Source organism: Eucyclogobius newberryi, unplaced genomic scaffold (genome assembly GCF_026437365.1).
Source record: "Eucyclogobius newberryi isolate DKJ021-1_F unplaced genomic scaffold, fEucNew1.0.hap1 SCAF_6, whole genome shotgun sequence".
Lineage (NCBI taxonomy): Eukaryota > Metazoa > Chordata > Actinopteri > Gobiiformes > Gobiidae > Eucyclogobius > Eucyclogobius newberryi.
Genome location: NW_027316278.1, coordinates 4306918 through 4378765, shown reverse-complemented (window position 1 = coordinate 4378765; position 71848 = coordinate 4306918). Strand labels below are relative to the sequence as shown.

General features: G+C 48.8%; 1 protein-coding gene across 1 annotated transcript; it reads left to right on the top strand.

Annotated features, from left to right (window-relative positions):
- The first annotated feature begins 19228 nt into the window (after nucleotides 1-19228).
- Nucleotides 19229-45991, top strand: LOC140346789 (uncharacterized). The gene is made up of 8 exons (XM_072432983.1): nucleotides 19229-19316; nucleotides 19759-19867; nucleotides 22099-22144; nucleotides 26742-26783; nucleotides 31716-31719; nucleotides 35557-38100; nucleotides 44585-44604; nucleotides 45665-45991. The coding sequence occupies exons 1-8, from the start codon at nucleotides 19229-19231 to the stop codon at nucleotides 45989-45991; spliced, it is 3180 nt and encodes a 1059-aa protein (XP_072289084.1).
- Nucleotides 45992-71848: the final 25857 nt, after the last annotated feature.

The window sequence follows — 71848 nt, the reverse complement described above, 5'->3', positions numbered from 1 at the left end:
GGGGAGAGGGAGGAGAGAGGGAGAGGGGGAGAGGGAGGAGAGGGGGAGGAGAGAGGGGGAGAGGGGGAGAGGGAGGAGAGGGGGGAGAGTTGGAGAGGGGGAGAGAGGGAGAGGGGGAGAGGGGGAGAGGGGGGAGAGGGGGAGGAGAGAGGGAGGAGAGAGGGGGAGAGGGGGAGAGGGAGGGGGGAGAGAGGGAGAGGGAGGAGAGGGGGGGGAGAGTTGGAGAGGGGGAGAGAGGGAGAGGGGGAGAGGGGGAGAGGGGGAGGAGAGGGGGAGGAGAGAGGGGGAGAGGGAGGAGAGGGGGGGAGAGTTGGAGAGGGGGAGAGAGAGGAGAGAGGGAGGAGAGGGGGGGAGAGGTGGAGAGGGAGGGGGGAGAGAGGGAGAGGGAGGGGAGAGGGAGGAGAGGGGGGGAGAGTTGGAGAGGGGGAGAGAGGGAGAGGGAGGAGAGAGGGAGGAGAGGGAGGAGAGGGAGGAGAGGGGGAGAGGGAGGAGAGAGGGAGGAGAGAGGGGGAGGGGGAGAGGGAGGAGAGAGGGGGAGAGAGGGAGAGGGAGGAGAGAGGGGGAGAGGGAGGAGAGAGGGAGAGGGAGGAGAGAGGGAGAGGGGGAGAGGGAGGAGAGAGGGAGAGGGAGGAGAGATGGGAGAGGGAGGAGAGAGGGAGAGGGGGAGAGGGAGGAGAGAGGGGGAGAGGGAGGAGAGAGGGGGAGAGTGAGAGGGAGGAGAGAGGGAGGAGAGGGAGGAGAGGGAGGAGAGAGGGGGAGAGGGAGGAGAGAAGGAGAGGGGGTGAGGGAGGAGAGAGGGAAAGGGGGAGAGGGGGAGGAGAGAGGGGGAGGAGAGGGAGGGAGGGAGAGGGGGAGGAGAGAGGGAGAGGGGGAGAGGAGAGGGGGAGGACAGAGGGAGAGGGAGAGAGGGAGGGAGAGGAGAGGGGGAGGAGAGAGGGAGAGGGGGAGAGGAGAGGGGGAGGAGAGGAGAGGGGGAGAGAGGGAGAGAGGGAGGAGAGGAGAGGGGGAGAGAGGGAGAGGGAGGAGAGGAGAGGGGGAGAGAGGGAGAGAGGGAGGAGAGGAGAGGGGGAGAGGGAGGAGAGGGGGAGAGGAGAGGGGGAGGAGAGAGGGAGGGAGGAAAGGGAGGAGAGAGGGAGAGAAGTGTTTTCTGGGTAATTTCCTAGTGTGATGTAATCAATCACAAACAGGAAGTGAAATGAGCCATTCTGGAAGAACAGTTTTATCATTTTTTTTTGCAAATTCCAAATTTTGAATGGACGATTTTTTGGGCCCAAATCTGAGTCATATTTCCTCGTGGCGTGGACTGTCCATTTGTCCTACCACGTGTCAATCATAAAACGCACCTACCGCTCACCTGCAGCCGCGTGTGGCTCGTCCCACATTTCCGCGTGTCTAAGCGCATTGATCTATCATAATATAGTTCCCTCAGTGTACGGGGCAAAATGAAGACGGAGAAAGACAGTTCGAGCTCAGAAGAGACGGAAATCTAAAGGAGACGAGAGATGATGTGATCAGAGCTAATAAACAAACGCACGTGTGTGTTGTATCAGTCCACACGGGGGAGTGGCAAGTGCACGGGGGAGTGGCATGCGCACGGGGGAGTGGCAAGTGCACGGGGGAGTGGCATGCGCACGGGGGAGTGGCATGAGCACGGGGGAGTGTCATGCGCACGGGGGAGTGGCATGCGCACGGGGGAGTGGCATGCGCACGGGGGAGTGGCATGCGCACGGGGGAGTGGCATGAGCACGGGGGAGTGGCATGCGCACGGGGGAGTGGCATGCGCACGGGGAGTGGCATGAGCACGGGGGAGTGGCATGCGCACGGGGGAGTGGCATGCGCACGGGGGAGTGGCATGCGCACGGGGGAGTGGCATGAGCACGGGGGAGTGGCATGAGCACGGGGGAGTGGCATGAGCACGGGGGAGTGGCATGAGCACGGGGGAGTGGCATGAGCACTTCCACTTGAGTTCTCAAATCGCCGAAAAATGTTATAAAGGAATTTAAAAATGTACTTTTTCAACAGATTTTGGACAGAACGAGACGTGAACGTGGGAGTTTTTCCTTCGTCTCGTGCCATCGTTTCCTGTTCAGTTTCACTCAACAGTTTTATGTTTTGTTGTAACATTTTAAAACGGGAAAATTAACTAAATAAATAAATACATTAAAAAAGTGGTTAAAAAGCCGTTCATGGAAGATTTCTCACCATCAGGACAGAAGCTGAAACGTCTCACATTATTCACCAGCTCCACAAACAGAACACTATCTAAATCACACAAGAAAACATCAAAGAAACATCAAAGAAACATCAAAGAAACATCAAACAAACACAATTTCAATCTGAAAAAATAAGTCCTATTTGGTCCAAAGTCGGTCCAATTTGTCCAGGTCAAAATTAAGTCTGAATGTCATTTTCCCTCCATTTGCCTGATGTCTGTCCCTCTCTCAGTCCAGTCCTTGATCGTCGGTGATGTTTGTCTCGTCCATTTCTTTGTGACGGCCTTTTTTTTTACCGCGTCCATGTCAGGAGTTCTGAGGTCAGAGGTCACAGTCTAAAGTTCAGATGGAAATGACCCAGAAGACGAGACGAGACGATGGTTTGTCTCCTGGAGCCACCGTTTCTCCAGCGTTTCCCCGTGAATGACGAGCACGTTGACACTTTGACACTTTGACTCGTGTTCCCATCCTTCATCCGTCAAAACAACCTCCTCTTCCCCATTTGTCTTTCATATTTGGTTTTCTAGTGTATGAATATAATAAGCACTGATATGATTAAGATATTATTCACATTTATAAGCCTTGATCGATACAGTTTTCCTCCCCCCGCCTCCCTCACCTCCGCCTTCTCCCTTGCCTCCCCTCGCCTCCCTCGCCTCACCTCCCCGTGCCTCCACCAGCCCCACCGCCTCCCCTCGCCTCCCTCGCCTTCGTCACCTCCCTCGCCTCCCCTATTCTCCCTTGCCTCCCCTCGCCTCCCTCCGCCTCCCTCACCTCCACCGCCTCCCTTTGCCTCCCTCGCCTTCCATGCCTCCCCCCGTCTCCCTCACCTCCCTCGCTTTCCTCGCCTCCCCCCGTCTCCCGCCACTCCCTCGTCACCCCCTGCCTCCCTTGCCTCCCCCGCCCCTCCCTCGCCACCCCCTGCCTCCCTCGCCTCCCCCGCCCCTCCCTCGCCTCCCACCGCCTCCACCCTCCCGCTCCCTCACCGCTCCACTGCGCCTCCCAGTCTGACGGACGTCTTCACTTCGTCGGCGGCGGCAGCATTAGCGAACAGGAATTGAACCATCGCCCGGCCGTCAGAGCGAGCCGTGAGTGGAGGAGGAGGAGGAGGGGGAGGGGAGGAGGAAGAGGAGGGGGAGCCGTCATCGCGAGGTGCTATTTAAAGACACCATCAACCTAATTAACCTTGGGACAGCTCTGGAGGAGGGGCCCGCAACGCTGGAGTCGCATAAATCTCGATAATAAGAAGCGGTTCGTTCGAAATGGGAGGGGCTTGTGCGGCGTTCGGCGGCCTCGACCGACTCCACGTTACGAAACGCAGGATCTAACGCACAACTTCCACACCGAGAGGCAGCAGGCAGAAAAAAAAAAACTCCCAGAATCCCTTTCCCAGGCACCTCGCATATTTGAATTGTTCGTCTTAAAGCTCGTTTATGTGCAATATAAAACTGCGGGAGTCGTCGTTAACCTGAGTCAGGACAACGTAAAGTGCCGTAAAGTCAGGTTTAAGACGCTGTGTGACTTTCAAGGCTTCACCTCTGACATAAAAAAGGGAAGCCGTGTATTTCGAGCGAAAGGTTCCAAAGATGTGATCGTCGTCAGTTGTGGTGACTTCAACGTTCATGTGGATGTTCATGGAGCTGATCCAAACGGACAACGATGTGGGGTTTTCTTTTCCACCATTGTCAGAAACACGTGCGAGAGAGGAAAGGCTGGACATTCACTCACACTGTGCATATCAGAGACGAGCTGTGGCCTGACTGACGTTTAGAGCGCCCCCCACAGCACGACCCGCTGAGAGCGCCCCCTACAGCACGACCCGCTGAGAGCGCTCCCTACAGCACGACCCGTTTAGAGCGCCCCCTACAGCACGACCCGCTGAGAGTGCCCCCTACAGCACGACCCGCTGAGAGCGCTCCCTACAGCACGACCCGTTTAGAGCGCCCCCTACAGCACGACCCGCTGAGAGCGCCCCCTACAGCACGACCCGCTGAGAGCGCTCCCTACAGCACGACCCGTTTAGAGCGCCCCCTACAGCACGACCCGTTTAGAGCGCCCCCTACAGTACGACCCGCTGAGAGCGCCCCCTACAGCACGACCCGTTGAGAGCGCTCCCTACAGCACGACCCGTTTAGAGCGCCCCCTACAGCATGACCCGCTGAGAGAGCTCCCTACAGCACGACCCGCTGAGAGCGCCCCCTACAGCACGACCCGCTGAGAGCGCTCCCTACAGCACGACCCGTTTAGAGCGCCCCCTACAGTACAACCCGCTGAGAGCGCCCCCTACAGCACGACCCGCTGAGAGCGCCCCCTACAGCACGACCCGCTGAGAGCGCTCCCTACAGCACGACCCGTTTAGAGCGCCCCCTACAGTACAACCCGCTGAGAGCGCTCCCTACAGCACGACCCGTTGAGAGCGCTCCCTACAGCACGACCCGTTTAGAGCGCCCCCTACAGCACGACCCGCTGAGAGCGCCCCCTACAGCACGACCCGCTGAGAGCGCCCCCTACAGCACGACCCGCTGAGAGCGCCCCCTACAGCACGACCCGCTGAGAGCGCCCCCTACAGCACGACCCGCTGAGAGCGCCCCCTACAGCACGACCCGTTGAGAGCGCCCCCTACAGCACGACCCGCTGAGAGCGGAATAGCACATTTTTTAAGATAAGACTTCTTCCTAACTTCCTGAGACTAACTTCCTGATTGTAATTGATGATATCACACTATGAAATTACCCAGCAAACACTGGGCCAAAACTCATCTAATGTCACAATTTTTCATTTTATTTGACAAATGAAAATAAATAATTAGATCGACTTTATTTTGTTGAATTACTGTTTAGAGTCAAAAAGTTGTTTCTTTGTTTAAATTCTGCATAAACTTTGACTGGAACGAGTGTCCCTGGTGTGATGTAACTTCCTGTCCCTGGTGTGATGTCACTTCCTGTCCCTGGTGTGATGTCACTTCCTGTCCCTGATTTGATGTCACTTCCTGTCCCTGGTGTGATGTAACTTCCTGTCCCTGGTGTGATGTAACTTCCTGTCCCTGGTGTGATGTCACTTCCTGTCCCTGGTGTGATGTGACTTCCTGTCCCTGATGTGATGTCACTTCCTGTCCCTGGTGTGATGTAACTTCCTGTCCCTGGTGTGATGTCACTTCCTGTCCCTGATTTGATGTCACTTCCTGTCCCTGGTGTGATGTAACTTCCTGTCCCTGGTGTGATGTCACTTCCTGTCCCTGATGTGATGTCACTTCCTGTCCCTGGTGTGATGTCACTTCCTGTCCCTGGTGTGATGTGACTTCCTGTCCCTGATTTGATGACACTTCCTGTCCCTGGTGTGATGTCACTTCCTGTCCCTGGTGTGATGTCAACTATGATTTATATGTACGACAGGTATAAATACACAGAATAAAGTCAGAATTAGATAATGGTAAAAACCTGTCATTGGCCCTTTAACCTCCGGCGCCTCCTGCTGACGACTCTGACCCACTGCAGTTTGTAAATGTGCTGTAGAAATAACGCACCTGATCGTCGAGATCGACTGACGTTTCGATTGCAATCTCTCGATCTTCTGACTTGTCCTTCACGTCCGCCGCTTCCTCCTTCTCCTCCCTCCTTCTCCTATCTCCTTCTCCTCCCTCCTTCTCCTTCCTCCTTTTTCTCCCTCCTTCTCCTCCGCCGCCTCCTCCTTCTCCTCCGCCACTTCCTCCTACTCCTCCCTCCTTCTCCTCCGCTCCCTCCTTCTCCTCCGCCACTTCCTCCTTCTCCTCCGTTGCTCCCTCCTTCTCCTCCCTCCTTCTCCTATCTCCTTCTCCTCCTTCCTCCTCTGTCGCTCCCTTCCTCCCATAACATCACCATTTCCCCCGTTTTTATTTCATCTCATTCCCCCCTCTGCACCTCCCCTCCGCACCTCCCCCCCGCCGTTGTCCTTCGCCTTTGCCCCGGGATGGCCTCTCGTGGATGGGATGTTTTCGCGGGACGGTGGCTGTCGCGACCTCCGGCTGCGGCTTAACTAAAGTGTCACATTCGATCAGGCCGCTAAGCGCTCAGCTAAATGTTTATTAGGCGAAGAGGAAGGAGCGGTTCTGGCTGGAAATTGGAGACGACCTCTGGGCCGGCCGCTCGCTCTCGGCGGCGGGCTAAATCACCCGTTTCACCTCATTGTGTCGGGGGTGGGGGGGCGCGCGGCGAGGAAGACATCAGAAGATCCGGTCGGCCGTGTTGCGGACGAGCGCGGCGTAAATGAACCTGGACAGGGGAAACGTCCGGATGGTGGACGCGGCGGGAGGCGACGGGTTAAAGCGCTAATGGGATGGAAACGGAACGGCAGAAATGATGGAACAATAAAATCACGTGGTGGAGCGATTCTGGTTCAATTGAAGTAGAAATTATATGTATTTTGTCGGGATTTTTCTTGGATGAGACTTCTTGGATTTGGGATTATTAAAGCATGAATCTGGGACATGAAAACAAACGATGGAAACAACTGATGGATACTTTTGTCCAGAAGGAAAAGAAACGACCGAAGTGCAGACGCTTTCATGTTCTTCTAATTGGGACTTAGTTTGGGGGTTAATTCAATATCTATGAGTCAAGTGACAGTTTGTGAAGAGGAAATGTAAAGTACAAGTTGAAAAGTACAGGAAGTGCTGAGTTCTAAGGCTTCGAATCCCTCTATGATGTCATCAATAAGCGACGTTCCATCAAAAACGCAATTCACACCAACTGACACACTTTTGTGACACTTTAAACCATGGTTGGACTAAACAAAGGTGTTTTATGGTCTTATTGTTTGTTAGATCAGAACTGTTGTTGTTGATGTGGAGTGTGGCTCTTGTTTACAGTCTGGTTGCTATGGTAACAGCTGTGGAATCATCTCTTTGCACTTGGAGGACTCGACTCGATGATGGACATGATTTACAAATTCAACAAACACGAGTTCAAATGCGACAGTTTCCTCTGCGTCTTGTTCTTGTTCTTTTGTCTTTATTATAAAATAGAAAATGTGAATTAAAAGACAAAAACTGCCGAACAATTTCAAATGAAAAAATCTAAAAACATGGATCAATTAACAATTCAAACCAATATATTTTATCTTTTGAAAGTGAAAAAGTCCTGAAAAAACAATTCAAGTCCAGGTCATCAAAATAGTGACTATAGTCTTACCCGAGTCACACAGCTAAATTTACCGTATTTTCTGGACTATAAGTCACACTTTTTTTCATAGTTGTGGCCGTGGGGGGTGTGACTTATACTCCAGAGCGACTTATGTGTGACATTATTAGTCATTTTCACACTGACAACCACCAGAGGGCGCTCTAGGCTGTAAGCAACGCAGAAGAAGAATCTGCACTTCCTCTTCCTCTGGAGTTTGTGGAGTTGTTTAGAAGTGACAGAGAGGAAGAAGAATTCAATGGATTTAGTGATTTGGGGTAAAACTGATGCTTTGCTAAACTTGTTAGCATGTTCTTTATGCTATAGTTATCTGAAAAACTGTTCATATGTTACGTTAACATACCAGACACTTACCACAGTTCTGTCTGTGCCTCATGTAGCTGAAGGTGTTAGCGTTAGCATACGTCATGTAGCTGAAGGTGTTAGCGTTAGCATACGTCATGTAGCTGAAGCTGTTAGCGTTAGCATACGTCATGTAGCTGAAGCTGTTAGCGTTAGCATACGTCATGTAGCTGAAGCTGTTAGCGTTAGCATACGTCATGAAGATGAAGGTGTTAGCGTTAGCATACGTCATGTAGCTGAAGGTGTTAGCGTTAGCATACGTCATGTAGCTGAAGGTGTTAGCGTTAGCATACGTCATGTAGCTGAAGGTGTTAGCGTTAGCATACGTCATGTAGCTGAAGGTGTTAGCGTTAGCATACGTCATGTAGCTGAAGGTGTTAGCGTTAGCATACGTCATGTAGCTGAAGGTGTTAGCGTTAGCATACGTCATGTAGCTGAAGGTGTTAGCGTTAGCATACGTCATGTAGCTGAAGGTGTTAGCGTTAGCATACGTCATGTAGCTGAAGGTGTTAGCGTTAGCATACGTCATGTAGCTGAAGGTGTTAGCGTTAGCATACGTCATGTAGTAGAAGGTGTTAGCGTTAGCATACGTCATGTAGTAGAAGGTGTTAGCGTTAGCATACGTACACCTATTCACCATGTTCTCTCTGTTATTATTTTAAACTGCATTTACAGAGGAAATGTCTGTTCTTGGTCTTGGATTTTATCAAATGAATGTCCCCAAAAAATGCGACTTATATATGTTTTTTTCTTCTCTATTATGTTTTTTTTGGCTGGTGTGACTTATAGTCCGGGAAATACGGTACATCTGTAAAAACCTTTTCTCAAACGTTTCATAAAAATGTGGATAAAACATGTGGTTCGCGTCATTTGCCGAGCGCTTCTCGCCGTAAACACTGAACAGAGAAAGTCTGAACCTGGACAAGTTTCCAAAGTCAAACTCAATGACTCCTTTTCATTATGAATGCAGCGAGCGACGGAGAGGTCAGCGCGGTGAGCTGACCGCAGCGTCCACGCTCAAAGCTGTTCGTCCCGTCAAACCTGGGGCGGGGCACGGACCCCGAGGCCGGGTCTGGACCTGCTCCAGACTCGAGGCCGGGTCCAGACCGGGTTCAGGCCGGGTCCAGAGCGAGCAGATGTGTGGAGAGGGGTCAGCACCTCCTCTGCTCCTGTCAGCCGCTATCCGGAGCTAAATGCTACGCAAACAAACAGACTTCCTGCTAATAATTGTAGATTTTATTCCGAGTCTGAACGGCAATGCACGGCTCCTGTCTGAACCGAGCCTTTTGCCCTGTGACTGATCCTCGCCTGATTAAATACTTATGAAATACAGTCTACACGGGACGTTTCAGTATCTACATGAAGCTAGAGGCGTTTGGAGCTCGTTTAGGTGTTTGGGCAGGTTTAAACGAGACTCAAACACGTTCTTTTCAGTTCCGGTTTGAATCACATACTTTCAGAGACAAAGTCCAGGTGCCGCTCCGTGCCAGTTGGCATCGGGTGGCATCAGCCTGCAGCAGCAAGATCACTAACAGGAACTAAAAGAAGAGAGCACATTACGCCGGTGCTGGAGTCTCTTCACTGGCTCCTGTCGAGTTTAGAATCACATTTAAAATCCTCCTCCTGATTTACAAAGCCATAAATGACATGGCCCCATCCTACCTCAAAGATGCTATAGAACCATATCATCCAAACAGAGCTCTTCGCTCTCAGAATGCTGGCCTTCTGGTGGTGCCAAGAGTCTCTAAAAGTACTGTAGGAGGTAGAGCGTTTAGCTACCAAGCTCCTGTGTTATGGAATCAGCTCCCGACCCATGTTAAATATGCTGACACAGTCTCTTCATTTAAGTTCAGGCTTAAAACGTTCCTCTTGAAATGACTTATCGTCAGATCAGTTTGGAACAGAAACATAAACCCACAGCTTTAGCTACGCTGCCCTAGGAGTAACTCTGGGGGAAGTATGAGCTCTGTCCTCGGATAAACACTTATTCTATCAAACTATATTTAATATTTTTTTCCACTTGCAAACTGTTTATTGCCTTTTCCTTTTCTCACTCTGAGGACCTGTGGACCCAGATGATCCTCTCCTGGTGAAGCGTCTCCACCTCGTGTGGACGTCCTTCATCTGCCTGAAGATCTGGTTCTAAGGACAGAAGGAGGAGCTAAGGACAGAAGGAGGAGCTAAGGACAGAGGACTCTGGGACATTGTCCCTCGTCCTTATGAACATTGTTTAATCCGTTCATCATCATCATCATCATCATCATCATCTTCATTGTGATGTTTGAGCTTCTGATTCTGCAACAGCTCAGAATTTACACAATTCAACATAAAAACAACATTTATTCATTGACTCGTTTCAGCCCCTCCTCCTCTCTCCCCCTGGTCTTCCTCTCTCCCCCTGGTCTCCCCTCTCTCCCCCTCTCTCCCCCCCTCCCCCTGGTCTCCCCCTGGTCTCCCCCTCTCTCCCCCTGGTCTCCCCCTTGTCTCCCCCTCTCCCCCCTGGTCTTCCTCTCTCCCCCTGGTCTCCCCCTCTCTCCCCCTGGTCTCCCCCTCTCTCCCCCTCTCCCCCCTGGTCTTCCTCTCTCCCCCTGGTCTCCCCCTGGTCTCCCCCTCTCCCCCCTGGTCTTCCTCTCTCCCCCTGGTCTCCCCCTGGTCTCCCCCTCTCCCCCCTGGTCTTCCTCTCTCCCCCTGGTCTCCCCCTCTCTCCTGGTCTTTGGTGCAGGGTGCAGAGCAGTTGTCCGGTGAGCTCCAGTGTCCTGCTGCCCACTGGTTTGGGTGACAGGCCAAGCTGTCGACTGACCGCTTCATTTTGGGCCCTGGCACGTCTCGGCAGTGGCACAGACGGCACAGGCGGCACGCGTGGCACAGGCGGCTCAGGCGGCACGCGTGGCACAGGCGGCTCAGGCGGCACGCGACGTCAGCACCAACACGGACCATTTAAAGCAGGAGCAGACACATTCAGGCTGGTGGACTTCAGGAGCAAACGTGGTGCAGCTCGTTATCTTTGTTCTTCTGGAGGATCAAATCTCACGTCTATAATGTAAAAACCTTCATATTCCGGGGCCCGGACCCTTCTTCATGGACTAAAACACACACAGCAGAAGGTCGTGGAGTCTAAACCAGGTCTAAACCAGGTCTAAACTTGGGCCAAACAAAACTGTTGTTCCAAGTCCAGACTAACCTAAACAATGACAAGAATGTGGATTCAAACTGAAAAAGAGTTGAACTGAGGACTCCGCGTTCCACCTGAAGGAGCGGGCGGACCACAGTTTGAGAAACAGTCTGATAATGGGCCAATTCACTGTGGGCCAAGACACATTAGTCTGAGGGCCATATTTGGCCCCGACACAGATCTAGTCTCTACTCTAACACTGCATGTGAAGGCCGTTTGAGCAGAGAGACTATGGACTTAAAAAACACAGAGAAATCCTTCATATCGACTCAAAAGAACAGGAACGTTCTGTTCGTCTCCCCCCCTCTTCCTCCTCCTCCTCCTCTTCCTCCTCCTCTTCCTCCTCTTCTTCCTCCCCCTCTTCCTCCTCCTCCTCCTCTTCCTCCTCCTCTTCCTCCTCTTCTTCCTCCCCCTCTTCATACTCCTCCTCCTCCCCTCCTCCCCTCTTCTTCCTCCCCTCTCCCCCCCCTCTCTGTTGTATTTGGAGTCCTTTAGTTCACTCCTTGTGTATTTTTTATTACTTTTAATCTGTCCGGTCCTTCTGCCGTCCCTTTTGTTCTCCCGTCTGCCCCCCGCTCGCCCCTCCTTCTCCTCGCACACAATGTCTTTAAATACCTTTAAATTTAGCCGCGCCTCTGTTTCCTCTGTTTGCCGGAGCTTTCCCTCGTTTGTCTTGTCCCGCCTCCACTTTCGGGGGATGAGGAACTTTAATTAAGTCGGCCGGCCGCTGTTTGCTGGATAAACCTGACCATCTTGGAGCAGATCCGGGCTCTGAGTGGACGTAATGCGCTTCAGGTGACAGTTAAGACGAGAGGCTGGGCGTGGCAGATGGACCGCCCAGACTTAAATATGAGTTAATTTGGTTTGAGCGCCAGCGCCAGCGTTTGGACCTTGTGTCGCGCCTTTTGTCGTCTGCCATTTTGTTTGTCTCTCCCGACAATTAAAGAGGATGTAGGATTACGCTCCGGCGCCACAGCCACGGTCTGGCTTTTATTAAGAGCGCGTTAGCTTCCTGCGCGTTGGCTTCGGGCGCGTTAGCTTCGGGTACGTTAGATTTCGGCGCGTTAGCTTCTTGCGCTTTAGCTTCCTGCTCTTTAGCTTCCTGCGCTTTAGTTTCCGGCGCTTTAGCTTCCGGCGCTTTAGCTTCCTGTGCTTTAGCTCCAGGCGCGTTAGATTGCGGCGCGTTAGCTTCCAGCACGTTAGCTTCTTGCTCCTGTCTGTGCGGCCGGTGAGTTTAAACTTGGCAAACGGGTCCATTCCATCATAGTTTTTAGCATCTTTTTGCGTCCCTTTCTCAGTTTGAAAAACAATCGAGTTGAATCCAACATCGAACTTCCAAAAACGCCACAAAATTAAGCAGTTTGATCACGATCAAGGTCGCGGGAGAGTTCAGAGTTGCTTCTACTCTTCGTATCTTTAATATGGGAGTTTTCCGCTAACGATATTCAGACGATATCGAGTCCCCGCGACAGAAATGTGTCAGATTGTTTCTTTAAACGTGTTCGTTGAGGTTTAATTGTGTTACGAATGTGAAACGTTTGCGAGATGAACGGCAAAGGTGCAGAATATCACCGTGTGCATCGCTTTTCTTTTCATTTTAGTCTTTGATCGGCTCATTTTGTGGCACTTTTCGCGACAAACGATGTGCTCGATGTTCAAGTTCGAGATATTGTTTACATTATGATCGTGGTTTATGTTTTACACGAGAATCAGACAAAACTCGACGAACTCTCGACAAAAAACAAGTAACTCCAGTTCTTTGGGCAAATTTTAGAACAGAACTAAAAGTGTCAGGTCAAGCTAGCTTTTGTTTATTTCCCCCTCTGCTGCCAGTAGATGGAGCGCTAACGCAAACCGTGACGAGGGAACGCCAGACTGAGAGAAAGTCACGTGTGCTTATCGGCCCAAACATTATTTTAAGTTCTAAAACGTGAGACGCCAAAGTAAAAGAGCGAGATTAAAGGACAAGAGCGAGATTAAAGGACAAGAGCGAGATTAAAGGACAAGAGTGACACAAATGATGCAGAATGTTCGTCCTTTAATTGTTGCACAAATCAAACCTAAATTTACGAGCTCGTTCTTGAGGGGGCGGGGCTGGGGCTCACTAATCAAACCGCTCTTATCGTGTCACAGGCCGCCGTGCACGCTCGTGAAGCTCAGATCCCAGTCCAAACACGGCCCCTCCCACTTGAGTAACGGCCACGCCCACTCACGTTTCAGCCCCGCCCACTCCGACATCCTGCAGATTCATCCATTCATGATTCAAACGTGATTTATACCGAATGTGATCAGTAAACTACTCCATGTGAGTTTAGCGTTCTCCTTTAAAGGTTCACGGTGTAATTTTTCTCGTGGGGGATTAGCAGAGCGCTCACAGAAATGTTACGCGGTGCATCTTTACTGTAAATGTGCACAATGGCAACAAAAAGTGCACGACTGCAGCTGCCGTTCCACTGAGTTTCATTCAGGGAAACACACGTTCATCAGCGAGCGACGAGGAGCAGATGTTCTGGTACGATTTACACGTGACAAGAAGAAAAACACAACTTATACTTTGAATGTATACGTTATAAGTATATGTCACGTTAAATGTATGTCACGTTATAATAATATACATTTATATACTCTTTACAAACCCAAACTGAGCCAGACTTATCCAGAGCAGCACAAATACGTGTTTATGCATCATTTTACATTTCTGAAAAGTCTAGATTTTTACTCTCAATGGGATTACTGTATTTTCTGGACTATAAATCGCACCAGCCCAAAAATGCATAATGGAGAAAAAAAACACATATATAAGTCGCACTGGAGTATGAAATGCGGTTGCAAGTGTGAAAATAACAAATCATATCACATATAAGTACATAAGTATAAATATAAGTATAAGTCGCCAAAACTATGAAAAAAGGGTGCAACATATAGTCCGAAAAATACGGTAAATAAAGGTTAAATAAAGAAACAGAAAAATGTTTTTACTTCCCTCGTGCTGTTCCACACTCACTCGAACAGAGAAGAGCGTTATTGTCTGCTCAGCTTTATGTATTTGGACTGTAAGAACAGAGAGTTTACTGAAGGATCAGAGTGAGTCTGGTGAAGGCGACGAGGCTGTAAAAACACAGAGGAGCATGTCACGAGACACGTTATTACATCTTTAATGCTGTGAGGAAATCATAATTAATAAATGTGGCCGTCTTCAATCACAGTGTAGTAAAGATCATTGATGCCACTTTTACCAAACGGATACGAGTACGAGTGGACATCAGGCACAACTGGGACGCCGCAACTCAAGGCTAAAAACAGACCTAAAATAGAAGAAAATGATAACAATTAAAAGGTTATTGTCATTATGTGCCATTTCCAGGATAAAGTCTGTAAAAACAAGAAAGTTACGAAAATACTCACAAAAAAACTCAGACATCGTGCGGTAATTTACATATTACAGACATAAAACTACAGGTAAAACTCATCCTCGGCATCAAAATAAATGTGTGTAAAATGTTACGTGTTGAGGAAAAACCTATTTTGTCTCCAACTTTAATCGATCAAGCAGCATTTAAGATTTTTTTTACTCAAATTTAGTTAAAAATCTCATCCAAATGCTTTTTATATCTCATTCATCGATGAATCAAATGAATCTTCGCTAGACTGAAAACTAAGCGTTATTTAAAGCAGAAACACGTAACATTTCCACTTCATCAAACGTCTTTATGAGTCCCTGTAAATGTGTTTGAAGTGCCCGTCGTCGCCCCCTGCTGTCTCCAGGAGGAAAACCAGCCTCGCAACCAAAGAAAACCCTCCTGAGAAACCCTCGCTCTTTTTTTACATTTGTGACGAGAAATGTTTTTTGTTTGATTATTCAGCCTTAAAAAGAGAAAGAAAGAAAGAAAGACAAACAATAAAAAATAATATAAAGCTTTTGTGACTGCTTGTCTGACGGTGAATTTTTACAGTGGAGCAGCAGGGGGCGCTCTATCGCCCGAGTTCTGCTTTAACCAGGTCAAAACAAACCAGATCAAAAGCTCTTTTTCAACTTGCGGCGCGCATTTAAAAAAAACTTCTACACATTTGAACAAAAGACATTAAAAAAAGTAAATTTCAAAGCAAAAACTTGAAATACAGAAGGAAAACGTATCACCCCAAAAGACACGGGTCAATCGAACACACAAACAACGAGGAACGTCTCATCTCAGAAGCGATTCCATCTTTTCACAGCTTCACGTCGTCGTCGTCGTGATTGGGTCAAATAACTCCTCCTGGCCCCGCGCCCAACCCCCCCCCGCACGCTGCATGGCATTGTGGGTAATTGGACTCATTGTAGCGGCTAATGAAGAGACGGCACGGCACGAGCGCCAGGGCGACGCTCTCGATCGCGGCTTGTTCAGCGGCGTTTACGGGGATAAGGACCAACAGCGACTGTACGTAATTGAGTTAACGCGGCATGGGCGGGACGCGATGCAAAGGAACGAGTGGTGGACCAATCAGAGCGGGAGCCGGCCCCTTAGTCACGCCCCTGAGTCACGCCCCTGCTCATGTTTGTAGTGTATTTGTTCTTCTTTTATCCTCTCCACTGACTTTTACTTTGATATTGTCCAAATACAAGTGTGTACGGCGTCCAAACTAAGACCAAATGCGACTTCCTGTGGAATTGGCCCAAATTACCAACATTTATAGGCTTTAATTTTTCACGTAAAATTTTTTGCAGATCTGAAATGAATGTTTGCTCATTAAAACAACGTCAAATGCTAAATTGTCGTGTCGTACGTGTTTCAAAATGTGTCCCTCAGTTTGAACAGGTTTAAACTTTCAAGTTTTTTTAGTTTTGCAGCGGACCGAAGAGTCTCTGTAAACACTGTTGTTGTTGTTGTTGTTTGTTTGTGTTTGGAATCAGTTTGATGAACAAAAGTCTGTTTTTGCCAGAGCACTGTGAACACTTCCTGGAAACGTGGAATAAGGAGTAAACTGACCTTCCAAACTCGCCCCCGCCACGTTCGGCCAAGAAGTTCAACAACTGACAGAAAACATGGAGGAGACGTTTCCATGGAGACGGCAGTTTCTTTGGTTATGGACGATATCCCGGAGCCACATCTTGACACGCACGACTCAAAAGGTCGTGCAGAAACTTCCAGAGGTGAAATGTTGCAAACTTTAGCGTAAAAGATCATGTGCCATATTCTACACACTTCTGTCCCGGGGCGCAGTATTCTGATGTTTACTGCGCAGTATTCTGATGTTTACTACGCAGTATTCTGATGTTTACTGAGCAGTATTCAGATGTTTACTGCGCAGTATTATGATGTTGACTGTGCAGTATTCTGATGTTTACTGCGCAGTATTCTGATGTGTACTGTGCAGTATTCTGATGTTTACTGCGCAGTATTCTGATGTTTACTGCGCAGTATTCTGATGTGTACTGCGCAGTATTCTGATGTGTACTGCGCAGTATTCTGATGTTTACTGTGCAGTATTCTGACTTTTACTGCGCAGTATTCTGATGTGTACTGCGCAGTATTCTGATGTTTACTGCGCAGTATTCAGATGTTTACTGCGCAGTATTCAGATGTTTACTGCGCAGTATTCAGATGTTTACTGCGCAGTATTCTGACTTTTACTGCGCAGTATTCTGATGTTTACTGTGATAAGCCCCGCCTCTTCACTGTGATGAGCCCCGCCTCTTCACTGTAATAAGCCCCGCCTCTTCACAGTGATAAGCCCCGCCTCTTCACTGTGATAAGCCCCGCCTCTTCACTGTGATAAGCCCCGCCTCTTCACAGTGATAAGCCATGCCTCTTCACTGTGGTAAGCCCCGCCTCTTCACTGTGATAAGCCCCGCCTCCTCATGACATTTCACTGTAACAAGCAGCAGATTTGGGAAAAGTGGCTCTACATGTGTCACTCAGAGGTTTTTTCTTCTTTACTTTTATAACAAATAACATGAAACACAATAAACAGAAGACGACCAGAGCGAGCGCGGGACATGAGATGAAGACACGTCCCATTACGTCCAAAGTCTGTCAAATTCGTCCCGACACTTTGAGTCAAATAACGACGAGGAAACTCTCGTTGGAGCTGATTCACCAGAACACGTCCCCTTTAAGTTCTCGGGAAACGTCCATCACACTCCCTCTCGCTGGATTCCGTCCGCCGCCTTCAGCAATATTTTCCCACCGTCAACAATCGGAACATATTTTACGAGCACATCCCATCGCCGTGACGACACACTACATTGCTCTCGTTTCAGTTCTCGCTCAGAACCCGGGCACCGAGGTTAAAAACGTCTCTAATGTGTTTCCAATGTCACCTCCTCCTCTCCCGCCGTCTATTACCCGCCCACCCGCACCCGCCCCTCGTTCACCCCCCCTCACTCACCCCCCCCTCGCTCACCCCCTCTCGCTCACCCCCCCTCGCTCACCCCCCCTCGCTCACCCCGCCTCACTCACCCCCCCTCACTCACCCCCCTCACTCACCCCGCCTCACTCACCCCCCTCACTCACCCCCTCTCGCTCATCCCCCCTCGCTCACCCCCCCTCGCTCATCCCGCCGTTTTATTGTCCCCATAAAAGTTTACCTCTTACGCCGTTCTTTACAATCTGCGTTGACGGGGCAGAAATCCGGGAGAAAAGACGGGAACGGTCACATCTTTGGCTCCGGGTTCGACGCGGCCGTAATGGGGAAATATGGACTCGTGGGCGACTCGAGTGAGGACATGGCGGAGCGTGAAGACAATTACAGCCGGCGGAGACGGGCGATTTGCGCGGCTCGTTCCGGCGTCCCGTTGGCGTCGGGACGGCGAGACGGTTTGAACTCTCCTTGAACTTGACGGCGTTCGGCGGCGGCCGTCGGCGCCTCCGCATCTGGTTGTTTTAGCTCCAATTTGCCGGCTAATGTTACACAGTTAGCGCCTGATGTATGTCGGCGGTCGCCCGTCGTAATGACGGCGCCTTCGGATCCGGGGGGAGGATGGGAGGAGGATGGGAGGAGGAGGCGGGCGGGAGGGCGGGGGGGAGGTCGGGGGGGAGGTCGGGGAGGGAGGATCGGGAGTCACTGGACGATTTTTTTAGTCCAAAAATCATGCTCTGCTTATGACACGTGGTTGATGGCGCTAACGAACAGATACATCGTACAAGCAGCTCTTTCTGGTCAGTCAAAAGTGTCCACTGTAGAATGGACGAATACCTGGACATTTGACCCTCTTCTGACCCTGTTCTAAGGCTGTTCTCAGGCTCTTCTCGGGCTGTTCTCGGGCTGTTCTCGGGCTGTTCTCGGGCTGTTCTCGGGCTGTTCTCGGGCTGTTCTCGGGCTCTTCTCGGGCTCTTCTCGGGCTCTTCTCGGGCTCTTCTCGGGCTCTTCTCAGGCTGTTCTCGGGCTGTTCTCGGGCTGTTCTCGGGCTGTTCTCGGGCTGTTCTCGGGCTGTTCACAGGCTGTTCTCAGGCTGTTCTAAGGCTGTTCTAAGGCTGTTCTAAGGCTGTTCACAGGCTGTTCTCAGGCTGTTCTCAGGCTGTTCTCGGGCTGTTCTCAGGCTGTTCCTCGTCACAAACGCACACGCCGCTTCATTCACACCAGTTTGAGGAATCCTGGTTGGAAAGTCCTCTCTCTCCGAGCGTCAGAGGAAAATCATCTCCCCTGCGTAATTCCCTCTGCAGCCAGTAGATGGAGCGCTAACTCAATTCCGGACATGGGAAGAGCCTGACTCAGAGCATGTCGTTTATGCCTCTTAAAACATATACCATTCTGTCATGTTCGTTTCCTCCAATATCAAGCAAAAGTGACTCTTCTCTGGTCACCCTCGGCTCGCTCCCCTGCTTCCCCCCCGTCTCACCCCCGTCTCACCCCGTCCCTCCCTCGTCTCTCCCCCTCCTCTCCCCATCATCTCTCCGCCTCCCCATCGTCTCCCCCTGTCTCACCCTTGTCTTCCCATCATCTCCCCCTCCTCGCCCCATCGTCTCCTCCTCCTCTCCCCCTCATCTCCCCCTCCTCGCCCCATCGTCTCCTCCTCCTCTCCCCCTCATCTCCCCCTCCTCGCCCCATCGTCTCCTCCTCCTCTCCCCCTCATCTCCCCCTCCTCGCCCCATCGCCTCCTCCTCCTCTCCCCCTCCTCGCCCCATCTTCTCCCCGTCATCTCTCCGTCCTGTGGCACACGACTTTCAAGATGTTTTCCCCTCTCCTGTGCTCGCGCCTGAGTGAGGAGGCCATCTGCTCCGGGGCGGCCCGTCGCCGCTCCTCGTTCGGGGGCCGATCGCCGCGATAAAAATGATGGTGTTTTTTTGGGGAGGAGAGCGGGCCCCGGCGTGTGGGGTACTGTGTCCTCTGCTGTCAGTCACGGGGCGATGGGGAGGGAGGCGGAGAGCGAGGGAGGTGATGGAGGAGACCACGGAGAGCGCGGAGAGCAGGGTCTAGCACCGGACCGGGACCGAGGTCCAGAGCGGCGGCGCTTAAAGGCGCGAGCGGGTTTATGTTGCAAGGCAAAGTCATTAGGCTTTATTTAGACGAGTTTGTGCCAAAATACATGGTTTAAAGAAAGAACTGCAACACGACGACAGCGGCCGTGTGACCCGGGTCGGCCACGTGACTCTGGCGACTACATGAAGCCGGCGATCCCAGCAACCACCCCCGACCCCGGCGATGGCGTGACCCCGGCGACGGCGTGACCCCGGCGCCCTGGCCACTCTGCCCTGCCCCCCGCCTCGGCCCCTCTGCCCTGCTCTCCGCCCCGGCCCCTCTGCCCTGGCACCTCCAGCCCCTCTGTCCTGCCCTCCACCCTGACCCCTCCGCCCTGACCCCTCCGGCCTGGCCCCTCTGCCCTGGCCCCTCTGCCCTGACCCCTCTGCCCTGGCGTCTCTCTTTCATCACCTGCCAGCGGACCTGCACGTCAGGGTGTGGGGGGGGGGCGGCGAGCGGCGATCCAACCCCAGCGGGAGGCTCCGCCCCCTGGCCGGAGCGCTCGGGGGCCGTGTCCGCGGAGGGCCGTGAGTGGAGTTGATCATGTAAAGCTCGAAGCTGCCGGCTCAGATCTGCGTCCAGGGGAGAGCGTGACCTATAAAAGTGGCAACACAAAGGGGGCGTGCTGCGCTGCTGGCGGCCATGTTGGACAGGTCTACACGGACGACATCATCACGGACAAGAATAGACTCTGTGCTAATGCGCTAACGTCTACGGACTGGCGCCAACATTCCTCTAAAGGCTTTATTTCATGCACTGGATCCACAAACGTGTCAGATTAAACTGCGTATGACCGTTTTCTCACTAAACTAAAAGATTTTGCTATAAAATTCTACCTTGTTTTATAATTTTGGTGTTTATAGCGTTACTTCCTGGTTGGACTGAGCAGAGCTTAAAGAGGTCGCACCCGATTTATTTACTGTTATAATGTTAAATCTGTTTTGCGCCAGTACGTTTTATTCACCGTTTCCGAAACAGGAACAGGATGCGCGCTGCTAGCATGCTAATGTTTGTTAGCTTTACCGTGATGGAAAAACTGGCCTCTGAAAGTTGTGAAAACCGCTCATGAACTCACTCGCTGAATAATTACGATGCTGGGAATGTTAAACGTGAGCAACACACGTGGAGCTGTAACGAGTTTAACATGAACAAGTTTGTTTAGGACGGTAAAAAAATCCGGTACGGCGCCTTTAAAACCTTTACGTTCCTTCACAAACAAACGCTGAAGCCAAACCTCACATTAAAGTATAAAAACGGTTTATTTTATGTCATTTGTCTGCTCTTCTCACCAGTAACGTCTAAAAAAGAACATTTAGAGTCTTTAGATTCTCACCAGAAGCACAATATCAGAAACACACAGTTAGCCAGTTAGCCAAGTCAGTTAGCCTTTAGCTCCTGTCAGTTAGCCTTTAGCTCAGATATCGAAAACAAAACACCAAAAAAGCTTTACGACAACTTTTACCGCGGCTTTGACCTGAATGTGCTCAATCAGTTGGTGCATAGCCCTCCAGATTATTCACGATTTACACACGCTAATGCTAACGGCTAAAAGAGAAAATACAGGCGACTGGCTCGGACTAGCGGCGTTGCTAAGCGTCCGCTCGTTTCCACGCGCGTTCGATCGCACGGCTTCACGCGGAGGTTATCGCCGTTCCCAAAATGTTCCGCGGTTTCGGGCTTTACCTTGTTTTGTTCGTCACGGCGACGCCTTTGAGTGCGCTTTTAGCGTCGGGCGCGCCGCGCACGGGACAGTTCACGGTTTATCAAACAGAAATGAGACCTAATCGGAAAAAACGTAGAATGGGCCGAACTGTAATTACCGGAATAAACGGCTGGAGCAACATTGAACGTCTCAGCGGCATAAAAATGTTCCCTCGTGGGCCATTAATTACGCCGCTGTAAATTTTATGACGGGGAAAACTCCTGCGCGGCTTCGGAAAACGGGAGATTCTGAGCGAAAGAACACGTTTGCTCCATTTTTTGTACCGCGGTGAATCCCGAGGAGCAGCTTTTTGAAGTCATTTGATGTTTTATAGCTTCAAAGTCCAATATGCTAATTCAAATGCTAATTATTATGCTAATGGTCATGGTAATTATGTTTTTATTTGACATGAATAGGACGTTTTAACTGTTAAATGATGTAGTTTCCACATTTCAAATAGAACTGTGTTTTTCTTGGCTTTGTACGACGTCACAAACACATTCATCTCCTTCATAATCATAATCGTTTAGACGGTAACAAACGTAGTGGTCGGTAGCTGTCATTTAGCGCCTTGTTTACTGCTTCACTCCTCAGTGGGTGGAGCCCTAACGCCTTAAAGGACACGTATTACGCTATATTGACCGGCAAGTTGTTAAAACAGTTCTCCAAATGGTCAGTTGCCGCGTTACGGACATCAGTCGCCCACAGTTGCCGCGGAGACGAGCGGGCAACCCCAGCTGGCCAAGTTACAGGTCAGATCTGTGGAAATGCGAGCTCACCCGCAGAAACAACGCATGGTTTTTCCTCTTCTCCTCAAAAAATAACAAAGGATCATTAATATTTATAAGCTTGAAACTATAAACCGGAGTTCAGTAACAGCTATCATCGTTACACTCGTATAAAAGTGTTCAAATATTGTTAAATAATCGTTTAAAGAACTATTTTAGATTCAGTTTTCCTTCAGAGACGACGCTTCAAATGCCCCGAAAATACATATTTAACCATCACAGGAGCTTCAAAGACAAATAAATAATAAATTGCAAGTATTTATCACAGTTTTACTTCCGTTAAGTTGCAGTTGCAGAGTTTAAAAAGACAGGAAGTGGAGCTGAATCCCTCTGTGACGTCATCAGTGTGCGACACAGAGACAGTTTAAACCATGGTTGGACTAAATAAAGGTGTTTTATGGTCTTATTGTGTGTCAGATCAGAACTGTTGTCATTTATGTGGAGTTTGGCACTTGTCTACAGTCTGGTTGCTATGGTAACAGCTGTGGAATCACCTCTGTGTCATATCTGTGCTCACGTCCAACCAGGAAGTACGATTATAAACTTTACACAAACGGGCCAAATGTTGAGTCAAATGTGTCGTTTAAACCGTTATAAAGACTTTAATCAGATAAAATGTTCCTTACTTCTCCTTTAAATATCAGTGGAATCATCTGCTGACCTTTGGCCTCGCCGGTCAACGTTTTTAATGCGTTTTTACGGTATAAGATGACAGAAGTCGGTCTGGTTTACCCGGCGGCCGCGTTCACCTCGCCGTGATCCTCCAGGAGGGCGGGGGGTGTCTGGGTGTCGGCTCCATCAGAACAAACGCGCCCAAACTCCAGAAGAACGCCGCGCGCTTTAAAGGTTACGGCTGACACGAGGCGCCGGCGCTGAGAGCTGGACACCTGCAAGGTCTCGAGCGCGTGCAAAAGGTTGTGTGACAAACAGGTGAAGGTAACGGCGGCGATAATTCAGCTCTAGACGCAGAACAACAGCGGAGGGCGGTTCCGGCGTCGGTTTAAGCATAAGTACACACCTTTTACCAATCACGCCGCGCTCCGTTTGTCCTCGACGCTCAGAACGGTTCCAGTCGTCAAAACAGAAACCGTGAGGATTACAGTTCATAACCCGCTCCGAAAACCAGCGTCGTTACATTTGCAGCTCCTGGAGAATCGTCCGAGAGTGAACGGTTCCGTTGGCGTTAGCGCAGTGTTGCCGTTAGCGACGTTAGCATCGTGGCTACGGTGACCGGGTCCAGCCCCGTGTCCCGTGTGCCAGCGGATGTCTCCAAAACCATCCATTTGTCCCAGATTGACACGAGACACGTCCCATTTGGGGGTGACTCCTCCTCACCCCCCATCCCCTTCTCCTCACCCCGCACCCCGCCCCCCTCCCTCACCCCTCTCCCTCTCCAGCCTTTTGCCTGCCAGCGACTCAAGATGGCCCTTCAGCCTGGAGCCAGTGAAACAGCTTGGATGGCGCTGGAGTTCGCGGGCCAGCTGATCCCTCCACACGCGCCCGTCGTCCACCGCTCTTCAGGACAACATTTCACTTTCTTTTTCGGGCCGGGCTGCCAAGATCCCCGAGAAGGACGAAAACAAGACAGAGGGAAAACAAGGCCCTGAATGCATTTAACACGGTGGAAAAGACATATATTTATGCTTAAGTCAGAAGAGAGTGAAGCTGCTGAGGTCAGAACGCCTCTGACCATCGAATGTGATTATTTTCCTCACGTTTATCAAATCAAATTATGTTTGATAGTCTTAGAGTCTTAGTTTGGACTTAATGTAATGAGTAAAGGAAGATGTCAATATTGTAAAATATATATATATATCGTTGCCGTCATTGCTCCCGTCGTTGCTCCTGTCATTGCTCCCGTCGTTGCTCCCGTCGTTGCTCCAGTTGTTGCTCCTGTCGTTGCTCCTGACGTTGCTCCCGTCGTTGCTCCTGTCGTTGCTCCTGTCGTTGCTCCCGTCGTTGCTCCTGTTGTTGCTCCCGTTGTTGCTCCCGTCATCACTCCAGTCGTTGCTCCTGTCGTTGCTCCTGTCGTTGCTCCCGTCGTTGCTCCCGTCATCACTCCAGTCGCTCCCGTTGCTCCGGCCCCTTCTGTAAACAGCCCTGATCTCGGCCCCTCCCCTGAACAGCCCTGATCTCGGCCCCTCCCCTGAACAGCCCTGATCTCGGCCCCTCCCCTGAACAGCCCTGATCTCGGCCCCTCCCCTGAACAGCCCTGATCTCGGCCCCTCCCCTGAACAGCCCTGATCTCGGCCCCTCCCCTGAACAGCCCTGATCTCGGCCCCTCCCCTGAACAGCCCTGATCTCGGCCTCGTCACACGTGGTTCTGGTTGAAACACGCCTCTTTCCTCCGCCTCGTTCGTCTTGTTTGCATCATTTCCAAAGTTTTGTCTTTGCGATGGCCCTCACACATCAGAGCGTTGACGTTTGTCGTGTGCTTTTCTCCTCTTCTTCTTCTTCTTTGTCTTCCGTGTGTGTCTACGGCGGCCATCTGCATCTCCACACATCCTGCTGGTGATTATGATGAAGCGCGCTGTCGTAATTGAGCCGGGCGCGCGCTGGGAGTTGCACCAGCAGCCTGCTCGGGCGCACAGCAGCCTGCTCGGGCGCACAGCAGCCTGCTCGGGCGCACAGCTGGGCCACCTCTAATGGACTAATTGATAGACTCTGCCAGTCACTAGTGGGTTCAGAATTAAAAATCAAATTATCATCATTAGGACGGCCGCTAATTGCCGCGTGGAACGTGCGAACACTGTTTTTGTTTTTCATTATAAAATTACAGCGGCGGCGCTTCATGTCATCAGCTGCAGATGAGACGAGATGATTGGAGGAGCTTTGATTGTTCCCTTTGTTTTTCCTCTGAAAGAAGAAAAAAGTTCACCACAAACAAACAAAACATCTTTATTCTGATGCTAAATGTAGTTGGTGACGACTCAAACTCAGCGAAAGTATTTATGTGAAATAATAATGATAATAATGATGGCTCCAGCTGCTCCCATCATTGCTCCTGTCGCTTCAGCTGCTCCCGTCATTGCTCCTGTCGCTTCAGCTGCTCCCGTCGTCGCTCCCGTCGTCGCTCCCGTCGTCGCTCCGTTCGTCGCTCCCATCGTCACTCCCGTCATAGCTCCCGTCGTCGCTCCCGTCGTCGCTCCCGTCGTCGCTCCGTTCGTCGCTCCCATCGTCACTCCCGTCATAGCTCCCATCGCTCAAGTTGTTGCTCCCGTCGTCGCTCCGGCCACTCTTTCCCATATTTATTTGACGTTGCCATGGTCTCAGGCGTCTCCGGGATGGACACATCACTTTTAGATTGATTCTTTCCCATATCAGCGCACTATCTCTAAATGAATCACTTTTATTTCCTCTGAGGAGTCGAAGCGCATCTTAAAAGTCGTCTGTGGCGGAGCTGCGAGAAGTGGGATCAGCCCGTGACCATTGACCTGTCCCCGAGTCACATTCAGCAGGATCGCTCCGCTAACGAGTCCTCTAACGAGTCTTCTAACGAGTCCTCTAACGAGTCCTCTAACAAGTCTTCTAACTCTCAGCCTGCTTCGATTCTCCCTGTTCCCTTTGTTTGGGCTCGGACCTGAAGACGGAGTTGTAAATCTGTGATAAATACATTTTCTTTTGCCGATCTCGCGCTCAAATCCACACCCCGGGTTCAATACCGTGTGTGGCCGGTGAAAAGCAGCCACATCTCAGTCAGTCTGTCCCAGGGCAGACTCACGCTCGTTTAAAACACGACGGACACAGAGATGTCTTTATTCAGTGTCCGGGGCCAGGTTTGAAGGGCATGACGAGGGCCCTCACGCTGCAGTCTGTCACCAGAAGAGCCAGAGCCGGAGGGAAGGTCCAGTCCTGACCGCTCCAGATCTCCTGACCGCTGCAGATCTCCTGACCTTCACTCGACCTTCACCCTCCACGTGTCAGGCTGTGTGTGTGTGAGGGCCTCAGTGTCACGAGTCTGTCCACCTAATGTGACTTTATGAGACGGACTTAGAGGAAGCATCGTTTAATCAGCTAAAAATCATCTTTTGTCTTAGAGAGGCAAAAGTTCAGATTTCTCTTTTGAAAGGTTTAATTCCAGTTAAAGAAACGGTGGCACCTGTTTTAGAATCATCGAGTTCCACATGTCCCGGGTTTGAAAAAAAACAAATCAGATTGGGGCTTTTCATACTGACATGAAAAAACAGATCTGAGTCACATTTAGGGAAAATAATCTGACCTGCAGCGTGAACATAACGACCCAAACTGCAGGACAAGCCAACGGAACGACTGTGACAGAAAAGCTCTGGATCAGCACATTTATATATGAAAAGGCAAATGTTTGCAGCAGTGGTGAACTGGTCCTCTGCGTTTGACCCGGGCTGGACCTGTCAGGAGCAGTGAGGGACCTGTCAGGAGCAGTGAGGGACCTGTCAGGAGCAGTGAGGGACCCTTCTCCAGAACTTCTGCTGGTCTCGGTCTTTCGCTGGAGGATTGAGTATTTTGTGCATGTTTTGGGTCGATGGGGGAAACTCCAGCAGACGCTGATCACAAGCTTCTTGTGTGAGATGATCTTAAGTCTACAAGACAAGAGTCTCTTTAGTGTGGCCCACGTCTCCTACAGGGACAGAACATCCTCCTCATCCTCCTCAGACACCTCAGACACCTAAGACACCTCAGAGACCTCAGAGACCTCAGAGACCTCAGAGACTTCAGCAGGCTCCTCTCCACAGCTCCTGAACCCTGAACCTGTCATGAGGTCAACATTAAGGACCAAGAAGGTGTGAGGAGCAGAGAGGAACAGAGACAGGAGCAGACAGGAGCAGAGACAGGAGCAGACAGGAGCAGAGACAGGAGCAGAGGCAGGAGCAGAGAGGAGCAGAGAGAAGAAGGGAGAGGAGCAGACAGGAGCAGAGACAGGAGCAGAGACAGGAGCAGGGAGGAGCAGAGAGGAGCAGACAGGAGCAGAGACAGGAGCAGAGACAGGAGCAGGGAGGAGCAGAGAGGAGCAGACAGGAGCAGAGAGGAGCAGAGACAGGAGCAGACAGGAGCAGAGATCCTATGTTCCACTGTCCTTTAGTCGGTCAGCAGCATCAAACGGAGCAGATCTTTTCTGTCTTTGCACAATATGTAAAGTAAATGAAGTTTTGTTTCTAAAAAAATGTAAACAAAAAGTTTCATCAAACAAATAAAATCATCAAAAAGTTCGATTTGGCCCAGAGACAGTTCCGTCTGATGTGATTTTTAAACTTAAACTTAAAAGTTGTTTTAATGCAGACGGTCGAAGTGCACACTGTAAGATCGGCTGTGTTGCAATGCATTGTGGGAAGCCTGGTGGCTCCTTCAGCGCAGGTTAGGACCCTCCTGAGGAGCTCTGACAGGAAGCATGATGTCTCCTTCCTCGCGCCGCTCTCACACGGTCCTTGTCGTGGCCGATGATGAAGCAGGTCCGAGTCAACGGCGAGGAGCGTCTGAACACAGCCCCGCCCACTGAGGAGAGCGCTGCGATCCGATTGGCCCTCCCTCTACTCCAGGGGCCGTGAGAAAACATGCCAAGTCCAGAAACCCCCTGCACTCGCAGGAGAACGTTCACACTCGACACGGGGAAAAGGTGCCGCGCGGTCCACCGATCAATCTCCAGTTCACTCAAACCCCAATTTAGCCACCTAGCTTCTCACTTAGCATCGTCGCCGCGGTTACGAGGGCGTGAGTGATGTCTGTTGCAAGCGGAAAGGTGCGCAGCCCGGGCCACGTCCCATTCATCAGCCGTCGTTTATCTCTCCCCGGGCGGTGGCAGCTTTACAGTAAATACCTTCTGTCCCCTAATTTCCTAATGATGTGGATAATGGCGGAGAATGGAGTGTCATTAGCATCAGTCTGTCTGCGCGGGCCCCGACGAGAAGTGATGGGCCCCAGCTGTTCCTCCTCCGGACCCCCGCCGCACCCCGAAAAAAAACAGGCACCAACAACCCACATCAACACGTCCCCAAAAGAGGCGGGACCCCGGCCGATTCAGGACGTGTGATTGGGGCAAATGTTGGGGCTAAAGTGGATGTTTTGGCGGAATCAGCAGTGCCATGCCAGAACATCAGGGGGCAGCGCGTGAGTTTGGCCCAGAACTGGAAAAGTGATGCGATGCTACACGCTAGAAGAGCTGTTTCCTCACACTTTTATTCATCTGAGCAGTTCAGACGAGAGAAAGAGAAATGAAGTTATACAAAAGAATACAAATCTTCCACTTCCTGTCGCGAAAACACACTTTAAATCACGTCATTATTTTATGTGGCCCATTTCCTGACAATTTATGACATTGAAGATATTTTTTAAATAATAGATACTTTAATATTTGCTCCACTAAAGCCGCAGACAAATATGAATCAGCTCGAGGGGAAATCGGAAACAAACAAACAAACAAACAAACAAACAAACAGATATTTAAAGCTGCTCCAGTGGCGATCATAACGTTGTTGATCTGTGAAATGGGCCGATAAGACGAACCTTTTACACATTTACTCATAGAAAGTTGCTGATATCGTGTTGGTTTGTGAACCCGTTGTGTCTCGTTCCTCTTTGAGGCGACAGTCGGTGAATAAAAATCACACGTGTCTGAGCGTTTGTTCTTTTGATTAAATAGTTTGCGTCACTATATCGAAGTCAATGGTATCGATATCGATGATTCGCATCTGTGTCTGGCCGTGATCCTGAACTTTATTTGCTATTTACGGTTTCACTTTACGGTTTATTGATGCCATTTGGAGAACTTTTCAACGTTCAAAAACCTTCCCTGCTTCCCCCCTTGGACTGCCCTAGCCCCCCACACTCGTCCCCTGCCTCTGCCTTCCTTGGACTGCCCTAGCCCCCCACACTCGTCCCCTGCCTCTGCCTTCCTTGGACTGCCCTAGCCCCCCACACTCGTCCCCTGCCTCTGCCTTCCTTGGACTGCCCTAGCCCCCCACACTCGTCCCCTGTCTCTGCCTTCCTTGGACTGCCCTAGCCCCCCACACTCGTCCCCTGCCTCTGCCTTCCTTGGACTGCCCTAGCCCCCCACACTCGTCCCCTGCCCCTGCCTTCCTCGGACAGTCTGGCAGCTCCTCATTAGCAGTCGGCACCACTCTGCTGCCATCAGCCCCTGGAACATGTTACAATTAGCGCTGATCGTCAAGCGCTCCCGTTTCCAGCAGATGAATTGGAGCGAGGTCTTATCTCGGGGCCGCACTTGTCCCGGACGCAGAGAGCGCCGTGAAAAGGATGTTTCAATCATCTGTAAAATGCCTGCCAGGATTGTTAGAATGAGAGTGAATCATTTGGGGTAATAATAAAGAAACTTCTCTTTTGAGCAGTTTCTTCATTGTTACATCCGTCGTGTTGTTGTTGTTGTTGTTGTTTGTTCATAAGTCCGTTTATCGGGGGAACATGGGTCGAGTTAAAAGTGCATATGACACATTCTTGTTGCACTCATTAGTTTTCACACATACTTTTGGTCACTTTGGGATAAAGATTGGTTTGAGTCTGGACTTGGAATTGGTCTGGACTTGGACTTGGTTTGGACTCGGACTTGATTTGGACTTGATTTAGACTTGGTTTGGACTTGGACTTGGTTTGGACTTGGACTTGGTTTGGACTTGGTTTGGACTTGGTTTGGACTTGGTTTGGACTTGGTTTGGACTTGGTTTGGACTTAGACTTTTCTTGGACTTGGTTTGGACTTGTTTTGGACTTGGTTTGGACTTGGTTTGGACTTGGACTTAGTTTGGACTTAGACTTTTCTTGGACTTGGTTTGGACTTGTTTTGGACTTGTTTTGGACTTGGTTTGGACTTGGTTTGGACTTGGACTTGGTTGGGACTTAGACTTTTCTTGGACTTGGACTTGGTTTGGACTTGGCTTGGACTTGGTTTGGACTTGGTTTGGACTTGGACTTAGACTCTGCTTGGACTTGGACTTGGACTTGGTTTTGACTTGGACTTGGTTTTGGCTTGGCTTGGACTTGGACTTGGCTTGGACTTGGCTTGGACTTGGTTTGGACTTGGTTTGGACTTGGTTTGGACTTGGTTTGGACTTGGACTTGGACTCTGCTTCGACTTGGACTTGGTTTTGACTTGGACTTGGTTTTGACTTGGACTTGGTTTGGACTTGGACTTGGACTCTGCTTGGACTTGGACTTGGTTTTGGCTTGGCTTGGACTCTGTTTGGACTTGGACTTGGTTTTGGCTTGGCTTGGACTCTGTTTGGACTTGGACTTGGACTTGGTTTGGACTTGGCTTGGACTTTGTTTGGACTTGGACTTGGACTTGGTTTGGACTTGGACTTTGTTTGGACTTGGACTTGGACTTGGTTTGGACTTGGACTTGGTTTGGACTTGGACTTGGTTTGGACTTGGACTTGGTTTCTTATACAAAGAAATATAAATGACTGCAGAAAAGCTGTTCCGCCTCTAGATGTCACCAAAGACTCTACAAGGCCACGAACTCAAACTCATCAGAACAGACGCACATGGACCAATCACGGACGAGCAGCTCTCTCATTGGTCATCCAAAATAGCCATAGCGACGCAGCCATTTTGTGTGGTGTGCTGTCCTGACGTGGTCATTAGCAGGAGCAGGACGACACATGCTTTATTAACTGTACTCTCCGGCCCCGGGGCTGAAGCCAGTTCCTCAGTGACCTTTCCTTTCTCGCCTCCTAACTAATGGGCTGACAGTCCCGATGCGGAGACGCCGACTCGTCTCCTTCACGACGCAACTGGACGAGCGCGTGACCTAAGATGACAAGCGGCCGCACCTTCGGGGTCTGACGGTCACAAGACGCGCCGCCGTCCAAGAGCCGACGTTTGGTCACGGTTCTCACTGACGGAGAAGAACCTTGACATGAGCAAAAACCTTAACAAACAACACAATGACCAACTGAGTGTCATTGTTCCTCACACAGATCTTCAGCGTGTCATTGTTCCTCACACAGATCTTCAGTGTGTCATTGTTCCTCACACAGATCTTCAGAGTGTCATTGTTCCTCACACAGATTTTCAGCATGTCATTATTCCTCACACAGATCTTCAGCGTGTCATTGTTCCTCACACAGATCTTCACTGTGTCATTGTTCCTCACACAGATCTTCAGTGTGTCATTGTTCCTCACACAGATCTTCAGTGTGTCATTGTTCCTCACACAGATCTTCAGTGTGTCCTTGTTTCTCACACAGATCTTCAGTGTGTCATTGTTCCTCACACAGATTTTCAGCGTGTCATTGTTCCTCACACAGATCTTCAGTGTGTCATTGTTCCTCACACAGATCTTCAGTGTGTCCTTGTTCCTCACACAGATCTTCAGTGTGTCATTGTTCCTCACACAGATCTTCAGTGTGTCATTGTTCCTCACACAGATCTTCAGCGTGTCATTGTTCCTCACACAGATCTTCAGTGTGTCATTGTTCCTCACACAGATCTTCAGTGTGTCATTGTTCCTCACACAGATCTTCATTGTGTCATTGTTCCTCACACAGATCTTCAGTGTGTCATTGTTCCTCACACAGATCTTCAGTGTGTCATTGTTTCTCACACAGATCTTCAGTGTGTCATTGTTCCAGAATCTGAAGCTGAATGGTGCTCATATTGAGAGTAACGTGGTGCCGGGGGTTCCTGTACAGGTCTTACTGGCAGACGACAGATGCTTGAGTTATTTGACGGAAGTTAAGAATCCATGGATAAAATCTGTGCATACAACATGGAAGGAGCTGCTGAAAACTAAACAAAAGGTATTAACGTTTTGTTTTTTTTACCAGAAATCACATGAAAAGCTTTGATGAGTTGGAAGAATCTTGGAGAAACAGGACCTTTGTAGGTTCAGGGTTTGTTTGGAGAGAGTTTTGTTGGAAGATTGTGTCACGTTTTTTCATAACTCCATTTTTCACAGGGAGGTACAAACTGTCACGTCTTCTGGGAACGTCCTGATGTCCTCAGACGTTTTGGAGCGAAGTCAAGGACGCTCTGCAGACAGTTTTTGACACTGCCGTTCCACTCGATGTAGGAACTATGTACTTCTGCTGCCGAGGACACAGTGGATGGATACCTTTGGAATGTGCTTTTGGCAGCGGGAAAAAAGCCATAACAAAGAAACGGATAAATGGATGAACCAAACCCCCCGACGACCAAGGACTGGACCGACAAACCAACAGGAAGTAAACACACATCTGACCGACTCTGGACTCGTTGGGTTTTACACGTGTTTAAAGGTTTAGTTGATGCTTGTTTAATTTTTTGATTGATGTTTCGCTCTCTGGTCGTGTTCTGTTAGAATTTGTGTTTTATTTTGAAAAACCTATATAAAAAAACTCCTTATTCGCATCAAAGTTTATACGTTCTCCTTTTGTTTCAAAACAGCGGAAGAAAATGTTGAAAGGTGGAAACGCTTTTAGTCACATAAACTCACGAGGGGAATATTAAAACCTGCTTTTAATAGTGAGGAAGTTAAGATAAGATAAGATAATCCTTTATTGTCCACACATGGGGAAATTTCATTGATACAACGCAGTAGATACAGAGGAAAAGGACAGATCACAGAATATAGGAAGTTTAAAAAAACACTCAATAGAAGAACTCTTATAAACAAAAACTCCTATAGACAAAACCTCCCATTTCCCAACAAGGGATGGAAGTTGTAAGTACAATTTATTTGTATAGCACCTTTCACAGACAAAAACACAGAATAAAATAATAAAAACACAAAGAACTTATAGTGAGCAATACACATACAGCAATAATTATATTATACAGTCAAATCAGGCCCTAAAGCAGGCCAACCCGCGGCTCGCGAGCCGCATGCAGCTCTTTTAGGTTCATATCAACATTTGTGTTTGTGTTGTGCCAGACGGCGCTCTGCGTGTGTGGAGGCGCCCGCACACTGATGCTGCGCACGGGCACCGAGCAGAAACCACTGTGTGTGCAGAGGATCCTCAGATCGACTCCCGACATGAACTCTTAATCTTGCATTTTCCCCTCGTCTCCTAACGACAACGACACAGTAACAGAGGATGAGAGAGGAGCTGAACTCATGTGTTATTGAATTAAATGGGAAAATGATTTGTTGTTTTTATTTGTGTTTCACTTTTCACATTTAATCTAGGTCTATATTCGACAAAGCCTAAAGATCTACTATAGATCTAAATAATTCTATAATTTTGTATTATTTTAATTGTCAGTATTAACCGGGTTTTTATTTTTGTTTAACCATAATTAGACAATAGAAACACAATGTGCAGCTCACGACCCGTATTCTTCTTCTGCCTTTGTAAATAATAAAAACTGCCAAGATTAAAATGGTCGATGTTGAGGAAATTATTAAATTTTGTCTAATAATTATCAATATGACATCAGGAGATGGCATCTCCTCGCTTTTACTCTATGCAGTTGGAAGACGAGGTAAAAAAAAAAAGGTAAAAGTGAAACACAAATAAAAACAACAAATAATTTTCCCATTTATTTCAATAACACATGAGTTCAGCTCCTCTCTCGTCCTCTGTTACTGTGTCGTTAGGAGACGAGGGGAAAATGCAAGATTAAGAGTTTATGTCGGGTGTGGATCTCAGGGACGTCTGCACGTAAAGTCGTGTCGCTGACCGCTGGACCACACGCATGGCGATGTTCTGCCGGAACAGGAAGTATAGTTGCTGAACCGGGGTGACGGGTCTCGCCACAACCGCATGTGCGCCGCTCAACCGCACGGAAGTGGAGCTTTGGCATTCTCCGGACCACGGCTCGGCAGCCAATCAGAGCCAAGCACACAAACTTTGACGACCAATCAGCGCGCAGCATGCTCATTTTCACTTGTAAAGAGTAACAGTCATGGCGCGGGCCGAGGCGGACTTTAATCCGCCCGATTTAATGATGATATTCCCTTTTTTCTAAGATTTATTAATAAAAATGCCCCGTCCAAAATACGGGGAGACGGCCCTCATCTAAAAGAAACCCACAGATATTGAACTTCACTATGGTATGTAAATGATTATCGATTTTGGACTTTGTTGAACTGAGAGTTTGTGTGTGAGACACAATGTTTGTTTGAAAATGACTGGCTTGTGGTCTTAATACTGTAGGAGTCAAATTCTGTCATTATCATGTTGGTGTGTGACATGATATTGTTAATAATAATAATAATTTGTCTGAGCAGAGGTGTGTGTGTGCGTGCGTGCGTGTGCGTGTGTGCGCGTGTGTGCGCGTGTGCGTGCGCGTGCATGTGCGTGTGCGTGTGTGTGTGTGAGGAAGGGATGGGGTGATGTTCATGTGTGCCATGTGTATGATGTGGCTCTTTGCGGTAACACAGTAACAAATGTGGCTCTTAGTCTCTGACTGGTTGGCCTGACTGAATAAAAAGGTTTTGAGCCAACCCTTAAAAGCAACAACAGTCCAGTCGGTCTCCTCTGGTCCAAAAACGAGTGCGAGGAACCAACAGAAGGTTCTGATCCAAAGACCTCAGTGAGCGAGGGCGAGTTTACGGCGTGATCAGTTCGCTGATGTACAAAGGGACCTGACCATCCATCTTCTTCTGCTCATCCGGGGCCGGGTTGTGGGGGCAGCAGTCTAAGCAGGGAATCCCAAACATCCTTCTCCCCAGACACTTCTTCCAACTCCTCCGGGGGGATCCCGAGGCGTTCCCAGTCCCTCCAGCAAAAGGGTGTCCATCAGTGCACGTGGCACCAGGACACCCTAAGCCGGAGATCAATGATCGATTTTGTTGTCGTGTCATCTGACCTCCGGCCTCGTGTCTTGTACACCCGGGTGAAGAGAGGGGCGGAGCTGTAGAGCACCACCTGGTGGTGAGTTGGATCCGCTGGAGGAGGAAGCTGGACAGACTTGGCAGACCCAAGCGCATTGTGTTGGGAGCGTCTTCCGGAGCCCTCTGTAGGGTAACTCACACCCGGGGGAGGCTGGGGACATTGAGTCCGAGTGGACCATGTTCTCCACCTCCATTGTTGATGCGGTTGCTCAGAGCTGTGGTCGCAAGGTCTCCGGTGCCTGTCGCAGTGGCAACGCCCGAACCCGGTGGTGGACACCGGAAGTAAGGGATGTGGTCAGGCTGAAGAAGGAGGCCTATCAGGCCACTCTGGCTTGTAGGTCTCCTGAGGTCATTGACAGGTATTGGCAGGCCAAGCGGGCCGCAGCTCGTGCTGTCGCAGAGGCAAAATCTGGGGCTGGGAAGAGCTTGGGGAGGCCATAGAGGAGGACTATCGGTCGGCCTCAAAGATATTCTGGCAAACCGTCCGGCGTCGCAGGAGGGGGATGTCGTCGGACGGTGGAAGGACTCCTTAATCCCTCAGTCATGTCTTCTGAAGAGGAAGCAGAGACTGAGGACTCAGGGGCCGACTCGTCCAGGACTAAAACTAGGACTTTAAATTGTATCCAGTAGGAGACCGGAAGCCAGTGAAGGGATTTGAGAATGGCAGTTGGCAGCCAACTGTTTTCAAAGTATGTGTTTTACACCATACCGACTTCATTCTTTAGACTTCGAGGCCGCCTTCCACCATTAAAAGCAACACAACAACAACAACAACGTGATTCTCCACAGAGCGATGATGTCACTGGAGTGATGTCATTGGAATGCGTCCTATAAATGACACACTCGAGTGACATCATTCCAGTGACATCATACTCGTGACACCCTCGGTGAGTGTCATCAAACTTGTGAAGTCACTCAAAGACTCCGAGATTTTGTCAGGTTTTTGCAGCTTATAGTTGACGACAAATAAGGTGTGTTTCAGAAAAAAAAGGCATAAAAATGTTCAAGATTTGGAAAGCGGGGAGAGAAGTCCGTAGTCTCCGGAGAGAGAACAGTGACCTGAGCAATAAACATGCCAATTATTTTGGAGAGTTAGAGAAATGTAGAAAAACAGAGGAGGACCTGCATGGCACAGTGCTCAAGTTAACTGAACAACATCAAAACCTCCTGCTACATAATGCAAATTTAAAAGAACGTTTGGCACGAAAAGAGGCCAAAAGACAAGAATGGGAGGAACAAATCAAGTCACAGAAAGACGAGGAAGTTTCTGAGGCAAATGCAAAAATGAAAAGCCTTGAAAAGAGTCTTGTGTCCGAACGTAATCACAGCACGAAACTGATGGAAGAATTACAGATGAAGAAAGTGGAATATGAAAATAGGACGAACAGGTATATTCAAAAGCTAGAAAAGCAGAAGAGACTCACTCAGGATCTGACCGTACAGCTCGCAGACAAAGCATCATCTCTTCAAGCTGCACTGCAAACGGCAGAAGAGCACAAGAGTGTCCAAAGCAGTCTGCAGACGCTGAAGGAAGAGAAAAAGAAAATGAAAGTGTATATAAAGAAAATCCAAAAGAAGCTCGAACTTCTGGAGACAGAGCACCATAAAAACAAAGAATTGCAGGAGAAGCTGAAGAGAATGGACGAACTCGCCAAACAGGTGAAAGAGGCGCTACAGAGAGATTTACAGAAGTCAAAGGAAAGCTGTGAGCACAAGGCTCTGCTTCTGCTTGAAGAACAGAGTCAAAATGAGGCGCTGAGGGAAGGGGGAAAGAAAACAAAATTAAATTTGAAGAAAACGACAAAGAGGCTTGCCTCAACCCAGGAAAATCTGGAGAAAGAGTGCAATAAAAACAAAGTGCTGGCCGATGAACTCGCTAAACAGGTGATGTCACTTCAAGCTGAACAGGAGGCGAAAGAGGGTTTTAAGAAGGAGAAAGAGGCGCTACAAAGAGACTTACAGGAGTTAAAGGAAAGCTATGAGCACAAGGCTCAGCTTCTGCTTGAAGAACAGAGTAAAAATGAGGCGCTGATGGAAGAGAGACAGAAATCAAAAACATATATCGAGAATCTTCACTTCAATCTTAAACTTCTGGAGACCGAGCGCCATAAAAACAAAGAGTTGCAGGAGAAGCTGAAGAGAATGGATGAATTCACTAAACAGGTGACGTCACTTCAAGCTGAACTACAGGCGGCGAAAGAGGATTTTAAGAAGGAGAAAGAGGCGCTACAGAGAGACTTACAGGAGTTAAAGGAAAGCTATGAGCACAACGCTCAGCTTCTGCTCGAAGTACAGAAGGAAAACGAGGCGCTGAAGGAAGAGGGTAAGAAAGCAAATGCAGATAGAAACACAAAGAATCTTCAATTTCATTTGCAACATCTGGAAATAGAGCGCCATAATAATAACAATAAAGAGTTGATGAAGAAGCAAAAGCTGATGGAAGAGAACACGGAGCTGGCTGATCAACTCACTAAACAGGTGACGTCACTTCAAGCTGATCTACAGGCGGCGAAAGGGGGTTTTAAGAAGGAGAAAGAGGCGCTACAAAGAGACTTACAGGAGTTAAAGGAAAGCTATGAGCACAAGGCTCTGCTTCTGCTTGAAGAACAGAGTAAAAATGAGGCGCTGATGGAAGAGAGACAGAAATCAAAAACATATATAGAGAATCTTCACTTCAATCTTAAACTTCTGGAGACCGAGCGCCATAAAAACAAAGAGTTGCAGGAGAAGCTGAAGAGAAAGGACGAGAACACGGAGCTGGCGGATGAACTCGCTAAACAGGTGACGTCACTTCAAGCTGAACTACAGGCGGCGAAAGAGGGTTTTAAGGAGAAAGACGAGATTCAGAGCGATTTACACAAGTTAAAGGACAGCTATGAGCACAACGCTCAGCTTCTGCTCGAAGAACAGAGTCAAAACGAAGCGCTGAAGGAAGAGATAAGGAAAGCAAAAGAACACAAAGAGAGTTTTTGCTTCAATCTACAACTTCTGGAGACAGACCACCATAAAAACAAAGAGTCGCTGGAGAAGCCGAAGAGAAAGAACGAGAACACGGAGCTGGCGGATGAACTCGCTAAACAGATAACATCACTTCAAGATGATCTACAGGTGGCTGAAGAGGGTTTTCAGAAGGAGAAAGAGGCGCTGCAGAGAGATTTCCAGGAGTTAAAGGAAAGCTACGAGTACAACACTCAGCGCCTGCTCGAAGTACAGAGGGAAAACGAGGCGCTGAAGGAAGAGAGACAGAAAGCAAACGCAGATAGACTCACAAAGAATCTGCACTTTAATTTGCAACATCTGGAACTAGAGCGTCGTAATAATATTAAAGAGTTGACGGAGAAGCTGAAGCTAATGGACGAGAACACGGAGCTGGCAGATGATCTCGCGATACAGGTGACGTCGCTTCAGGAGGAACTGCGGGCGGCGGAAGAGGGTTTTAAGAAGGAGAAAGACCTGCTACTTGGCGATTTCCAGAAGTTAAAAGACAGCTATGTGCACAACACTCAGCTTCTGCGCAGAGGACAGAGTAAACATGATTCGCTGAAGGAAGAGAGAGGGAAAAAAACGGACAAAATATATAATCCTCACAAGTCCTTTTTCCATTAGGGGCTCGGCTGTGTGCTCGTGGCCCCGCTCAGCCCTGATTGCATTTCTGTTACGACTGGTGCACAGTGTTGCTGTGTAAAACTGGTCGTGGATTCATTGTTGTGTCACCGAATCACAAAAGCAAGTTCCTATGGTTGGGATTCTTGTTCATTTGCAATGGCAATAAACCTTTTCTGATTCCAATTCCGACCATGGTACCGCCTCCACCCAGGAGATTTATGACGTCTCTGAGTCCAGAAGAGGCTTCGTGCGTTTAAAGTTGAAATAAACTTTTCCATCAAATGACTGTTTTGGGATTGAAATGAACTCACTGAGCCATTTTCTCTCCCAGAGACGTTGCAGACTTTGTCCTCAAGATGAAGTCCTGTCCATAAAGTGTTACGCACGTTCATTTAACTCTTTTATGACTCGTCTTGTGGACAATTTTACCTTTGTAACTATGTGGTCTATGTTCAAACTATCGGATATATTCCAGATCTTAGACGTCTCTGATTAGTCCTACTGACCCATTGCTGCTAACGTTTTATTTTCAGCAGGATGAGATGATTACAGATTTAAATTTCCAACGGTTCAAACATCTTTGTGTGTAGTGTAGGAGAGAGAGGTTAAAGGTCACATAGGTTTTTGAAGTAGAGAAGAGAAATGATGATTTGTACCGAACTTATCCCAGTCTGCATGTCCTTCCTGTGGTGTTCTCTCCAGGTTCTCCGGCTTCCTCCCACCGTCCAATGACACGCATATGTGAGGTCGATTTGCAACTGTAAATGTGAATGAATGTGAGAGTGAATGTCTGCCCCGCCTAAGGGCACATGTAGGGGTTGAACAGAACGGGTGCCAGGACTGACCCTTGGGGTAACCCACAGGTCAGGGGCATGTGGTCTGAGACAGTTACCAATTTCTACAAAGTACTTCCTGTCTTCCAGATATGACCTTAACCAGTTTAGGGCAGTGTCAGTGATGCCCACCTAGTCCTCTAGTCTCTGTAAGAGGGTCCCATGATGGACAGTGTGTCTCTGTAAACCTCAGATCTAACAGACAAATCTGGAGGCTCACACATGGAGGCAGCATGTAGATGAACTCAGTCTGGTGATGATCTCCTGGACAGTTTTGTCAGTTACAGGTGGAAAGTGAGACAGCTCTAAGTGTCTTGGTGGTTTTAGTTAATTTTGTGCTGTGGAATTTGTTGCAATTTTAATGCCCTGAACTTTGTCATTAAAAATATAACGCAAATTCATTACACTTGGATGTGGAAATGAGTTCTAACGGCAGCTGAGCTGGAGGGTTTTTTCATCTGTTACTGTGGCAACAGGACATGTGAGGTCTACATAAAATTAGGTTGTACATCTTGTAGGTTGTTCTCTGTAAATCTCTTTTTGAACCTGGAGCTTTGACTTGCGCCATTTCCGTTCGGCCCTGCGGCACTCCCTTTTCTGTGCCCTGATCGAATCATCATTTCTCCACGGCGCCTTCTGCTTATTTTTAACCATTTTAGCCTTTATAGGAGCGATGGTGTCCAGAACATTCAAAACACTAGATGTAACAGAGTTCAACAAATCATTTACATTAGAACATGAGACATTTTCAAAGTTTATCATTTCCATAAACAGTGCACCTGTGCCATCACTTATGTGTCTCCTCTGAACAACTGCAGGACCAGCCTCTGAACAGCTGCAGGACCAGCCTCTGAACAGCTGCAGGACCAGCCTCTGAACAGCTGCAGGACCAGCCGGTGGTTTGGGAAAAACAGACATGTCAAAGACACAGAAAAGATCAGACAGAGCAGCATCGACCACATTGATATTTGAAATATTGACCCCCTTTGTAATTATGAGATCTAGAGTGTATCCTCTGCTGTGGGTGGAGCCACTCTGCTGTGGGTGTGGCCACTCTGCTGTGGGTGTGGCCACTCTGCTGTGGGTGGAGCCACTCTGCTGTGGGTGGAGCCACTCTGCTGTGAGTGTGGCCACTCTGCTGTGGGCGTGGCCACTCTGCTGTGGGCGTGGCCACTCTGCTGTGGGTGGAGCCACTCTGCTGTGGGTGTGGCCACTCTGCTGTGGGTGTGGCCACTCTGCTGTGGGTGGAGCCACTCTGCTGTGGGTGGAGCCACTCTGCTGTGAGTGTGGCCACTCTGCTGTGGGTGGGGCCACTCTGCTGTGGGTGTGGCCACTCTGCTGTGGGTGGAGCCACTCTGCTGTTGGTGGAGCCACTCTGCTGTGGGTGGAGCCACACTGCTGTGGGTGGGGCCACTCTGCTGTGAGTGTGGCCACTCTGCTGTGGGCGTGGCCACTCTGCTGTGGGCGTGGCCACTCTGCTGTGGGTGGAGCCACTCTGCTGTGGGTGGGGCCACTCTGCTGTGAGTGTGGCCACTCTGCTGTGAGTGGGGCCACTCTGCTGTGGGTGGGGCCACTCTGCTGTGGGTGGGGCCACTCTGCTGTGGGTGGAGCCACTCTGCTGTGAGTGTGGCCACTCTGCTGTGGGTGGGGCCACTCTGCTGTGGGTGGGGCCACTCTGCTGTGGGTGGGGCCACTCTGCTGTGGGTGGAGCCACTCTGCTGTGAGTGTGGCCACTCTGCTGTGAGTGGGGCCACTCTGCTGTGGGTGGGGCCACTCTGCTGTGGGTGGGGCCACTCTGCTGTGGGTGGGGCCACTCTGCTGTGAGTGTGGCCACTCTGCTGTGAGTGGGGCCACTCTGCTGTGGGTGGGGCCACTCTGCTGTGGGTGGGGCCACTCTGCTGTGGGTGGGGCCTCTCTGCTGTGAGTGTGGCCACTCTGCTGTGGGTGGAGCCACTCTGCTGTGAGTGTGGCCACTCTGCTGTGAGTGGGGCCACTCTGCTGTGGGTGGGGCCACTCTGCTGTGGATGGGGCCACTCACGTGCTGAGTTAAGCCTCGTCCACACCGCTGTGGCTGAAGCGTCCAGTTTACATTCAAAGTCTATGTAAACGCCTCCTGCGTTTTTGCGGCACGTTTTCTACGTTTTCGTACGCTGTCGACGCTTTGAGCGCGTATGAGGCGCCCGAGGCGTCCAAAGTGACCGGCACGACGTGTTCAGATTTGTTCAGCTCTCTGCAGCAGATGCGCAGCAGCCAATCAGAGCTGACGTGCTGCACGACCCGGAAAAAGACCCAAAACAAACCCACAAGATTTAAATAAATCCTTAAAACGCAGCTCTTGGAGCAAATAATGATATTGACTAAACTCTGTTCAGCTCTGAAGTATCTGCAGGTCCCAGACGGGCCCCGGGGCCCATCGCCTCCACTTATGAACTTTGTAAAGTTAATAAACCAAAGCCATTTACACCACGAGAAAAGCAACACAGCACAACTCCACTGAGCATGTGCAGGACGACTCCACTGAGCATGTGCAGGACGACTCCACTGAGCATGTGCAGGACGACTCCACTGAGCATGTGCAGGACGACTCCACTGAGCATGTGCAGGACGACTCCACTGAGCATGTGCAGGACGACTCCACTGAGCATGTGCAGGACGACTCCACTGAGCATGTGCAGGACGACTCCACTGAGCATGTGCAGGACGACTCCACTGAGCATGTGCAGGACGACTCCACTGAGCATGTGCAGGACGACTCCACTGAGCATGTGCAGGACGACTCCACTGAGCATGTGCAGGACGCCTCGACTCCACTGAGCATGTGCAGGACGACTCCACTGAGCATGTGCAGGACGACTCCACTGAGCATGTGCAGGACGACTCCACTGAGCATGTGCAGGACGACTCCACTGAGCATGTGCAGGACGACTCCACTGAGCATGTGCAGGACGACTCCACTGAGCATGTGCAGGACGACTCCACTGAGCATGTGCAGGACGACTCCACTGAGCATGTGCAGGACGACTCCACTGAGCATGTGCAGGACGACTCCACTGAGCATGTGCAGGACGACTCCACTGAGCATGTGCAGGACGACTCCACTGAGCATGTGCAGGACGACTCCACTGAGCATGTGCAGGACGACTCCACTGAGCATGTGCAGGACGACTCCACTGAGCATGTGCAGGACGCCTCGACTCCACTGAGCATGTGCAGGACGACTCCACTGAGCATGTGCAGGACGCCTCGACTCCACTGAGCATGTGCAGGACGCCTCGACTCTACTGAGCATGTGCAGGACGACTCCACTGAGCATGTGCAGGACGACTCCACTGAGCATGTGCAGGACGCCTCGACTCCACTGAGCATGTGCAGGACGACTCGGACGCACATCTGCTGCTGAGTGTATTTAGTCCGGTGCGTTTGTCTTTCTAATGTTCACGCGCTCAAATTCTGCGTCGGGCGCGATTCAGCCGCAGCGGTTTGTACGAGGCTGAAGACCAAAGGTTCAAGGACAACATAAATTCAGCGTTTGTAGCGTCTGGCACAAATATAAACATGAACATTGAAACCATCAAAGTCTGAATACGACTGAAACATCTCAAATCATCACTAAACGTTGTCATTGCTGGAGAGGCTTTTATAAAACAATGAAGAGAATGAGACTGTTTTAGCTGCATTTGAAAGGATTCATACACAAACTAGACGCTGTGCAATAGCAAGAAGCCACTGCCAGTGACTTCTTCTTCTTTGGTGTTTATGGCGGTTCGTGTCCAAGCGTTACATTAGCATCACCTACTGTGGTTGTACGTGTTCTTTAGTTGTACATCTTCAAAGCACGTGCTCCACGCCACAGCAGCAAAACAAATACACATGAATAAATAAAGAGAAAGAGAGAGAGAGATATAGAGGAGAGAGAAGGAAGAAAGAGAGAAAAGAGAAAGGAAGATAGAGAAGGAGGGAGAGGAATAGAGAGATTTAATTATTTTTTTAAAGGGACTTAGGCCCTGGCCCCACCGCCACCTACTGACGTGGCCATGTCCTGTACAGTTGCCATGACGATGATGGCCTTTGATGATGATGTCATGCCTTTGATGAAGACGTCCCCCATCACCAACATTCCACCGCCCTGAGATAAAGGGAAAAATCACAAATGTGACGACGAATCCCAAAAAATGACAGAAGAAGATGAAGAGAAGAGATGAAGAAGATGGATAATAAAGTCTAAGGAATAAAGTCTGGCGGTAATGTAACACTTATACCAACGGCCATAAAACAACAACAACAACAAGATGAGAAAAAAGTACTGCATAGAATTCGATGATAATTATCGACAAAACAAACTTTGAATGACGAAAATATGAGAAAAGATGTGACCGGTGTCATTACACCCTCAAAAGACGACCTGCGGGTGACTTTCATCTACACAAACACCTCCACCCTTTTCCATTTCTCATGTTTCTGATTCAAATGTAAAGTTGTGTGTTTTAATTGTGTTTTAGTTTGTATTTTGTGTTGTGTTTTAACACCATAAAAAAGAGAACTTTTCTCATTGGGTTTTCCCTGTATAAATAATAATGATTTAATTTATTTTACATTTGAGGGGGGAACATCCCTGTTGGTAAACCAGGTTGCTAAAATGTGTTAAAATCAGTATAAAGAATATTTGCACATGTGATTCACACTGGGCAGAATCCACCGGTCGACGCTGAACCTTCTCATCAGCACAACAGCAGCTCCCGACGGACACTTCCCATTGGCTCTCTGGGATACCTACCCCTCCAGTTTGACAGGAGCGCACGCAGCAAAATGACAACACGCCGGCGTACCTCGAGGGCCCGCCGGCGACAGACGAGGGCACCATCACGGCCCCGGCGCTCGATCCGGGCTGAAGTGTGTTTGGGCGATCAGAGAGCCGACACCACAGAGCTGTCAGGACGATAACCTTCTCCCCCGTCTCTCCACGTGTCAGCGAGCAACCCCCCCCTACCCCCCCACGCTCGTCACCAAGTATAGCACCTGACCCAGCCCGCGGCGACGGGCTGGACACACCTGGACTTCGCCGCGCGATCGGGGGCCCTGAGATAGTGAGAAGATCCGGCGGGTGTGAGGGCCGAATGCCGGGGCCTGTCGGGCGATTTGCTCAAGAAGACGGAGAAGTCGGTGTGCGGTAAGAAGCAAAGTGCATTTTGTCTTTGCACCCACAACCCGTGAGACTCTTGTCCCAGGCTACGAGCTGAAAGGACGGGTGCTAGCGGTGGCTAAGGAACGTTTGGATACGACTTGTAACTAAAGAGAAGCATAAAAATGTTGGCTAACTGCAAAGAAAAAACAGCTATCATACATTTATTTACACTTCTGGCAAACACAGATAAGACACAACTAATCAACGTTGATCGTTCCATTTTCAGACGTGCTAGAAACGCGCGAACGATCAGCTCGGCAGCGGCGCTAATAAACTCGTTAAAGCTCCGGCAGGTTCTCAGTTTCACTCGAACGTAGCAGATCGGGGCAAAAGCAGCGAGGCCACGTCCAAACTCTAAGATGTCCCCGTCTGTTTCTTACATTTTGCAGTTGAGCCGCTGCTGTCGACGGTACGAACAAGAATTGTATTTGAATTTATTATTATTATTATTTTTATTATTATTATTATTATTATTATAAGAAAGTCGAGAGAACAGAGCAGAACATCGAAAGAAAGTCCTGATAAAACACTAGAAAAAAACAAGGCACACAAAGTCCAAAATAAACATCCCAGTCGGTCAAAAGTCGGTTAAATTTGTCCAATTTCAAGTTCCGAATGTGATTTTCTCCATTTTGCGTGTTTCCTGTTTCTTTATAACAGCATTTCTGGTGAATAATGTGCATTGTGACATCGTGTTATGAAGAAACACGACACCAACACAATTCTCTCCAAACATGTGATAAAGTAGCAGTTGAACAGATACATTTTCCCATTCTTCATCCACCACAACAAAATTACCCTCTTCCCCCTTTATTTTCAATGTAATTAGTAGCATGCGTTGTACAAATTGTTAATACATTTATATCGTTTGGATCATGTTTTTACATAGGATTTGAAAACACCTCGTCCAGATTGTTTTCTCCGGGGGTTCGGGGGCCGACTAGGCAAAAAAAGAGTAGCTTCGGCGTTCTCCGGACCACGGCTCGGCAGCCAATCAGAGCCAAGCACACAAATTGCGTCGACCAATCAGAGCGCAGCATGCACATTGTAAACAGTAAACTGTCATGGCGGACGATTGTCAAACGCTTCACGGCCCAATTTAATGATGATATTCCCTTTTTTCCTAAGATTTATTCATAAAATGCCACGTCCAAAATACAGGAAGACGGGTCTCGATCTAAAAATCTGATTTAGATATCGTTCCTGTTGAAAGTTCTGATTTATAAGCTTTAATAAATCTGGACAACAGCAGGATGAATAGTAATGATGGGCAAAATTGTTCCTAAAATAAAGCTAATAAATAAATCTTGCCATGGTACAGACGCATCAACCTCCTTTAGCTCTGAACTCGCCTTCAAAGTACAGATGAGATGCAGTATTTTGTCTCGTAAAGAAGTCGTAAGCGCCCGTTGCACCTCGCCCGGTCCATTTGTCTGTCTTTTTCCCGGTGGATTGTGTTTGTTTTGCAGCGCGGCGGGAGAGTTTCCAGCTTCTGCTCGGCTCGGCTCAACTCCACTAAAGTCAGCTGTCAGGAAACGAAGCCCTTATGCGGCGAAAACGTCCACGCTTCGCTTATGCCTTCGCAGTGTGAACGGGGTTGGACTCCGTTCCACTTGTCAGCGGCGGTAACAAGATGCCGCTCGACTTGGCACCTCTGGAAATGTCAGGCCGAGAGCGGGGCCCGGGCCCGGCTCAGCTGCTGCCTGTTCCAAACGCCACACGCCACGCCTCCGAGCTACGCGATACTCGAGCAGACAGGCGCGGCGGCGGCTAGCGCGGCCCGACCCCGCCGCTAACCCCCCCCAGTGCAGCGCATTACCGCCACATGTCTTCTCTTAAGCCATTTTTATGCAGAGAGATGCTAGAGTCCAGATGCTGCTCGATGCCCGATGTGCACTGGCCCCGTCTAACGCGAGGGCCTGTGAGGGAGAGTGTTCCGGGGGCCGCGGGGAGAGCACGGGGAAAAGGCTTTTGCGAGTGTTTCCAGGCTGGTAATATATTCAGCACGTTTTAGACCGTTATTTTAACAGACGTGCACAGGAACGGCCCGTTGTGCAGGTTTTAGACGGTCGTGGGCGTGAAATGTACAGTAAATAACTAGCGAATACTTCAGTAATCGAGTAAATGGTCGATTATTTTCGTCAATACATTTTTTGTACATTCCGTGAACCATTTAAAAGTATATTAAATCATTTTTCTCATAAACGTTATAGTTCATAGTAATAAACATATCAAAAATAAGGCGTTTCTGCTTAAAATAACACATTTTAGTGTGAGTATGAACTAGTATGTTAGAATATATATATGTAAAGGACTAATGAACTGAAGACTGTAAACATTTACAGTAGCTATGAATTAAATTGCGTTTATATCACATTGTCGCCGTCGATTACATCCACCTGACAGAGGCGGACCTAAAGCAGATGTGGGCGGGGAAATTCAAGGGTAATATGCAAATTACGATATAGACTTGATCAAAACAGCAGAACGATCGAGAATGAGCGATCAACATGTCGCAGCGCTAACGTAAGACAATGACTTTTATTTGACTTTTATTCTTACTTTTAAGGTTATTTTTGCCGACCAAAACGTTGTACTTTGAATGTTCTCTTTTTATTCATATACTTCATTCATAGTGTCATCAGCGTCAGCCCAAAATACTAAAGTATATTATTAATGGATGTTAGTTAGCTAATGATTATTCTAGTCGTCGACAAGTCAAATTATTATTTCTATTGTTCATTGAGACTTTAAATCAAAGGTTGAAACCCACAAAAAACCCACAAAAAACTCACAAAAACCCACAAAAAAACACAAAAAAATCACAAAAAACACAAAAAACCTACAAAAACATCACAAAAACACAAAAAACTCCCAAAAAACCAAAAAAAACTCACAAAAAATCCACATAAAAGACACACAAAAAAACTAAAAAACCACAAAAAACACTGGACGTTAAATTAGTGGTTGAACTGTTGTAAAAGAAGACTTCTAAACGGAATATTTACAGATGAAGTGTATTATTGATTGAAAAGCTACAGTCGTCTTTAATAATGCAGCTTTATAATATTATAATGGAACTACGACCGCACGACACAGCTTCAGTCACGACGTTCACTGTATTTGGACGATCTTCTTGTGAAAGTATTTGTGAGTGTCACGAGCGTTATCTCTCCTTCTGTAACCGTCCCTCCATCACTGCCTCCGAGTGTGTCGCCGAGGCAACAACAGATTCACTTCAAGTTCATCGGCGCCTCCATCAGACGAGCTCTGTGACGGACAGACGTGACAAACGGCCTCCGCTCGCCGCTCCCTCGCCGCTCCCTCGCCGCTCCCTCGCCGCTCCCTCGCCACTCCCTCGCCGCTCCCTCGCCGTCCCCTCGGCCGCCGCCGCATCTCGCTCGCGCTGATCAGATTTACAGATGTCTGAGTACGAGGCCATTTCCCGAATCGCCTTCTCACCCATCAAGCGCCGGGAACACAGTCTGTCAGCGGCCTGATTACGCGCTCCCGCTCCATGTGCGTTGTAGGGTGAAAAAAGGCGTGACAAATGGGAGTAATGCGCGCGGACGATACGCAGAAGCTTGATTAAAATGTGCCGCCTTTGAGCATCGGGAAATATGTATCCAAAGTGTGCATGAGTAAACAGGCCGTTAGCGGAGGCGACTGTTAGCAGGATGCTGTTAGCTTAGCTTTGCGACGCGCTTCCAGAGGTTCTTGGGTTTCTGCTTGAGTTCTGCCAGACGAGCCGAATAAAGTCATATTCTCATAAACACATTTTCCTTCACAGCGGCATTTTGAAAAAACTCACAAAAACCCCCCATAAAAAAAACACAAAAAACCCACAAAAAACTCACAAAAATGCCACAAAAAGAACTACAAAAAACTCACAGAAATGCCACAAAAAAGACACAAAAAACCCACAAAAAACCTACAAAAAACTCACAAAAATGCTACAAAAAACTCACAAAAAAACAGATGAGCTGTATAAAGTCAGATTCTCATAAACACATTTTCCTTCACAGCGGCATTTTAAAAAAACTCACAAAAGAAAACACACAAAAGATTCGCAAAAAACTTACAAAAATGCCACGAAAAACCTACACAAAAACTCACAAAAAACAGATGAGCTGAATAAAGTCAGATTCTCATAAACACATTTTTTTAAAGCTTGTTATTCAAGTAGTTCCAAAACTGTTCCATTTGAAAAGTGGAATTCTCTCACTGGCGCCCCCTATGTCCTTTACAAAGGTGTGGTCCTCCATAAACTAAACAAAGATGAATAAACACTGTATTTTAGGCTACACATACTAAAATATAACTAGATGCTAATTAACATACAATTAAGTGGTAAAATAGTTTAATAATACTTAATCTGCCCTTATTAATGTCTTATTCTGCATAACCTTATTCTGCTGCTAATTAGACATTTATTAACACTTTTCTATTAATAAACTCCTTATAGCTTCTAATTAATATGATGTTAAGAGATTAATAAGAGATAACTATGATCTTAATTTGCATTTGGTAATATGTGTTGTTAAGCGCAAGTAGCATAAGAACTGTAGTTTTTACCTATTAACGGTTAATAAATAAAGCTTTTTTTATGTAACAGATGTTAAAATCTTACACCAAGACCAAGATTTTGAACCAATAGAACTGAGCTGAGATTTAGGGTCTGAATTACAAAAGGTCTAAAGGTTTTTCACCAGATTGTAAAAGAAAATCACATGAAAAGCTTTGATACGCTAAAAGAATCGTTGACTTGGACAAACAGGACTTTTATAGGTTTTTACAACTACGAAGTTACTATAACTAAACAAAGTAAGAACCATTATATCTGACAAGGGGAATAATGTCTTAACTATCAATGCATTATTAACCTGGACAACTATTTGACTGAATATATTAAAAACAAATGGGAAAGAGGAGTGGGAAGTTGTACATCCCAGTGGAGAACAGAAAAATCACATGTTTGGAGGGAATTTTGTTGTAAAAATGTGTCTTGTTTCTTCATAACTCCAGGTCAAAGTGCTCTTTATTCACAGGGAAATACAGAGTGTTGGAGAAACAGCGCCACCAGGAGGCAAACCACTGTCACGTGTTCTGGGACTGTCCTGTCGCTCAGTATGGGACTGAAATCACAGGAGATGGCGACTGTATTTGACGTTACCATGACATCAGAAGTATTGACTCGGGCCTCAGAACTCCTGCCATGGACACAGTATGAATATCTCTGGAATATATATATTTTGGTATCACAAACCCGGCCGACGCCCAAGGACTGGACAGACATGACAGACATTAGACATATGGAGACAATGACTTTGGGCGAGATGGGATGTTTATTTAGTCATATAAAGGCATTGTTATTATTTCTCATTCCTTGTATTACTACTTTATTTTGCTCTTAGGTTGTTTCCCCTGCTGTTGTGTTTTATGTGTCTGTAAAATGAAACCTTGGGGGGAAAAAACACACACAAAAAAGCCACAAAAAACTCACAAAACCCCACAAAAAATCCACAAAAAATCCACAAAAAACTCACTAAAAACCCCACAAAAAAACATAAAAAACTCACAAAACCCCACAAAAAACTCACAAAACCCCACAAAAAACTCACAAAACCCCACAAAAAACTCACAAAAAACCCACAAAAAACTCACAAAAAACTCACAAAAACCCCACAAAACCCCACAAAAAACCCACAAAAAACTCACAAAAAACCCACAAAAACCTCACAAAACCCCACAAAAAACCCACAAAAAATCCCCAAAAACCCACCAAAATCCACACGATTCACGCCGCAAAAACACTGGACGTTAGGACACCTCCACTTGGACTTTAAATGTAAACTGGACGATTTTGAACGCTTCCGAAAATGTAGAAAATATTGTTAGAGCTCATGATTGATAATTCAAAAGCGTCCTTAGACAAATGCCAGAACAATATAAAAAAGTAAATAAAAGAGCAGTGGAACATCATGCTACACACTTTACACAGGCTAAAGCTCTAAAATAAGCTCTAAAACTCTAAATCACATAAAAACATATTTAATACTTAATGCAGCTCTATTAAGATACATAAATAAAGTTCCAGACATTTAAAAACCATGTTTATGTTGTGAGAAGATGTCCATTATGTTTGACCCGTGCTAATCGCTAATGCTAATCATTTATTAGCAGTTTATAGATGACTTTTGTACCGTGTCATTTCCTGTTTAATGTCAGAACCTCAGATGACGGTAAAGATTGGGACTGTTGTGTTATAGTTTACGTTAGCGAGCTGAACCAAGATGGCCGCAGGTGGCACAGCTAGCTAGCATAAACCGATAAAGTCAGAATACTTTTGAATGAAAACTACTTACAGTATTTAGCATCTTAAAAGCCTAAGTTGTGACGACCCAACCCTGAGCCCTTTGCCTGAAACCGTAACGTACCCATTAGCATCTTTGCGTTAGCCTGTTGACGTTAGCCTTCCTTCCATCATCTTGTTAGCTTCACCAAACTGACTAGCTCTAAATCTGTTGAGCGGCGGGTTCGCGGTGAGGCGAGCGTCTGCCTGTCTGAAAGCGTTTAGTGTCTTTTGGGCGAGTCCGTCTCGTTTAGCGTGACTCACCGCGGTAATGGGCCCAGGCGTTTGGGCATGTGATGATGCGGTTTGGACGCCACAGCGCACATGGGGCGCCGGGGCGGCACATGGGGCGGCACATGGGGCGCCGGGGCGGCACATGGGGCGCCGGGGCGGCACATGGGGCGGCACAGAGCGGGCAGCAGCTGGACCCGAGGAGAGGCACTTCACCAAAGAACACGCTCCGAGAGGACGAGACATGAGGCAGAGTGTGTTTTTAACACGTTCATATGTTATTCTCTCCAGAACCTCTTGAAAACGTGCAACGGACAAAACGATCGGCTTCAAACGTATCGCGCTAATAAAAACAACCCTAAAACCTTTGATTTCAACCGTTCTCGAAAAGCTTATTAACGATTAAACGGCAACGGCAATTAAAAGGAGAGACGTGCTTCTTCTTGTACGTCGCGCGCAAAGGTCTTCGCCGCGGACCCGAAGTCGAGAGGAGCTCGCCGCGATTCCTCGCCGGCCGCCATTAGCGCTCGCCGCCGCACAGGTTCTGCAGATTAGCGCCGGGGATTTCGCTTGACCTTCGAGCCAAATGCCGCGGCGTTTGAGGCGTCCGCGCGTAATTAGGCCCGATCACGCGCGGCCTTCTAATCTCCCCGCGTCCGCCGCGTGCGCGCCGCCGCCGTTCATTGGCGCCGCTCAGATGTGGAGGTGACGGGCTAATGACGAGCGCCGGCCGGGTCAAAATAACCCGCTTGTTTCTCGACGTTGGCGCGCGTAACTCTTTTTTGAACGCCAGACCCCCAATTAGCAAGTATGGATTTTACGTATATATTTAGAGTTTTACAAAAAGAGTAAACAAGGCTGTGTGTTTCCCGCTAATGCGCTAGCCGCGGCGAGAGTGACATTTGCCATTAGCTCCGCGCGGAGTTGAACCGGCAACAAAAGCGCAATCGTTCCCAATTAACGGAGGCATCAAACGTGAAGAATTCGACGCGGAGATGGCAAAAGGTCAGGCTCACCGGAACGAGATGAATTCGCCGGATTTATTTAAACTAATGGGAGCTTCGTTAGACCATATTAACTCCCGAAATGGGCGTCGACAAACAGGAAATGTATTTGTTTTGGGGGATTTAGAAACGGGAGAGCGTCTTCTGATAACAACTCACACAAAAAACACAAAAAAGCAACAAAAAGCCCACAAAAAAACATAAAAAAATACAAAAAACCCGCAGATTCACGCTGCAAAAACACTGGACGTTAGGACACGCCTCCACTTGGACTTTAAATTCGAAAAAAGAATTCAACGCGGAAATGGCAAAAGGTCAGGTCTAACGAAGCTCCCATTAGTTTAAACTAATGGGAGCTTCTTTAGACCTTATTAACTCCCGAAATGGGCGTCGACAAACAGTAGATGTATTTGTTTCGGGGGATTTAGGAATGGGAGAGCGTCTTCTGATAACAATGTCTGGAGAAAACACTTCGAATGGAAAAGTTACGGCGGATATCAAGGGCCCTACACCTCGAGAAACGCCGATTCGTTGGAGCCTCGATGTTTTTGATTTTGCACCAGCGTCGTCTGATGTGACGATGTTTCTGATGTTTAATGCTGGAATGAGTTACGCACGATTAGCAATGAAAAGTAATCGTGCCCACAAGACATCATCTTCTCCTCGTGTTGTTTTTATTCTTTTGAAGCACTTCCTAAAGTTCAAACGCCCTAATCGTTTTGCTTGTGTTTAATTAACGACTTCGTTAACGACTTCGTGGTCGTTTTGGTCTTGACGGGGAAGAACAGAATCTTTGTAAAACGTGCCACAAACGAGTGAAGCAAATTGCCTGAATTCAGCTCCGTCGAGGATAAAAGTGGGAATGGTAAGTACGAGCGTTTTGCTACGCGCTCCAGCTAAAGCTTTGTTTTGGATTTGCAGAATACTCCGCGACGATCGTCCAAACCACCTGCGACTTCGTGAACTCGGCACCGTGACGGTAATGAGTTCCCCCGGCTCCAGGAGGATCGAGGTCCGCGGAGCCGGCGCGGCGCAGATTAGCTCTGACAGCGCTAAAACGAGGCTAACGGAGAGGCTAATGAAGAGGCCCCAGCCGAGGGTCTCCCCCGGCTGCGGTGCCGGACAGGGTGTTTGCTCCGGATCGTCCTCCTCGTCCTCACACACACTTCAGACACGAGTCTCTCTGCGACAAGTGCAAACACCGGCCCCTGGTCCTGCTCGGCCCCTGGTCCTGCTCGGCCCCTGGTCTCGCTCTAGACCGGCCCCTGGTCTCGCTCTAGACCGGGCCCTGGTCCCACAATGAAATAAAAGCAGCAGCTCATTTGTTTAAAGAGTCATATTTATGGTGCCACGTCCATAACCGTGACGTGAGCACGAGTGTTTTTCACGGCTGACATCACATCATTTTATATTCTGTGTAAATTGAATTGTAAGTTATGGAAGTGGATTTTAAAATACAAAGTTCAAACTTGACATCTTTGTTGTAATGAACAGGACAGTTACATTAGACCCGAGGGCAAAATGCAGATTATCACCATCATCTCTGTAGCTACCTGCGTTGCATCAATGGAATTTCCCCATGTGGGACAATAAAGGATTATCTTATCTTATCTTATAAAAGCTCATTTCCATCTGCAAAAGGAACAGATCACATCTTCTCACTTTATATTAAATCATCATCTATAAAATATGTCGTTTCAGCACAATTTACAGTATAATTCTGAATATGTTTATATAAAAGGGCTTATGGTTATGAAGCCACAGTTAGTTTACGTGATACAAAGCCTTGTGGTCCGGCTCAGCTCTGGTGCAGCGTCAGAGGAGAGTTGTGACACTCGCTCCATTGTAAAGACATGAGCACAATCAGGAAGAAAGTCTGACAAAAGCTGACGTCTGTGGCAGAACGACACGGGATTAACTCAAACCTGCACCGATCAATCCAAACACAACAAGAGTAAACTATAGCGACGATCAAGCGCCGCCGTGACGAGGTTTAAAGCTCATTACAGTCGAACCAGCGCAAAAACGTCTCCTTTAACCTTCCAGAATCACGCCAAAAATGTGTGTTCTCCAAACTCAAATCTGTCACGCGCCGAACGTTGTTTGAATTATTCCGCCGACGAGTTTGCACAGCATCTGACGCCGTTTGAATTCCTCGCGAAGGAAGTTTGCCGCGTCCATCTGTTCTCGCCGCATACGTCGACGCCGCGGCGACGGCGACAGGCGGAGTGTCGGCGGGCTCACGTCACCTCCGCCGGTGCGTTGCCCCGCGGCACCGGGGGTGCGGTGCGCGGCCTGGCATACGGCGACACGAGAAGGGCCCTATCACGGGGACACGCTTCAGAACCCCGCCCCGGATGGCGCGCCCGACCTCGGGGGGCGACGGCGTGGCCTGGATATAGGCAACGTGGCACCTTGGTTTCCCCCCCCCCCCATCCCCGCCCTCGCTCACTCCTTTTGGCCGGTTGGCTGGCAAGATGCGGCGGACAGACGGGAGGGCGGAGCCTGAGGATAATGACAACAGAAGGAGAGGGGCGAGACAGCTGGCGAATTCTGCCCCAATATGCTTCCATGAAAGAGGCGAGGAAATGTCTGAAGACGCCACGGCTCGGCGGCAAAAGGGAAGATTAAAAATAAAATGAGTTAACATCTTGCCCGCTTCACCCTGCGATGCACATTTGAGCAGCGCGGCGGCGGGGGGAGGGCGGGCGTGGGGGAGGGGTTACGACAACACGAACACACCATATCACGGTTAATTAAAAGCCTGTCAATAAAAAGGACAAAGGGAGTCAAAGTGGCGAGCGATGCTACCTGTCCGCTCGGCGCAGGGGCCGGTCGCGATGTCACGATTCAAAAGCCCTCGTTTTACCGCGGCGACGGACGAGAAACGAAACGCCGCGGGTTCGAACTCGCCGGTTTTCGACATGTTCGCCCGGCGCAACATGTCGGGAATGGAGACGATTCAACGCCGCGATTCACAGGACAAATACATTGTAGACACGTTTATATGTTTAGTGCACGGAATGATGCTATTTAAAAATGAGCATGAATGATTTACACGTGTTTAGAGCTCGTGGCGTTAAAGAAAGAGGGAGGGACTTTCCATTGAGGCGTGTAAACTGTGTGTTTTAGACCATCTCTTATTGTTTCTTCTCTTATTGTTTCTTGAATGTGTTTTATTCCACATGTTATAGCTGCCATGGTTGGCTCCTTTGTAGTGCACGACCAGGGGGGGATTCGGGCGGGATTCGGGCGAGATTCAGGCGGGATTCAGGCAGGATTCAAGTGGGATTCAGGCGAGATTCAAGTGGGATTCAGGCGAGATTCAAGTAGGATTCAGGCGGGATTTGGGCGAGATTCAGGCGGGATTCAGGCAGGATTCAGGTCGGATTCAATCGGATTCCGGCGGGATTTGGGCGGGATTCAGGTCATTTTAGCCCGTTTTTGCTCAGGTTGTTTAACTGTTCAAGCTTAGTTTGAACTGCATCACGTCAAAAGGGTAATAGACTGAAATTCATTACCGGAATATTGACAATAACCCATGTAAACACCACAGACCCCAAAACCGACCCCTGGGTGACTCCTTTTCTAACTCGAACATGTGGTCGGGAGAGCCCCATGGAAAGGAACATTCATTGGTGTTCGGGTTGGTGTCCGTGTGCATGTGTCTTGGCCTTTTGAGTTCGGTAAACACGACTCGCTTAAGAAAATTGACAATCAAAGCGCCAATTAAGTGCAAAGCGGTGAGATAATCTGTAAGTCGTCTGTAAAGGATGTCTTTACTGTAGAGTCTTACCCAATACCGACGGGTCACACTTGTTGTTTTCACGGTCTTGACCCAAAATCCCGCAGCGAGACGAGGTGCGTTGGCATTTGGACATTTTGTCAGTCACCGTTAACAACGAGCCTAACGAGTTCCATGATGAAGCCTCTCTCCAGCAGATGGATGGAAACTGCCACCGCCACCAATTAACTCGGCGCCGTTCTAAATAACTTTGTGCCATTAGCAGCCGTATTTCACAGCTCATTAGGGGCGAGCTGATTGGAGGTGGAGGGAAAACGAGGAAACGCGATGGAACGGGTGGTGGGGTGGGGGGGGGGGGGGGAAGGGGCTGCGCCATTTGCATTTTAGATTTACAATATGCTCCGGGAACGTGCAGCAGAAGACAGCCGGGATGAGGGATGGGTAAAAGCACTCGAGGCCACATCTGCCGACGAGCCGCGCGAGAACTGCAGCGAGCGATTAACACGGAGTGGACGGCGGACATGTGACGCTTTCACGTGAACACGGGCGATTCCAACTGTAAAGTCGAGAGGATGGAACAAGACGACGATCTCGGAGTCGAGGTGAAGACGGGGCGAGTGTTCTGACGAGCTTCTTCTGTTGTTTGGTTTGTGGCCAATGAAACACGGTCAGATCACGTGAGAACTTACCGTTTGTGCATGAAAAAACCTGCGGAGGAAATGCAACTGTTGGAGAAACAGCGCCACCAGGAGGCAAACCGCTCTCACGTGTTCTGGGACTGTTAAGTCGCTCAGAAATATCAGACTGAAGGTCACGATCTACTGAAAACTGCAATACATGGATACTTTTGGAACGTTCTTTTGGCGGCACAAGGAAATGGACGACACAAACATCAAGGACTGGACTGACATCAGGACAGACATCAGGCAAATGGAGAGAGTGACATTCAGACTTAATTTGGAAATGGACAAATTTGACCGACTTTGGACCAAATGTGATTTTTATTTTGACTTGATTGTGCCGAGAGTGTGGTTTTTTAAGTCCAAAATAATTGTAGTTATAATTGTGGAGCTATAAAGATTGATACATATCCTTACATCGTCTTTAATCCACCCCAGCTTCAACTGATACTATAATATACTATATTTACTATAATAAATATGTGCAGATAAACACATGTAATACATTGTTTATATTTGAGTTCTAAAAAAAAAAAAAAAGTTAATTTTTTTTTTTAAGTATCGATATTTTAGCATAAGTATCGATACTTGATATTTGGCATCGATCCTCCCTTTTCCTGTGACTTGTCCTGGTGATGTCACATGCGTCTGAATGAAGGTAAATGTCCATGGAGACGAGCGGGTGGCAAACCCTCAGCATCTCCATGGAGACGAGCGGGTGGCAAACCCTCAGCAGCATCTCCATGGAGACGAGCGGGTGGCAAACCCTCAGCAGCATCTCCATGGAGACGAGCGGGTCCATTCTTTTCTGTCACAATAGATGATTATTTGAATGATCGTGTCCCGTGCTTCCTGTTTGTTTCCGTCCAGGTCTAAACGGCGCTCGGGGACCTTGACAACAGTAACCGGGGGCGATCCCAGTTTGCAGTGCATATGCTTCCCCCCGCCCCTTCCCCCGCCCCCCCGCCCGCCCCGCCTCATTTGCATATCCCGCACAAACGGCCCGTGACCTTCATGACGAGCTTCAGCCGCCACTTGTGGGACACTCGGAGCACCTGGTTAATTAGCGACTTCTTGCTACATGTCGGCGTTTTACCGGCGAGAACATTGAACCGGTGACCTCAGGGTCCCGGAGGTCAGAGGTCGAACTTGACGCTCGGTCCTCGACAACAAAACAAAATGGCTTCCATTAGCGGCAGTTACAGGACTTGATTACGAGCAGAAAACAACACTTTTAAGATGATGATCGATGATGATACATTTCAAGCTTTGACCCTGAGAGTTTGCAGCAGCACGGCAGAGAGAGTGCATCTATATGAATGGGTTGTGATCTGATTAACAGGTTGTGATTGACAGGCTGTGATTGACAGGTGTAGAACGTGTACAGGACGTGTTTCTGCTTCATGAACACGATTTAGTTTGAACACAAGGCCTTTTTCTTACACGAATGGTCAGTTCAAAGCCTGTGACTCTATGTCCGCCCGTCCCGGGACCTGACTCGTAACACAAGATCAGGCTTTTAGATAGAGACCCGACTTCCTGTATTTTGGACGTGGTATTTTAAAATGTGGACGGACATGTTATTAATAAATCTTAATAGAAAAGGGAATATTATCATGAAATCGGGCCGGGAAGCGTTTGACAATCGTCCGCCATGACAGTCTACTGCATGCTGCGCGCTGATTGGTTGACGAAATTTGTGCGCTCGGCTCTGATTGGCTGCCGAGCCGTGGTCCGGAGAACGCTGAAGCGACTCGTTTTTTTCCGCCTGGTCGGCCCCCGAACCCCCGGAGAAAAGGATCTGGACGGTGTGTTTTTAAAGCCTGTGACTCTGTGTCCGACCGTCCCGGGACCTGACTCGTAACACAAGATCATTTTCATTTATTCAGTTCAATCGAGACCACGAGCGGCACAAAAGAGAAGGACATAAAACCGAACCCGCAGGTCTCACTTCAGACGCTGATCAAACTCTATGAACACTGCAGTTCTGCCTCAGGCTCGTTTATGCTCCATTTTCACACGTAAACAGCTCTGAGCGCTGCAGCGTGCTCAGTGTGTCATATTTATACTAATACTTATACTCCGGAGCGACTTATATGTGATATTATTTGTTATTTTCACACTTGCAACTGCATTTCACACTCCAGTGAGACTTATATATGTTTTTTTCTTCTCTATTATGAATATTTTGGCTGGTGCGACTTATACTCCGGAAAATACGGTAAATTTACAATGAGATAAAAAAACATTTTGTGTTTTGAAGCTCCTGTGGTCACATGACTCGTGCTGTGGTCACATGACTCCTGTGGTCACATGACTCCTGTGGTCACATGACTCATGCTGTGGTCACATGACTCGTGCTGTGGTCACATGACTCATGCTGTGGTCACATGACTCGTGCTGTGGTCACATGACTCGTGCTGTGGTCACATGACTCGTGCTGTGGTCACATGACTCGTGCTGTGTTCACATGACTCGTGTTGTGGTCACATGACTCATGTGGTCACATGACTCATGTGGTCACATGACTCATGTGGTCACATGACTCGTGCTGTGGTCACATGACTCGTGCTGTGGTCACATGACTCGTGCTGTGGTCACATGACTCATGTGGTCACATGACTCATGTGGTCACATGACTCGTGCTGTGGTCACATGACTCGTGCTGTGGTCACATGACTCGTGCTGTGGTCACATGACTCATGTGGTCACATGACTCGTGCTGTGGTCACATGACTTGTGCTGTGGTCACATGACTCGCGCTGTGGTCACATGACTCGTGCTGTGGTCACATGACTTGTGCTGTGGTCACATGACTCGCGCTGTGGTCACATGACTCGTGCTGTGGTCACATGACTTGTGCTGTGGTCACATGACTCGTGCTGTGGTCACATGACTTGTGCTGTGGTCACATGACTCGCGCTGTGTTCACATGACTTGTGCTGTGGTCACATGACTCGTGCTGTGGTCACATGACTCGTGCTGTGGTCACATGACTCGCGCTGCGGTCACATGACTCGTGCTGTGGTCACATGACTCCTGTGGTCACATGACTCCTGTGTTCACATGACTCTCGCTGTGGGTCTCCATGGCGTTCCCCGCTCACCGCGCCCCACATGAGGGTGATCCTGGAGCTTGGGCAGGTCAGTCTGCGCAGGACGTCCCGGCCGAGGCGCAGGACCTGTCCAGCAGGAAGTGTCCAGCAGGAAGTGTCCAGCAGGAAGTATCCAGCAGGAAGTGTCCAGCAGGAAGTATCCAGCAGGAAGTGTCCAGCAGGAAGTGTCCAGCAGGAAGTCTCATTCTGTGTAAAAAAAAAAACAATCAAAGAAATGGACGAAAAGATGAAAGGAGCAGGACGATGTCTCACTCTGACACGTTTTCATTATAATTAAGATAATAAAGACTTTATTTGTCCACACAACGGGGAAAAGAACAGATCAACATAAAGGAAGCTTTAAAAAAACACTCTTATTGGAAAAACTCTCATAAAAAACTCTTAAAGACAAAACCTCTCATATTCTCTATAAGGAATAGAAATAAAAAATAACATAAGACAAAAATAATAATAATAGTGGCAAAAGTAAACACTCTTATTTACAGCAGTTATAATATTGCACATGAATTTACCCCATGTTAACCACATTAACCACATTCTAAATCGTCTTCAGAACAGACCATGTGCATCATTAGAATATGGATTATAGAAACACTGGAATGAGAGATTACACGACATATACATCTAAATAACATTATTGTACAGTCTTTGTGGAATACATTCTGGTACAATCTTTAGTTGAATAAAGGGAACTGGTTAAAGCTCTCCAAACTAAAACCATCACACATCTCTCTTTGCTCGGACCCAAAGTGCACTGAAAAAACACTAAATCACACGTGATTTACTTAAAACAATGTATAAATATGTGAAAGGGAGTTTAAACTCTCTACGATTTCTTATTTCCACATAAACCGTTACAATCTCAACCAAATCATTTGATGACTAACGTAAATGATTATCATACATTATAACTGACGCTTCATCAACTCAACATTCCTCTGCAGCGACTCACTGCGCGTTTTATTCTCTGAGAAGCAGGAAGTGCGCCGTTAGCGTGCTAATGTTTGTTAGCGTGCTAATGTTTGTTAGCGTCGCCCGGGACGGCAAAACACGCCTCGAAAAGTTGTGAAAAGTGCTCATCAAGTCATATTCAGGACGCTCGGAATGCGTTCGGTGAGTGAGGGAGACACGTGGAGCTGTATTTATATTTTTAAACTTCAAGACAAAAGTTGTGTTTTTCGTGTCGTTTGCGCGGGACAGTCGGGTGCAGTGTCTTTAAACACACATTACGCTTATTTTCAGAACAAACTGTCACAGTCTTGACACTTACTTATTGAACTATAATATCATCGTTTTACATTGTGCTCGCTGTAAATCGCATTATTGATCCAAAACAATACTGATAATAGAAACAAGTGTGTTCACTTCCCTTTTCAAAATGGCAGAACGCTCCGCCTCGTCGTTGTCGTGACGTTCCACGGGCAGCAGATTGTTATTCACATGTTTTTATTAGTGAATAAACAGGATTAACTCAAACGTGCAGCAGTTTTTGAGTAAACTAATGTCAACCAAGGTTAAACGCTCATTATTGTTGATTTTGCACAACATTTCCCCTTTTTCCTTTGACACTTGATGAGTTTAATGTTGATGTTTCTGCTTTTCAGGTTGTGTCAGTTGGTGTCAGTTGGTGTCAGTTGGTGTCAGTTGGTGTCAGTTGGAGTCAGTTGGTGTCAGTTGGTGTCAGTTGGTGTCAGTTGGTGTCAGTTGGTGTCAGTTGGTGTCAGTTGGTGTCAGTTGGTGTCAGTTGGTGTCAGTTGGTGTCCGTTGGTGTCCGTTGGTGTCCGTTGGTGTCCGTTGGTGTCAGTTGGTGTCAGTTGGTGTCAGTTGGTGTCCGTTGGTGTCCGTTGGTGTCCGTTGGTTTCAGTTGGTGTCAGTTGGTTTCAGTTGGTCTCAGTTGGTGTCCGTTTGAGTCCGTTTGTGTCCGTTTGTGTCCGTTGGTGTCCGTTGGTGTCCGTTGGTGTCAGTTTGTGTCAGTTTGTGTCAGTTGGTGTCAGTTGGTGTCCGTTTGAGTCCGTTTGTGTCCGTTTGTGTCCGTTGGTGTCAGTTTGTGTCAGTTGGTTTCAGTTGGTGTCAGTTGGTTTCAGTTGGTCTCAGTTGGTGTCCGTTTGAGTCCGTTTGTGTCCGTTTGTGTCCGTTGGTGTCCGTTGGTGTCAGTTTGTGTCAGTTTGTGTCAGTTGGTGTCAGTTGGTGGATCCTCAACATATTTTTCAACATAATTTTCAACGTTGCTGTTTTTAGTTGAATAAAGGGTCAAAGCTCGCCAAACTAAAACGATCACACATCTCTCTTTGCTCAGACCCAAAGTGCACTGAAAAAACACTAAATCACAGTTTTGGAGGAAACTAATGTTAAAACAAGGTTAAACGCTCATTATTTCCCCTTTTACTTTGACACTTGATGAGTTTGATGTTGATGTTTCTGCTAAAACCCCGCCTCCTTCTGCTCTGGACTCTGGTCTGAGCGCGGGGCTTGTCCTGCCGTCTAATTGGCGCAAATATGCTAAGGTCTCGCTAATTACAGCATCTGCAATTAGCATCAGTGGCTGCGGCGTTCACAACTTTTCTCCCTTCTCCCTCTGATTCGAGTAATGAATGAGTATGTTTTTTCTAATCAGAACCAATTTGAAGTGATTAGCTAACGACGGCGCCGCATTATCCAAAACAAACATGTCGCGCCGTTGGCTTCCAGTCGTCGGGACAAATTTGTTACTCATTATTTAATCGTACGTCGGAAACGAAAAGAGAAAAACGCGTGAGACGAACGGCAACGTGGAAGATCAGGACGAAATGTCAATGTTCAGTACTTAAAGAAATACGTGGAAACACACTTATACAGACAATATGGAATCAAATCAGGCAAAGCAAGAGCTGAGGCATTGTGGGTAATCTTCTCAAATGTGCTTGGAATTCATGAACTGGCACGAGATCGTCTGTGTTTTGTGCCACAGACTGAGCAACGTCTTCTTCCCTGACTCTGCGTTGACTCGGTCTAATATATTAATAATAATAATAATATTATTAATAATAATAGTAATAATACTAATATTAGTAATGTAAAAATGTCCTGAGATCTCAAATCTGTCCATCATGGGGGGGCCGTAGTGGTGTCCATCATGGGGGGGCCGTAGTGGTGTCCATCATGGGGGGGCCGTAGTGGTGTCCATCATGGGGGGGCCGTAGTGGTGTCCATCGTGGGGGGGCCATCGTGGTGTCTGTCGTGGTGTCCATTGTGGTGTCCATCGTGGGGGGGGGGCGGTCATGGTGTCCATCGTGGTGTCTGTCGTGGGGGGGCCGTAGTGGTGTCCATCGTGGGGGGGCCATCGTGGTGTCCATCGTGGTGTCTGTCGTGGTGTCCATCGTGGTGTCCATCGTGGGGGGGGCGGTCATGGTGTCCATCGTGATGTCTGTCGTGGGGGGGCCGTCGTGGTGTCCATCGTGGTGTCCATCGTGGTGTCTGTCGTGGGGGGGCTGTCGTGGTGTCCATCGTGGTGTCCATCGTGGTGTCTGTCGTGGGGGGGGCGTCGTGGTGTCCATCGTGGGGGGGCCATCGTGGTGTCTGTCGTGGTGTCTGTCGTGGTGTCCATTGTGGTGTCCATCGTGGTGTCTGTCGTGGGTGGGGCCGTCGTGGTGTCCATCATGGGGGGGCCATCATGGTGTCTGTCGTGGGGGGGCCGTCGTGGTGTCCATCGTGGTGTCTGTCGTAGTGTCCATCGAGGTGTCCATTGTGGTGTCCATCGTGGGGGGGCCGTAGTGGTGTCCATCGTGGGGGGGCCATCGTGGTGTCTGTCGTGGTGTACATCATGGGGGGCCGTCGTGGTGTCCATCGTGGGGGGGCCATCGTGGTGTCTGTCGTGGTGTCCATCGTGGTGTCCATCGTGGTGTCCATCGTGGGGGGGCCGTCGTGGTGTCTGTCGTGGTGTCCATCGTGGGTGGGGCCGTCGTGGTGTCCATCATGGGGGGGGCCATCGTGGTGTCCATCGTGGTGTCCATCATGGGGGGGCCATCGTGGTGTCTGTCGTGGTGTCCATTGTGGTGTCTGTCGTGGGGGGCCGTCGTGGTGTCCATCATGGGGGGGCCATCATGGTGTCTGTCGTGGGGGGGCCGTCGTGGTGTCCATCGTGGTGTCTGTCGTAGTGTCCATCGAGGTGTCCATTGTGGTGTCCATCGTGGGGGGGCCGTAGTGGTGTCCATCGTGGGGGGGCCATCGTGGTGTCTGTCGTGGTGTCCATCGTGGTGTCTGTCGTGGTGTCCATCGTGGTGTCCATCGTGGGTGGGGCCGTCGTGGTGTCCATCATGGGGGGGCCATCGTGGTGTCTGTCGTGGTGTACATCATGGGGGGCCGTCGTGGTGTCCATCGTGGGGGGGCCATCGTGGTGTCTGTCGTGGTGTCCATCGTGGTGTCCATCGTGGTGTCTGTCGTGGTGTCCATCGTGGTGTCCATCGTGGGGGGGCCGTCGTGGTGTCTGTCGTGGTGTCCATCGTGGTGTCCATCGTGGGTGGGGCCGTCGTGGTGTCCATCATGGGGGGGGCCATCGTGGTGTCCATCGTGGTGTCCATCATGGGGGGGCCGTCGTGGTGTCTGTCGTGGTGTCCATCGTGGTGTCCATCGTGGGTGGGGCCGTCGTGGTGTCCATCATGGGGGGGGCCATCGTGGTGTCCATCGTGGTGTCCATCATGGGGGGGCCATCGTGGTGTCTGTCGTGGTGTCCATCGTGGTGTCTGTCGTGGGGGGCCGTCGTGGTGTCCATCGTGGTGTCCATCATGGGGGGGCCATCGTGGTGTCTGTCGTGGTGTCCATCGTGGTGTCTGTCGTGGGGGGGCCGTCGTGGGGGGGCCGTCGTGGTGTCCATCGTGGGGGGGCCATCGTGGTGTCTGTCGTAGGGTCCATCGTGGTGTCTGTCATGGGGGGGGCCGTCGTGGTGTCCATCGTGGTGTCCATCGTGGGGGGGCCATCGAGGTGTCTGTCGTGGTGTCCATTGTGGTGTCCATCGTGGAGGGGCCGTCGTGGTGTCCATCGTGGGGGGGGTGGTCATGGTGTCCATCGTGGGGGGGGCGGTCATGGTGTCCATCGTGGGGGGGGCGGTCATGGTGTCCATCGTGGTGTCCATCGTGGTGTCCATCGTGGGTGGGGCCGTCGTGGTGTCCATCATGGGGGGGCCATCGTGGTGTCCATCGTGGTGTCCATCGTGGTGTCCATCGTGGTGTCTGTCGTGGGGGGGCCGTCGTGGTGTCCATCGTGGTGTCCATCGTGGGTGGGGCCGTCGTGGTGTCCATCATGGGGGGGCCATCGTGGTGTCCATCGTGGTGTCCATCATGGGGGGGCCATCGTGGTGTCCATCATGGGGGGCCGTCGTGGGGGGGCCATCGTGGTGTCCGTTGTGGGGACAGTGGTAGGCGTTGTCCTTGTGTCCGTTGTGGGGACGGTCGTTGAGGCCAATGTGGAGACACTTGTGGTGTCCGTTGTGGGGGGGCCGTTGTGGGGGGCCCTCGTGGGGGCCGTCCTTGTGCCCGCTGGACCCTGGCTTGCTTCCCGGGAAATGTATTTATTGTTTTTTCTGTGTCCCTGTTTGTAATCCTCTCCAGGCCGAGCAGGCGTCCTCTTCACACGGCCCATCGCCGCGGCAACATGCTGCTTTGGACAGATGGAGGGAGCAGAAAGCCCAACACACTGCTCCGTAGCGCCCCCTGGAGACGTCATTAGGATGCGTTTAATGTGGCACTGAAGCCGTCGTGAGACATTTTCAGACGATTCGATGGTTAAAGAAAGTCGTGTTGACGCAGGAATGAAATAATACTTATGAATGTGATGTCATGACTAATGTAAAGGACAGACATTAGGCATTGTTGGTGTTGTGATTGGCTCGAGTAGTTTGGCATGTTGTAGAAATAAAACACATACAGGACGTTCCTACATCAGGATTGGTGTCAGCAGCAGAGAGTTTAACAAGTGTTATATCAGTATTATTGATTGATTGATTATAATGGGTAAATAAACAAAAGCTAGCTTGTGGTTCATGCAGATGTAAACACACAGGAGTGATGAATGTGTCGACCTTTATTCCAGTAGCTGCCATGAATTGTGTCTCGACGTCAAATTAATTAAAAACAGACCCCAAAGCTGTTTTCGAGCCCCCAGAAGAACACTGAACGTTTCACACAAATCAACCTTTACTTTATGTCATATTCTAGACTTTTCTCTGGCTCGGAATCCTCTCTTAAAGCGCCCCCTACAGGCCGGACGACTCAACGAACGAAAACACATTGACGTTATTATATTTAAAATATTGCTAACAATGATAAAAATCTCAGAATAGCTTTTTTTTTTAATTTTATAATTTCACTTCCTGTTTGTAATTGATGACATCACACTTGAAAAAAAAAAATATTGTCGCAATTTTATTTATACATTTTACTAATAAAAATATATGAGAGCGACTTTATTTTGTTGAATTCATGTTTAGAACGTGAAAAAGTAGTTTATTTCATTGAAATTCTGCATAAACTTTGACTGGATTAAGTGTCCCTGGTGTGATGTCACTTCCTGTCCCTGGTGTGATGTCACTTCCTGTCCCTGGTGTGATGTCACTTCCTGTCCCTGGTGTGATGTCACTTCCTGTCATTTTCCTGCTCGATTGGTGTAAAACTATTATTTATATGCACAACAGGTATAAACACACTAAATAAAGTCAACATTAGAACATCGTAAATGCCAAAACAACAACAAGAACAACAACAATGTGGGCAAAACAAGGCGAATAAATCTGTTTTATTTCGTGAGATCAATTCCCAACATGTTTTATCCCATGAACTACTGCCATTAGCATAAACCTTACATTTGGAGCGTGTCGTTCCTGCAGCGTCGCCGCGGTAACAGCAGCAGCAGCAGAACACATGCTACAGTCGGTCCATCTGCCGCCGCCGTGTCGCTTGTTTACACGGATGCTGTGCTTTTACCTGCGCCGGAGTGTGAGTCGACCACGCGACGCCCGTCTGCTCGGAGGATTACGGTAACGGCGCGGATCGTGTACGAACAAACCGCTCGGGCCGCCGGGAATCTCACGCCAGCGAGGAGGATTTAAAGACGGTGCCATTGGATCAACGCGAGGAGGAGGAGACAGGGGCCCGGCGCAACAGAACCAGACAAAACAAGCGTAGTTTAATGACGCGGCGCCGTATCAAACGCACAACGTGAATGAAGACGAATTGGAATGGAAGATAAACCGGAAACAGCGGATCGAATGAGGTTAATAGCGACTCTGAGGATCGAACGCCGCATCGGAATCATTCAAAAATAATTAACTTTTCTCTAAAAGACGGGTTTTAGAAGACGCTGGGGTCAATGCGGTCGAGATGCTGTGAAGCGTCTGGCAAAAGAGCGGCGAATGTACTGGCACGGTGGCACAGTGGTTAGCACTCTCACGTCACGGCCAGGAGGTCGCTGTTCCGCTCCCTCTGAGCCCCAGAAATGACTCGGTTTCAAACGTCCCAGTTTTGTGAGGTCAGAGGTGAAGGTCTGGAGGTCTCGTGCTGTTTTTAAGTCCATAAATCACCACCAGTCTCGTGCTTTTCGCAACTCTCTAAGGCCTAGCGAGTACGGCAGAACGATAAAGCTAACGACCGCTAGCGCGCTAACAGAACACTTCCTCAGAGCGGGTTTATTGCCATTGTCAATGAACAAATCACAAACGTAGGAACTTGTCTTGGTGCAACATAAAACAATAAAACAACGAACACTTCCTGCTTCGTGGAGAGTAAAACGTCACACACAGAAGCAGACGGTGCACTGCGGTCTCATTTGCAGTGTAGACATTATATCTGTACAGGGACAAAACCGACTTCATTACGCAAAAAAAGGACAACTAAAACACACGAATGAGACTGAACACATCAAGGAAACAACTTTGCAGCACTAAAGCCACTCGATTAAGGCTCTTTTCGTTACTGGTTCAGCCGTGGATTCTGTCCGTCACGATGCGGTTGAACATCTCGCCAGCGCCGCGCCCGTTCCCCTCCCCCTGACGCCTTTGAAACGTCCCGCTTTAACGAGCCCCGCGTCGGTCCCACTCTGAACCGAGCCATTATCACCGACATCACTCCGACAAAGTCCAGCGGAGGCTTTTGGCTTTCATGACTTTTTTTTCTCTCTCGCTCGGGCAAAGTTGGACAATTATTTTTGAATCCCTGCGAGAGCGCAACGCCAATTATTATTATTATTACTATTATTAAAATATTTGTGATGTGGGAACTGTCCGGCGGCGGGGGGCGGAGCGCGTTTGTGAATGCGCAGGGGACGACGACCGCGAAGCCTTTAAGGTCAAAAACACAAAATCCCGAAATGACGGCGTTCGAATTATGCAGAAACGGTTTGGAGTTCGGATGAAGCGCGGCGGTTGTTAGCGGGCTTAAAGTGGCGGACAGAATACCACAGAGCGCGGGGGAAATAATTGGACGTTTAACCTATTTTAATCAGGCAAATGGGAAAATGCACACGACCAATTATAGGTCGGGTTTCGCTGTGGGTGGTTTTGAAGCATAAATGAGGCGGTGAAGATGAGGAGTGATGGGCGGGGCCCGCGCAGACAGGTTTGAACTCCTTGTGGGACGACATTAGGAAGAGACGCATCAGGAAAGTGTAGACCTGGTGTGTAAATGATGGAAGACGGAATAATACTCAATTCAGGCGTCGCAGCAATAAAGTCAAACGAAAACATCCTTGAATCTCCAAATGAAGATGGATTTATCTTATTTCTGAAGACGTAAACTCAACTGGGATCATGGGATAACTCTAGACAGATTTGAGAAACTCATTAGTATCCAGACTTAGTTTGTTGCCACGCCAACTCCCTATGGCAGAGCTCTCCCAGAAGGCCCGATACGTTAAAAGACTCATTACAACAAGCTCAGAGCCGCCTCACATCCAGGTTTACATAAAGAAATAGGTCCGTTAAAATGTTAAATGTTAAACCTGAAATCGAGGGGTTCGTGCGGTTACATCGTCTGGTCCACACACTAGAACGTGTCTTTGTCGAGTGCAGTGGTTGAATAGTTGCCTCACAGGGAACGAACTCGTCCCTGCCGGGTGCACACTGACCCCGGTCTGGGTGCGGTTCGGGACCCCGGTGCGGTTCGGGACCCGGGTGCGGTTCGGGACCCGGGTGCGGTGCCGGTGGTCGAGTGGTAAAGTCGAATCAGTCTAATTTGCATAATAATCAGAATGCCTTGGATCGGAGGGAAATTCAGTTCATTTTTGCAGATTTATATCATTATGGACGCTGTGGTTTTGTTTTGTCCGCCGTCTTAAAAATGACCGGGTTTCAGTGTGTTTCTTTGTGCAGCAAAGAGCGAATAACTTGTGACTAATGCAGTTCCTAACATGTTCCTAGCATGTTCTTAGCACTTATAGCTACAAACGTTTGGTGTTAATGTCCCTCAGGCCCCATTTGTACCTCTCTGGTTCTTTTACCTTCATGTAGTCCTTTGACTCTTTTTAAACCCAGCTGAGGCTCTTCCTCTGCACAGGCTGGCACAGGCTGGCACTGCCCGTCCTCCTGTCCCGCTCAGCAGCCCCCCCCCATGTGCCCCCCCGTGTGCCCTGTGCTAGCCCGAGCCTGCTCCACACTCCATTACCTCAATCACTTGTGGAGATGAGTCCATAATGACATTCTGCTCTGGTTGGCAGCGCGTCTCCTGGTCGTGGCAGTGAACCAAACCTCACAACCACAAGTACACAGAGGTACACAGAGGTACACAGAGGCACAGAGAGGTACGCAGGGGTACGCAGAGGTACGCAGGGGTACGCAGAGGTACGCAGAGGTACACAGAGGTACGCAGGGGTGCGCAGAGGTACGCAGGGGTACGCAGAGGTACGCAGAGGTAGACAGAGGTACACAGAGGTACGCAGGGGTACACAGAGGTACACAGAGGTACAGAGAGGTACGCAGGGGTACGCAGAGGTACGCAGGGGTACGCAGAGGTACGCAGAGGTACGCAGAGGTACGCAGGGGTACGCAGAGGTACGCAGGGGTACGCAGAGGTACGCAGAGGTAGACAGAGGTACACAGAGGTACGCAGGGGTACACAGAGGTACACAGAGGTACACAGAGGTACGCAGGGGTACGCAGAGGTACGCAGGGGTACGCAGAGGTACGCAGAGGTACACAGAGGTACACAGAGGTACGCAGAGGTACGCAGAGGTACACAGAGGTACACAGAGGTACGCAGAGGTACGCAGGGGTACACAGAGGTACACAGAGGTACGCAGGGGTACACAGAGGTACGCAGGGGTACACAGAGGTACGCAGAGGTACGCAGAGGTACACAGAGGTACACAGAGGTACGCAGAGGTACGCAGAGGTACACAGAGGTACACAGAGGTACGCAGAGGTACGCAGGGGTACACAGAGGTACGCAGGGGTACGCAGAGTGACGCAGAGGTACGCAGGGACAATTCGTTTAGCAGAAGCTAAATCTGGGGTGGGAGCAGACGAGCCTGGGTTTGTTGTCAAAGATACAAAAGTGCCACACATGAGGTGGAGGCGTCAACGAGTGTCATTATAAAAGATTCATACGCTCAGGACAGATGTGTGCAGAGGCAGACAGCGCGCAGACGTCTAGGGACGGTCAAACATGGGAAAGAATCAATCTAAAAGTGATGTGCCCATCCCGGAGACTCCTGTCATGTCCTTGGACAAGACACTTAACCCGACTTACGCCCAGTGTCTGCGAACAACTGGTGTGATTGTGTGTGTGATAGTGTGTGTGATTGTGTGTGTGTGTGTGTGTGATAGTGTGTGTGATTGTGTGTGTGTGATTGTGTGTGTGTGTGTGATAGTGTGTGTGATTGTGTGTGTGATTGTGTGTGTGTGTGTGTGTGATAGTGTGTGTGATTGTGTGTGTGATAGTGTGTGTGTGATTGTGTGTGTGTGTGTGTGATAGTGTGTGTGATAGTGTGTGTGTGATTGTGTGTGATTGTGTGTGTGTGATAGTGTGTGATAGTGTGTGATAGTGTGTGATTGTGTGTGATTGTGTGTGTGTGTGTGATAGTGTGTGTGATTGTGTGTGTGATTGTGTGTGTGTGTGTGTGTGATAGTGTGTGTGATTGTGTGTGTGTGATTGTGTGTGATTGTGTGTGTGATTGTGATAGTGTGTGATTGTGTGTGTGTGATTGTGTGTGTGATTGTGTGTGTGATTGTGTGTGTGATAGTGTGTGTGATAGTGTGTGTGATAGTGTGTGTGATAGTGTGTGTGATTGTGTGTGTGGTTGTGTGTGTGGTTGTGTGTGATAGTGTGTGTTATTGTGTGTGTGATTGTGTGTGTGATTGTGTGTGTGTGATTGTGTGTGTGTGATAGTGTGTGTGATTGTGTGTGTGATTGTGTGTGTGATAGTGTGTGTGATAGTGTGTGTGATAGTGTGTGTGATAGTGTGTGTGATAGTGTGTGTGATTGTGTGTGATTGTGTGTGTGATAGTGTGTGATTGTGTGTGTGATAGTGTGTGATTGTGTGTGTGATAGTGTGTGATTGTGTGTGTGATTGTGTGACTAGTTCCTTGTTGAGTGCTTAAATAAAGAAAAGCATTTACCATTGGCCATTGGCCCTTAAATGAGCTTCTGTTTTTACCGTTGCAGCTTCACTTTGGCGTCTCATGTTGACACACCATCTACTGGCAGCAGAGGGAATTACCATGGGCAAATAAACAAAAGCTGGCTTGTCCCGACATGCTAATATAAACACACAGTTGTAATGAACGTGATTTGAAGCAGAAATGCTCTGAGCGGGAGATGATTGATGGACTCAAAGACAATGTGGAAGTCTTTTTGTGTCAAAAAGTCCGTTTCATGTTTTGCATAATATGTGTCCTTTAAAATCCCATCATAACCCAATAACCCTTTTGCCCCGCACTCCTGCTCTCCACAGCTCAGCAGCGCCCCCTCTGCTCAGCCCCCGTCCTCTCCTGATGATGTCATTACTTCCCAGCAGTCTTCGGGAGCGGTGGTGGGCGGGGGCCAAGTTTGCAGATGTTTCTAATTGCTCTCCATTACCAAGAATAACAGCTGTTTATATCTATCAGGCTGAAGATCGGAGCGCTTAGCAGAACACGTCCCACCTGGTCTCCATCAGGCCTGTCCACACGCGCTCTGCTGCCAAGAGCTGCTCCGCCCGCTCCCAACGCCACGCCGGTCACCTTCAGCCATCTTGGATTACCCACAATGCCCGGGTCTCGCGGGTAAACACAGAACTGGCCCATATTTCACATGTTTGCTGCTGGTTTTATGCACATGATCAGAGACGAGGGATTTCGAATGTAAAAATCTAAACTGATTCCAGGAAGAGTTGTCAAAATTAAGTAAATAAGACACTAATTGATAATTACATTTGTGTTTGAACTAGATATTAATTTGAGCAAGTATAGATAGTTAAAAAATATAAATAAAATCACATAAACGGGGCAAAATGTGACTTACCTGAACAGTTTTAGATCTTGAGCTTCATCTGAACATGATGAAGTCTACCTCAACCAGAGCAACCT

What these genes read in the sequence shown, in the direction of transcription:
- LOC140346789 (XM_072432983.1), top strand. Translation starts at nt 19,229, where the DNA reads ATGGGGAGGGAGGCGGAGAGCGAGGGAGGTGATGGAGGAGACCACGGA. An exon ending in GCTTCTGCGCAGAGGACAGA is followed by an intron (nt 38,101 to 44,584) that starts GTAAACATGATT and finishes TACATTTTGCAG; the next exon opens with TTGAGCCGCTGCTGTCGACG. An exon ending in TTGAGCCGCTGCTGTCGACG is followed by an intron (nt 44,605 to 45,664) that starts GTACGAACAAGA and finishes TTTGTTTTGCAG; the next exon opens with CGCGGCGGGAGAGTTTCCAG.